This window comes from Ornithodoros turicata, chromosome 3 (assembly GCF_037126465.1).
Source record: "Ornithodoros turicata isolate Travis chromosome 3, ASM3712646v1, whole genome shotgun sequence".
Lineage (NCBI taxonomy): Eukaryota > Metazoa > Arthropoda > Arachnida > Ixodida > Argasidae > Ornithodoros > Ornithodoros turicata.
The window spans coordinates 58,942,722-59,014,810 of NC_088203.1; the positions used below are offsets into that span (position 1 = coordinate 58,942,722).

The 72,089-nt window shown below is 45.7% G+C and overlaps 2 protein-coding genes and 2 long non-coding RNA genes across 4 annotated transcripts; all 4 read left to right on the top strand.

Annotated features, from left to right (window-relative positions):
- Nucleotides 1-20,915: 20,915 nt before the first annotated feature.
- Nucleotides 20,916-31,765, top strand: LOC135387150 (uncharacterized). Its single transcript, XM_064616511.1, has 5 exons — nt 20,916-21,059; nt 21,453-21,706; nt 30,441-30,739; nt 31,481-31,587; nt 31,642-31,765. The coding sequence occupies exons 1-5, from the start codon at nt 21,026-21,028 to the stop codon at nt 31,707-31,709; spliced, it is 762 nt and encodes a 253-aa protein (XP_064472581.1). The 5' UTR covers nt 20,916-21,025; the 3' UTR covers nt 31,710-31,765.
- Nucleotides 31,766-57,494: 25,729 nt separating this feature from the next.
- Nucleotides 57,495-59,029, top strand: LOC135387151 (uncharacterized). Its single transcript, XR_010420895.1, has 3 exons — nt 57,495-57,902; nt 58,559-58,595; nt 58,738-59,029. It is a non-coding gene; the product is annotated as an uncharacterized LOC135387151 (long non-coding RNA).
- Nucleotides 59,030-60,848: 1,819 nt separating this feature from the next.
- LOC135387152 (uncharacterized) lies at nt 60,849-61,202 on the top strand. Its single transcript, XR_010420896.1, has 3 exons — nt 60,849-60,873; nt 60,943-61,011; nt 61,153-61,202. It is a non-coding gene; the product is annotated as an uncharacterized LOC135387152 (long non-coding RNA).
- A 30-nt stretch (nt 61,203-61,232) lies between these two features.
- Nucleotides 61,233-63,551, top strand: LOC135387153 (uncharacterized). The gene is made up of 4 exons (XM_064616512.1): nt 61,233-61,316; nt 61,746-61,932; nt 62,000-62,245; nt 63,334-63,551. The coding sequence occupies exons 2-4, from the start codon at nt 61,773-61,775 to the stop codon at nt 63,510-63,512; spliced, it is 585 nt and encodes a 194-aa protein (XP_064472582.1). The 5' UTR covers nt 61,233-61,316; nt 61,746-61,772; the 3' UTR covers nt 63,513-63,551.
- The last annotated feature ends 8,538 nt before the right edge of the window (nt 63,552-72,089 follow it).

Consider the following 72,089-nt stretch of genomic DNA (forward strand, 5'->3'; position numbering starts at 1 on the left):
GTGATTCAAAGAAAGCTTCTGGAAAATGCACAGAATCCCACAAAAATTTTAAAATGTGATTTGTATTTCGGTTTACGCCGCTCGTCGTTCCATAACATCGTCGACGGTGTTGCACATTGGTAAATCGTACGTAAAACTTGTCCCATAGCAGTATACGGTTTCTCAAATAATCGAGCTATGATAGCTCGATTTTTTCCTGCAAAAATAAAACTCTGTCGGCATTTTCTTGCTAAAACGGCTGTTGAAACGTCAGTCAATTTCCTAAGATAATTGACCCTACAATGGGCAGGTGCTGTAAAGGGGCTAACGCAGACGCGACTTGATACAAATTGTACGTGCTCACAAAACAGAAACGACGAATTCCAGTAACAACATCGCACAGAGCTTGGTTCACGAATGAGTTCGCAGCTGCTGCACTGTTTACTTATCGCGGAACCAGCGGAACCCGGCTGTCCGCCATCTTCAAGCACAGATACGTGAAGCCAAGAAAAGCCGTAGCTGAAATCCAGCTGACAAGTACGAAGGCGCGTACACGTCACAATGCCCGTTCGGGTGCATCTACGTCATAAAAATGGCTGCGCCCATATGTGTTTCGGAATGAATTATCTGTTTTTTTGACATCTTACTGTACCGAACTGGGAGAATGAAGGTGCATTTTGAGGAGAGCTGGATGTGGGCTTTCAGAATATCACAACCCTTTCGACTATTTGGGATATTGGCATAGCTGACCTTTAAGGCCGTTCAATGTGAAAATTATCTCGTCAGCTGCCGAACCCAGGCAAAAATCTGGAATAGGACCAGTCCAAAGAGGATTATTGGACAAGGACCACTTTGAATGTGGAGCCACTTAGCAACTGGGACCCGTTGAAAGTGGAACCACTTTCATGATGGTTCCACTTGAAGCGGTGGTACAAGTGGTCCCCGATCTGGCCACTTAGCAGCTGGGACCTCTGAGTGCTGCACAATGCATGACCCAAAATAATGTGTAGAAATGCGCATATTGATCAAGTAAATATTGTTTCTTCTACTAAAACACACACTGAGCAGAAAGAAATAATCAATACATCTCCATGTACCGTGAACACACTTTTGGCTTGTCACAAATTGCTTGTCCCATGGCGCACACCTTTTTGGCGTCGCCTTTACACGAGAATCGATGGTGTTGTCTGAAACACACTTTAAGTAGGTGTATTCCTCATAAAACAGTGTTGGAATTAGCGCTTAAAAACAAAAACACCATTAAAAGGGGAGCATTCTATTGAAAACACCTTTCAGGATGGAGTTGTTTTGTGGCAAATATTTCCTCGCAAATGACTAGTGTAATACAAGCTCCCGCGGCGGCATACCGAGACGTACTGTTCGACGTTCTTGCGTCTATGGCAAGCACGGTTGACTTCCAGCTGTGGTTCCATCGTACAGCCACGGTCCTTCGCAATGCGTCACAGGCATGCCTCGTTAGGTACCGTAGTCGTGAGTGCCGAATCTTGAAGAGACCTGGGCACACTCGGTAGCCTATATTGGCGTATCGGATGGATCATATAATGAAATACAATTTGGTGGGGGCATGTAGTGGGGGCAAAACATCTGTAATGGCGATGAGAATTCGTCTTTGCAATTAAAACGAAAATTTGCCTGCAACGAGTCAAGGATACCATCTAAATTCCTGACATCCGTCCCTGTCATATACTGTGTTTTCAACTCACGTTATCGTTTTTAATGTGATTAACTGCTGAGTTGAGCTGTGAAACCAGTATAATTTTTCTCTAACTAATTAAAACACCATTTTCAACATCATGTTCCCAGTTCAAATGGACTGTAAAAAAGATCCATATGACATAAACACCTCTTTCATCACCTCTTTACACCCTTAAAGGAACTGTAAAGTGAATTTCAACCCAGGGTAACCTTATGATTTTATGAAAGCCTAGAAAGAGTACATCTCAGTTACGAAATATTTCTTTTTGAATCCCTCTTCTTTTTTTTTTTTTGGGGGGGGGGGGGTAATCGAATTTCAAAGATTGCATTCGAGCGCAAAGCTGAGTTGAAAAATAAAGCTAATTTATCGCCTGTAAGTTCATTTTACTTTTGCGAAAAATGAAAAGTCACGGTTTGACTTGAACACCCCTCGTACTAGCATTCCCTTTCCAAGAGAAAACAAGTACTATATATTGCTTGTCGCACGAACTTCCGCGAATTCGAGGGTACTGCTCGCCTCCGAAGCAAAACGGAGGGTGAGTTGTCTAAGTATAATTCGATTATACACAAAAACGACAGTCGAGGACTCAAGTAGAGGGTTGCGTGATGTATTAACTCTGCAACAAGGTAACGCTTGTGTTTCTTACTGTTCTTGGTCTGAGACACTCAGCAGGTTCATCAAAAGTCAAATTTGAGAGTGCCACAGAATTGCGCATCTCTGCCTCTTTCGCAATAAGTGCTCAACGTAACATAGACGGCCAGTTTTGAAAGGAGCGAAATCGTGCAATCTTGCACAGAACCGCCCTTTGTTTCTGAGAAACGTCATTCAGCCCCTGTTTGCACGTAGTCTTTGGCTCGTGATGCGATCACCTCAGAATATCCAAATCTCGATGTACCCAAGATATTCGCTTTGGGACGTACAGGGGACATACAGAATTGGATATCCCCAACAACTAAAATAGTTTGAGGAGACAGTCCATGTGACGTCCATGGAACATAGCTACAGTTTGACATCTGCGACATAGTTTGGATCCAATCACAAATATCCATGGGACGTACACAGGATGTCTCGACGTCTTGGACGTCTGCGACACATTTTGGGGGTCTCCAGGATATTCGTGGTTTGCTGGGCATTTGTGTCTTTACGTCCAGTTTTCAACTTTTCATGACATCGAATGGAAATTTGTATGTTTTGGATATTAGGTACTGCATGAAACATTGAGCAGTAAACAAACTTCTTGTTGCCTTAATTCCCATCCTGTTTTTGCCTTACAGAAGAAAACAAAGGGCAGCCGCCATGTAACAACAACAACAACAACATAGATGAATGGATGATGATGATGACGACGTGGGATGTTTCCCTGCGTTGAGTGCAGCCACCATGTAAACTGAACATTGTGTCTACTGAAAACAACATTTTTACACCAAATGGTTGTAAAGATGCTGGAAAGGGGGAGTTATTTTGCTCCAACACCTATTTTACACCACAGAAATGGTGTAATTGAGGAGGTTTGAAACGATTGCACCCTGATTACACCCAAATTACACCAGAACGGGTGTTTTGAAATTAACAGTGTAGGAGAGGGTCTGTCCTTGAAATGATGTGATTTGTTCACTTTGCAGACGACTTCAGCTATGCGAAAATAATCATAAATGTTGACGAAGCTGTTGTGAAGCAGCGACTGCAACTAATCTGTATAGAACTGCTCTTACTGTCTTGCACAGGGTTTCCACAACGTCGATAAATACCCTGTTTGCTCGAAGCCTTAGTCGCTGCCTTGGAGTTCCAAGAATGGCTGAAACACGGCAAGTCCTGGCTGAAGCTGGTGAACTCCCAGTGGAGGTTCTCCGTGATAGTGAAACGGCTCGACACTTCCTACGTTTGCGTGCGCACATTCCCCGTCACCAACTCCTCAGGAAAATTCGACACCGTCCTGAAAGTGATTTCTGTCGCGTAGCGCAGAGGACATGCCAGGCTCTCACTGGCTTCATAGCTAAGGACGTCACACCGCCGGACGCTCCCTGGTCTCTGCATGTGCCACCCACCTTCGTACGTCTTCCGGACCTCCATGAATGAAGAGATCAAGTTCCCCCATAAAGTCCATCTAGCCCATTTTTATGCTCTGGTGGACGCGCAGTTTTCCACCCCTGCCGCAGCATACACCGATGGCGAATCTCAAAATGGCAAGTCCGCCTCGGCATTCGACATCCCATCCGAAGACGTAGTGGAAGGACGTCACCTTTCGCATCAAACCTCATCGACAGCTGCGGAACTCTATGCCATACTTTTCTTTCAGCAGCACATAGTTGATTTTACCCCACGGGAACAGGTCGTGTTCACTGACTTAACATGCTTACTTACGTACATACATACATACGTACTTCGACGCCTCGTGACTCCCCTGGCTACCCGCCAATAGATCGCTGACATTCTCCCCCCAGCCATGCTGAGCAGAGTTGACCCAGCGCTCGCTCTCCGCATGCCTCGACATACCTCTCGTCAAGATGTCGCATTAGTTCATCGAATGCGCGTCGATGTTGCTCTTACAGCGCACTGGCGTTACCACTTCAGACAGGTTGACTCTCCCCAATGCAGTCACTACGGTGCTGTAGAAGATCTAGAACACATTCTTCTCCATTGCCCACACTACCAACCTTCACGAACCGTACTCACCGGATCCCTTAACCAGCTGGACTCTTGCCCCCCTCTCTCTCACAAAATTGCTAGGTACCTCGCACATCCAGCCTATCAACGCTCAGCCCTGAAAGCTCTCTTCACCTTTCTGGATACCGTAAAACTTCGAACCTTATTGTGAAGGGGTTCATTATTTCATTGCCCGCATCACCACCAGCAGTGGGGTAGAGTATCGCCCCAGGCGATGAAACTTCCCATTCATCACCTCTCATTAAAGTCGTTGTTGCTCTGTTGAACTGGGCAGAACAGTATAATGCAAAATTCGTTCAAAGTGTGATATAGTACCATACAGATGGGATGTGAATCAGGCGAGGAAATATTTTTCTTGCGTAGGGGGGGGGGGGGGAACAAATACACGTGGAGATTTTCAATATGTTACAGGAGAGGATCTGTTATACAAATAGGGCACGATTTCTTTTACTTTCTAGACGACCTATATGTGAAAATACTGTCTGAAAAAAAAAAGTACTTTTTTTACAATTGGTTGATATCCTCGAGCGCTTGGTTAAACAATGAATATAGATCAGCTTGATACTTTTATGTGGAGCTAATCTCCACACAGGAGTTTACAAGCATAAATAACCTGGGGCTCCTTCAAGAATGCTTATTTGCTGGAAATTTATCGTAAGCTTGACCGAAAACGTGCTTCGTTCTTGAGTTCTCACCACGTCGCTAGATGTCTTCTCGTTCTATGTGCCCTTTGGGAAGGTAGACCCACGCTTCTCCTCTCACACCAGGCAAGGAAAGCGCAGAAATGACGTATATGTTGTGGGATTCCCTTCCCTAAACTCCACCGGGGTTTCCCTGCCGTTCCGTCTTACAGCTTCCCGAGAACACGGACACAACCAAAAAATGCAGCAATCCAACATTTATTCCTTACATGCTTATCAGCAGTTCAATTCCAGTCCGCGGCGTACACACCTCTCTCTCGTGCCAAACGAATGGCAGACAAAATTCTATCGCGAAGATAATTAGCATACTTCGCGAACGAACGACTAGGCTGTGCGTGCCGTGTTCGCAGCGTGTTTTCCAGGGGGAACACAATTTCCGGTCCGAAATTCAAATAAGCCGGGGTAAATCCTGTCGACCTATTTTCCGTATTACGAGTAGCAAAGCCAAGCTCCGTAAGACGGGCGTCCCAATCTTTATGCCTTTCGGTAAAAGATACCAACATCATCTTGATGTTGCGATTAACCCGCTCAGTTATGTTCGCCTGAGGGTAGTAAGGGGGCGTCTTTACGTGACGTATGCTCAATGCAGAGCAAATATCGACAAACACCTTACTTGTAAAGTACGAGGCGTTATCCGTGATGAGCTGGTCCGGGAATCCAAACCGGGAAAAAACGTCCAGCAGTCTGTCCCAGATCCGAGCGGACACCAACTTCCGCAGCGGGTAAAGCTCAACCCACTTCGTGAAGTGATCTGTAACAACTAACAGATACTGGTTACCACGGGGACTTCTGGGATAAGGACCCATTACGTCACATGCGACTATCTGCCAAGGTTTGTGGCTAACAATCGGTTGCAGCAAGCCGGGGGGCTGCCCTCCACGCGGCTTAGACTTCTGACATATCGGACAGCTGCATGTATACCGCAAAACATCCTGTCTCATGCCTGGCCAAGTCGCGATACGACACAACTTAGAATAAGTGCTGCCGCTACCGTGACCCGACAATGCAGAATCATGGAAGTATTTGAGGAATGACTTACGTAGCTTCCTTGGAACTACGATCCGAAAGGGGCTATCACCAACCTCGTCGTCGTCCGCCTGGGGAATGTACCGGACCAGGAGACCATCCTCACTCAGCTGATAGGAGTCGTACCTCTCCTCAGCGCCTTCTGTGCCTTCCAGGTTTGACGTTTCCAGCCACCTTGACACACGCTGACAAAGGCCGTCGGTCCTCTGCGCTTCCAGGATGTCGTTCCTGCTTACAATCTAGATGTCACAAGGAAGATTGTAACGTACAACTTCTTCATGTTTCGACACAGTTTAACGCGCTCCAATTGTTCAAGAAAACGAAATGAGGAGAAAAAGTTCTATGATGAGAAAAAACATTCTATGTACACATCGTTCAAAGATTTTTCAGTGGTATTTAAGCGAGTCAAGCTACACTTCTGGCTGGTTTGGGCTGGAATGGCCCAGACTGACAGTTTCACAAGCAGATGTATGTCAGCTTTAAAAACATGAAGGAAAATAATTATTTTAAAATGCTTTACTATTAGTGTTCTGTGACAAGCTTCCTTAATTTACTACTTTTCATAGCTTACATATGTGACAGGTGTTCGTTATTATCCTAAATTGGTTTTATGGCCAAAATCCACGGGAATGACCGTCGGCACATTAACAAGTTTCAGCTGCATACGAAGTAATAACAGAAACATACGCTTACTCTTTCTGCAACCATGATGTGCATTACATTGTTGAATGGACCTTTTTCACAATGGCCTATGCGCATGCGTATGACCTTGAGGCGCCGGAGAGGATTATCTCCGTCTTCGCTAGATGGCGCACTATAGGGACGACAGAAGTGGGGACCAGTGGGGACTGCGGAGACCGCACAAATGCCGCGACCTTGTCGGCCTCACTCCGGACCGGTTTTGGTCCTTTGTGCTATCCCCGTGGATTTGTTCTGACGCGCGCCGAGCATGGTTCGTTGGAGAGCCGCTAGGATACGACGCGTATGTGAAAAAGGCGACCTCTGCGTTGCTGCGTTTATATACTGAAGAAAAATGTGTAACGAAGAGCTGAGACATCGAGGTTGGGTTAGAAGATACCCCACTGTTAGTGTTCAAATCATATAGACGTCTGCAACTTTCTGTACCGTTCTGTTTCAAGAATTGCATAATGACCATGCCTATCCCCTGACACAGGAGCATATATTTGATTTCTTCTAGAGTGGAAATTCACTCGTCCCAGGTCATTCAGTGAGCCGCTCACCCTACTTATCGAAAGGCGGAACAATTAGGTGCGGTTTTGAGTCAGAGCTGACGATAGGGAACTGGTTCTAGGAATGTTCTAAGTTGAAGCTGTTGTTGAAAATTGGATGAGAATGGCCGTTTGACGAAAACTACTTATCGTGATACATTGCTTGCGAGGACGATTTCTCCGGGGGACATTTTTTCCGGGGACGAAAATCCGGCCTCTCGGGCGAGCTACGATTATGTGAAATGACTTCTCCGTGATGATTCCTTCAGTTGGCAACTAGCGCTCAGATTCATCTCTGGAAACCCCCCTTTTGTAATTTCACCTTTGTCTGTGTTACCCTACAAGAATAGTGAATTGCCTAAAATACGCATAAATTTGGCTCACAAGGTGTCCAGTTCTTCAGCTTTTTACACGACCGAATTCCACGTTTTCAAGTTTGTATTGAATTAACAGAGACCTAAGCATTCAACACAACGAAATCTGGAGGAAAAAATTTACGCTTCAGAAGTTCTTTTACAAAAAAAAAAGAAAGAAAAGAAAAAGAAGGATATATTTTCTTGTCCCACATCAAATATAAGGATTGTGTTTATAAGTCCCATACGTCGCCACACCAGCACTGGACAGCTGTTTCGGCCTTATTGGGCCATCACCAGCAATGCGTACGTTTGAGCGAGTGGCGTCGGAAGGTCGCGTGGAACGTGATGTCCTCCCGTCAGGGTGAGAGGCTCACCTCTGAAAGCCCAGTGCAAAGCCAGTGAGGTACAAATGAAAAAAAAAGTAGCAGAAGCTCTTTGGCTGCACGTTGAACTTGTGTTTATAAGTTCTAAACGTCGCCACACCAGCACTTGACAGCTGTTGTGTTAATCATCATGTTAAGTAACCTGATTCCACAACGCTTTCGGAACGGAAAATATTTTAAATGGCTTTCTGAGCTCTCTTAAGCCGGCACGCTCACCAGCGCTGTTTGTGGAGAGGTAAAGTGTCGGACTTTGAGACGAAAGGTCCGCAGTTCGATTCGAGACACTGACGTGTTTTTGCTTGTCTCCTATTGCTGTATGACTACTTTGTTATTTCTATTTTGTTGCTATATATTTGTGCTATATTTATTGTTTTCACAAGTCACTGGCGTCTGTACTGGCTGATTATGGAATGTTTTAGTTGCTCTTCGTATTGTTGAATTTGTGCATACTTGCTATATGGCGACGCGTACAAATGTGATCGGATAGTATGGATGGTAATATGGGCAATACGTACACAGATGGCATTATAACCGAAGGCTGCCAGCACTGAGTCTGAGCGCTACTAGATTACCAATTAAAGAAATCAGGAGATGACCACGGAAAACTTACATCATGCGCTTCAAAGCTCTCCCGCGATGTCGGTATCTCGAAGGCTCTCAACTGGATGTACTAGCGGCTGTATATTAGGCTATCAACATTGCCTGCACATCGCGCTTAGAATGCCGATCTGGAAAATCTAGTGCTCGAAAACAGTATTTTATTCCTGCACTCGCCTACACGTACCTTGATAATACCTCTACTATTGATGCAAAAATGACATTTTGGTATGTACGTATATTTCTGGTAAGCAAGTATTATCAAATACCTGAATTCATTTTCAAGGCGTTGGTGCAAAATACTTTTCAAAATTTCTGTCGCAAAATAGACTGCTGATTATCACCCGGAAACTTCCAGTAACATATTTTAAAGACTCATTTCCCCACTGTTTTCCCTTCTTTTTCTTTCACATTACACCGGCCCAGAAAAATGATGTCTGTCGACAATCCTCAGTGACAGAGGACTGCATTTGTCTCGGCTTGGTGTGCCAGTTTACCAAACCGTACAAAGGCGGTGAAGGGCGATAAAGTTCACTGGCTTTGGATCGACACACAGGAAACCAGCCAAGGAAGATATGGAAAGGTCGAGCGACGAGGCCCCGGAGAGGGAGTCGCGACATTCCCAACAGAGACTGTTCTTTTTTCTTCTTCCTGGACGCCAAGAAGAACGATTCGACAAAATATAAAAGAACATAGAGTAAAAAAATAATAACAATGGTCTCCTAACAACATAAGAGGTTCTCGTTTTAATGTAGGAAAAAAATGCATTTCGACCTCCTTATATTTCATGAAGGAAAGAAAAGTAGCAGAAGCTCTTGGGCTGCACGTTGAACATGTGTTTATAAGTCCCAAACGTCGCCACACCAGCACTGGACAGCTGTTTCAGCCTTATTGGGCCATCATCAGCAGTGCGTAGGTAGGCGACGTTTGAGCGAGTGGAAGGTCACGTGGATCGTGATGCCCACCCGTCAGGGTAAGAAAAACTCACCTCTGAAAGCCCAGTGCGAAGCCAGTGAAGTATACAGGAAAGAAAAGTAGCAGAAGCTCTTTGGCTGCACGTTGAACATGTGTTTATAAGTCCCAAACGTCGCCACACCAGCAGTGGACAGCTGTTTCGGCCTTATTACAGAATATTTATTTACACCAACAACAAACACGTACAGCACACATTTCGCTGTCACTAATTACATCAGTCAATCACGTGTTTACAATGCAGGAGCTACACCACTATTGATGTTCTGTCCCAAAGCGACTGTCAAAGCGACTGTCCCATTGGTAACAGAGATGTAGCGAGTACCCCACCTTTTCGATAACCCCACGCCTCTCTTTCGCCCAATTGAAACAACTGAGTCTCAAGGTGCGTATACAACACGTTTCTCAGGCGTAGTAACATAGGGTGCATTGCTCTATAAGGTCTATTTCCGGCTAAAGCAATACATCGACTACGCCAAAGGACATATAAGGCAACCACCACAAGCAGGTTCTCGAACTGACACCGTCTGCGTCGACGGACCCTTGGATAAATCCCAAACGATCTACCCGCCAGCGCAAGGAAAGTTCTAACTTGGACACAACTTTCAACAGCGTGACTATTGGTTTCTTCCTGACCGCTGTTCGGACAATTGACGTTTGCAGTGACTCCCCATCTGCAAAGCCTGTCCCGTGTAGGCAATACTCCATGGCAAACCTTCCACATGAAGTCCCACACAATGCGAGGAAAGTGCGACGACGCCAGGTGTTCCCACGTCGCGTCTACGTTTAGGACATTGGGGATGCCATTCACTCGCGAGGTGCAAAGAATTTCGCAAACGCGAGACACTGGCGCTCCTTGCACCTCAATATCGGGGCAGCTTCCTTGAATCTCTTTGTAGAGTCTGATGATCTTCGCGTAGAACGGAGGAGTGACCTCACTGCTTGGACCCATGTTTCCAAGTCAACGCGGCACTAGAGTGCGGCGATTCGGTCCAAAGCGGTACCAGTGGATGAGCCATGCACTCCACGTCGTCGAGCATGCTTAGCACTTGTCGCAGAGACAGCAACTGTGAAAACGTAGAACCACAGGGCATGCTCCACCCGCCTTGTGATGCCGGTAACCGAAGCACATCTCTCGCCACAAGTTCCGTCTTCCCATCCCAGAAGAAAGAGTGACAGAGCGTCGTTAGCTTCGTGCAGAAGAGTCTCGGGGGATGACCAACCCTTACCATGTACCACGTCTTGGCGCAAAATACTGATTTGATAAGGTACGCTTTTTCTTGTAGGGATAGCTGGAAATTCCGCGCAATCGTTATCTGTTGTTCCGCTTTCTTGAGCAAGCTTCGCCAGTTCTGTGGCGAAACACCATTGTTATCAAACACAGCTCCCAAGATGCGCAAGCTTTGAACGTTCTGAAGTCCGTTCCGCAGCGTACCCAGTACCTTCCCAAGCTGAAGTGCCTTGCTCTTCTGATGATTTAATAGTGCTCCCGAACATATCGAGTAAGTACTCGCCGAACTCACGGAAGACATGAAGTAGGCTATCGGCGTCCCTCAGGTACAGAGTGATGTCGTCCGCATATGCTGCTGCGGCCACAACCTTCGTCCCCGGCAGTGGATGTCCCCTTATATGTCGATTGGCGTTCAATTTACGCAGCAGCGGGTCAATACAAAGCACAAAAATCATGGGTGACAAGGGACCCCGCTCGATACAACAAACTCTGTGGTAGGTACACCATTCAAAAGCCAATCACTCACTAAGTCGGCGTAGAAATTGGATATAATATTTACAAACTGTTGTGCAAAACCAAAGCTTCTAAGTAACAAATAAATGTGCTCAACCATATCGAACGCCTTCTTCTGGTCCAAAGAGACGACCAAGCCTGGCATGAGGCGGCTGTTCGTAAATTCTATTAAGTCACGTGTCAGCGAGAGCGAGGAAAAAATGTTCCTCCCCACCACTGACGAGGTTTGGTATGGCGACAGAACATAGAGCAATACTTCTTTCAAGCTTCTAGCTAACAGGGAAGCGAGTTTTTTATAGTCGACATTCAACAAAGTGATGGGTCGCCATTCCTGTGGGTTACCAATGTCGGCTTGGTCCTCCTTTGGGATCAAAACAATTCTGCCCTTACCAAAAAATGGTGGCACATTCCCAACTGCAAGAAACGGGTGCATTTGGTCAACCAGCTTGCGACTAAGTACAGCGAAGAAACGTTGATAGAACTGAACTGGGAGCCCGTCACAGCCCGGCGAGGAAGATGCCTTCATACCGTGAAGTACTATCCGCACCTCCTCTACAGTGGCCGTTCTAAGCAGCTCTTCATTATACTTTTTGGAAACTCGGGGTAAGTTAGACAGAAGCGAGCTTAGCCGCGTTTGAAATTCGTCCGTGTAGTTGCTCATTCCCCGATTCCTCTCGATTGTGTAAATCCCGTTCATCTTCGCTTTCTACTGCTGTCGACGCAGGCTGACGCCGGGGAACCGTGGCATCTGATGAAATCCGAGTTGGAGCTGATGCTGCTGACCGCTTCGGGAAAGGGTGCATGGCCTCCGCTGGAGCCCGGTCTACACAGCTGAAGCTAGCCTCCTCGGAGGACGACGACTCGCTTGGGTTCGATGTTTCCATGACTAATGTTCCGACATTATTTTCGCATATGTTCCGCTCCTTGGATATCGCAGGAGGTGGAAACTCTCTCTGGTCTCTTCGGAAACAGGGGACCCAGTGTCCAGAACGATATTCGACGCAAAGGTAACCTGAGTGCCGTGGACTCCTTCTGCTGCAAATGGTTCCAGTGCCGGCGCAGACGATGGTAGCGGCGGAAAATCCTGCAGTCCTGGACTCACAGCCTCCGAGTACGCCTTAGGCTTGGTGCAGTCCACCAAGGCGTGGGCGGCACCGCACCGTCGGCATGGGGCACTACAGCCCTCTCCAGCGTGACCAAAAATCAAACAACGGTCACAGAATGGTGTGATGCACGATTCCTTATAGTGACCTTGCTGCCTGCATCTCCTGCAGACCCTCCTCATTCCCCGGCAATTAGAGGTGACGCGATGTCCGTTTACCCGCAGGAAGTTGGGAACTGGGTTGTTTTCTAAAATTTCCATCCTCATGTTTCTGTCGCCAGTCCTTACGGTAGGTCGGTCCTTATACATGGCGAAGTTGACAACAAGTACATTGCCTTACGATTGCAGTGCCCACACGAGATGTTCCCAGGAGACATATGCAGGCAGGTACCTACATGTTACTACAACGACACGTGGTCCAATGGGTTCGATATTGACCTGCTCATTTCCGATTTTCACATGACCCTTTTCAGTGACTAAACGACTGGCTGCCGCCGACGAGACTACCACCTGGAAAATGGTGCTTCCGAGATGTTGAACACATGATGTGTTCAACAGATGTGGTCAACACCCACTAATTCTGCTGCTGCATCGATGATGCCGTCGACGGAAGTGCCAGCAGTCATATTCACGTTGAACGCGCATTCCTTGCTGGGCGACAAAAGCGATGTCATCCTGCTCCGGGAGACGACAACGGCGAATCAAGGGCCTACTTCCTAAGGTAGATAGCGCAGTGGCTAGAGGCCTTGACCTTCCAAATGACGAACGATTCCTTCGCAGATTCGGAGCCTGAGCTACGCAGCTTAGCCTTATTAGGCCATCATCAGCACTGCGTAGGTGCTCGACGTTTGAGCGAGTCGCTTCGGAAGGTCACGTGGAATGTGATGCCCTCCCGTCAGGGTGAGAGACTCACCTCTGAAAGCCCAGTGCAAAGCTAGTGAAGTATAAAGGAAAGAAAAGTAGCAGAAGTTGTTTGGCTGCACGTTGAACATGTGTTTATCAGTCCCATACGTCGCCACACGAGCACTGGACAGCTGTTTCGGCCTGATTGGGCCGAATCAGGTTACTTAACATGATGATTAACACAACAATTTTCTCTGTACGCGATATATTTCGTAGAAAAAAAGACACTTGATCATCGCCGCGCGCGTTCCCGCTCGACTCGCTCTTCAGGGTTATACGAGGAGGAGAAGGAAAAAACGTCATTTGTGACGTAATAAAAGTGGAAAGCGGCGACCGCGCTTCTATCTGGGTCAGTGCTGCGCGGTTGTCTTTTCTTTCTTGTTTTTTTTTATTTTTCCCTGCTCTCTCCCTGTCAAGTGATGAATAAGGAAGGACCTCGATATTCCTGGGGTCGGATTCACAAATAAGAGGATAGAGAGGTAGCAAGCGAGCTGGTGGTATAGATGTCTGTGTTGTCGTTTTTTGTTCCCTAGTCTCTGGATTTTAAGTTATGGATTCACAAACAAGTTCGTAAGATTCGCTGTGATGTCGTAGTCTACAACCGTCGTAAGACATCGTCGCAAATCGCGGGATTCAGTATTCACGAAAGGATCGTAAAGGAGGGGGTGGTTCATGATGGGCAGAACGAGCAAGAAAGAGCAGGTGACGTGCTTCCTGAAATGTGACCGTGGGATTAATGAGGGAGGGGGCCCCAGGGTATGTTATTGTTATAACAACGACGTTAGCTCAACCAATGGGACTCGTTGCAACCTATGACACATGCCACGGTGTTTGTCAACAAAATCGCGCGGTATTTTCAGAAGTGTGTTCTGAAGTTGATATAGAAGATACTCATCGGGCCTCAAAGCGTGTCCACCGGTCGAATTTTACGGAGAGGGAGATAGAGACCCTCGCGGAGGGGTACAAAACAAACAAAAACGCTATCGACGTCAGTGACGATGGAGCAGATGGAGCTAAAGACAAGCAAAAGGCTTCGAAGCACATCACTGCATCCCTCTTCGCGGTTTCGGGAATTACACGGATGGTTGCGGAAGTAGAAGTGGACAGACTTTAAAAGTTCGAGCAAAAGAGAGGTACGATGGGGACGTTCGCAGGAACAGCACAATGGGAGAGTTCATTGGGTATTACGATAGTTGTTAGGGTAAATATTAGCAGAGAGGAAAGGAAAGGACAGTTATGAAATTTCATAACATTCACAACTATATTAATTTCAAACGTCAGGAGCAAGTGTAGACCGCAGCGCAGCTGGGATCGGTGACGCTACTGGAGGAAAGAGTGGTCGGGGCGATTGACCGAACTGCTGCCCATGATATTCCTGCCAGTTTCGATATTGGTGTGTGTGTGTGAGGGGGGAGGGGGGAGTGCACCGAACATTTTCACCATAAATGTGTGTTATTTAATTCCCTGAGAATGCTGTGCTGTGCTGTGTGAGAATGCTGTGACTCAGCACAAGAACTCACCAATCCAGGCCCATCCCATCGGCCATGTCCAACGACGCCCCTTTCAGGGAGTACGTTTTCTCCCATGTGTACTTACCTTCCGAAAAAGCGACTGTGAATGATACCTGTGTAGAACCTGCTCAGCAGCTTTAGGCATCCGCCTCATGTTCAAGCAAGGACTCAGGGGCATTCAGGGTAGAATCATGCGTAGAACCACAAGCATACTGTACCTCCTCATGCTTCCTGACGTGCGTTCACAGTGTACAGTCAATTGAGTCAATAATTATCTGCATGTCTTATCAGATTAGTGTGTGCATGGCATTTCATTATGGCGTCAAGATGACAGCCGCACTGGGGCAAAGGAAGTTTTGGTGACTCACAAAAAACTGAGAAACATTTAGCAGGCCTGCTTGTTCTGCAAAGGCGAATGCTTGCCATAGAGCAACACAAGTAAGAGGTGAACACATTGCTAGGCGGAAGCTTAAACCATGGCAACAGTGAATAGACTGCGTACACAAGTATGTGGAATCTTCATTTATTTACTTGTCTTCAGTAACGAAATTATTTAGGAGCGTATTCAGACATAAATGTGTTTTCTAGAACAACCACACTCTCCATCCCCATCCCCATCTACATCGCATGACAACTGCCTGGACATGACCAAACATAATTTACCCAGGGTTGTCTTTAGAAGTTCACTCGGTGTGCGAATGAACTTCACTTGAGCGATCGCCCGCTCCACGACTGCACTTCTTACACCAACGACGATGCGGGAACAACTGCTTTGTCTCACGGCCGCCAAATCTCCAATCACCAATTGGAAGCTTCCACTTGAACAAAAGCGAAACGCAATCATCACCTGCACGTCCCCGCGAATAGCGTGGCACCGAGCAGTTGGTCGCCTCAAAGCGGGAGCCAACACGTCGCACAGGCTATACGAATCCCAGCACTGTGGTAGCGTAGCAAGTGGCTCTCGGAGACGTCAGACAAGGTCACACGATTCCAAGAAGCTCTCTCACGTCGCAAACCTCGTTGCGGTTCCAACAGTTCGAAATCCACAGCGGCCAAAGTAGGCAGCCATGTTTGCTGTTGATTGACTTACGACAGCTCGGGGGCTCTCTTAGGATTTCGCCGTAACTTATGACGATCTTACGACGCCCGCGCTTCGTGAATCCGCACTTTATCGCAAGTTTGTCTTAGGACGGACTTGCGACAATTTTTGTCGTGCGAACTGTTTGTGAGTCCGACCCCTGGTCGTGAAACCCCCGTTCTCGAAATTCATGTTCTCGCATTGCAAACTTTAGGATGGGATGGATTTATATTCTGGAAACAAGGAAAACCAGGGAAAATGCTTCTTCGTAAGATGATATGCCGTGATTAAGAACATAACATCACTATTTAATCGCTCAAATTCACGAGTGTTCGATATGTGTTCAAGTCGTGTTAGCGAACGAAAGCCACATTTTAGCAGCCATTTGGCTTAGCAGGGAGGCATGTTGGTTAGTTTATTATCAGGTTAGTTTGTTTGGTATTTGCAATGTTATGTCTGGGTTAGTCACAGTTCGCCGTTGGCAGTTTCCCGCGCGCGATTGTGCATTTTATAGCCAGATAACATTTACGCTAGTCACGTGTTGTTTCAGTGCACGCTGATATGTCGACAGGCGGAAACTTAACCGACCCATGACTTGAAAACCCGAGACGAGGTAGAGGACCAAAGCAGACAAACACAGACCGGAGTTGTCGGTCACTATGTGGTAACAAAACAAAAGGTGCCGGGCACGGATGAACTTGTAGAGGACGATGGTATTTCTCTAGAAAACCAAACTTGCGTGTTTGTGTCGTCCACGTTTGTAGCCTGCGCCGGCTAATTCGCGTTTAGCTCGATGATTGCTAAGTTGACCATAAATTGTGGTGGTTTTATGACACTGCTTGGCTATGTTGGTGTGTAACCAAGCCAATTGATGTTCAACGCCTGATGCCGCGACGAGCCAGCGACGGCATATTGCGATAGGTTTCACTGGATTGTATCTTACAACGTATCGGAAAGAACACTCCTCCGGCTGAATCAGATATTAACTGAATGGCTAGCAAAGTTGCTAGTCGAAGTGACGGGCAAATTAGTGATCATAGCGATGCAGCGATCATTTTGAAGCTTGGACTGAATCAGCGCTTAGTGCTGCACTGTGCTTCTACTTACTGCCGCCAACAACAGAACAACAAGCAGTCACTACGATAACGAACACCATAGAAAACACAGACATGGACAGAACAGCGTTCAACTGGCACCGGAAGTTTATTTTCATAATCCACCTACTGCGTAAGGTCGCGGGAGGGAAAAGCGAGGTCGAGCGGGGACAGGTTGACTGATTTTTGGTTAACTTTGCTCGGGGAGTTCAATGAGGATGGCCTTCACAATCCCACGGCCTAACCATAAACGGTGTCTGTAGACCAACAACGACACGGATACCGGACCCACTAACACGACACACGCAGCAGCCGAACAAATCATTTCCAGCACCACAACCACAACTCTCCGCAACATCGCTGAGCCACCCCGAGAAAACGCTGACGCAAGCACCGTAATAGATATATCACGCTCACTAACCAGCGACGAACTACAAGTCCTCTCTAGGGGGTTAACATTCTGCCCTACACTCAATTCTGTTAACGAATACGAAATCCACAAAGACATATCAGACTTTGCGAGACGGCTACGCCTTAGAGAATTCTTCGCTCATACAACACAAGAAAACAACAACGACCTCCGACTACCATCAACCTGGACACCAAATCACGGCCGAGAACCCGCAATAGACCTGTACATTAAACAAGTAAGCAACGACATCCTTCGCGGTATTTCCCAAAGCTCGCGTGGTCACAACCTCACTAAAACACAACGTGACATCATCAATGCGCTAGCTGACAGAGATGATATCATTATCAAGCCCGCAGATAAGGGTGGGAGTATCGTCATCTGGCCCACAGATAAATATATCTCTGAAGCACATAGGCAACTCAACAATACGCAACACTACCTCAAACTGGACCATGACCCAACAAAGGAGTACACGGCGCTAATAACCCATACCATACAGGACCTCCACGAACGAAAGCTCATCACACGTGATGACCTCAGATATCTCACCCCATCAAACACAGACGCAGGTCGTTTCTATTTACTGCCCAAAATCCACAAGGTACACGCCAACGAGCTCTACACGGCTGACATCCCCGGCAGGCCAATTGTATCTAATAACAACACACCAACAGAAAGACTCTCGAAATTCCTGGACCACTATTTAAACCATATTCCGACAACACTGCCATCGCATGTACAAGACACACCCCACCTCCTCAGAATAATCAGAGATATAAACAACACTCGTACATTTGGTAGGGACACAATACTAGCCACGCTGGATGTGACATCACTGTATACTAACATCCCACACAACGACGGAATCACAGCCCTCTGCAATACCCTTTCTACTACAAACACCAGAAAAGACACGGAAACCATACTCGCTCTAATGGACTTGGTTCTTAAACTGAACTACTTCGAGTTCAATGGTGAATACTACCTACAAGTACACGGTACAAGTATGGGCACACCTGTTGCACCCACATACGCAAATATCTTCATGGGGTTCCTAGAAAACAAAGTTCTCAGCGCCCTCTCATTAAAACCCACGGTGTACCTTCGATACATCGATGATATACTGATAATATGGGAACACGGGGAACATGAATTTCAAAAGTTCGTAGATCTACTGAACACCGCGCATAGCAACATAAAGTTCACATCACAACAGTCAACTCACTTAATTAACTTCCTCGACACCATGATATCACTAGACAGCGGCAACCTCGTCACAACCCTGTACAAAAAGCCAACTGATAAACAACAATACCTTCACTTCAAGAGCCACCACCCGCATCACTGTAAGGTTGGAATTCCTAATGGGCAGAGTGTAAGACTACGCAGAATTTGTTCAAACGACACAGATTACGCTGAGAAGCTTGACGAACTCTGCAGTACACTTGCCCAAAGGGACTATCCAGACTCCCTCCTAACCGAATTCCGTCGCAAGGCACTCACACTCGATCGAAACGAGGTTCTGGAAAACCGAAAAAATCCCGACGCGTGCCAAATAAGCTTCATCACAAGATATTCCAACGCACTTCCAAACATCAAAGCCATTCTACAGAAGCACGAGCCCCTCCTCCAAAGCAGTGACCGACTTAACAACATATTCACAAATCCCATACAGGTGACATACCGACGCGCAAGAAACCTGGCAGACTCCTTGGTCAATGCCAAAATCAGCAAAACGAGCGCCCCGTACACGGGAACACGACCCTGCAACCTCCCGCGCTGCAAAACATGCAAGCACGTTCAACACGCTAACTCCATCAAAAGCACTGCGAGCAATTACACCCATCCCGTTAACCACGCATTCACATGCACAAGCTCCAATGTTATATACTGCATTGAATGCGGCGACTGCTCTATGCAATACATTGGTGAAACCGGCCAACAAATGAACAACCGCCTTACCGGACACAGAACCGACACGTCCAACAAACTCCCCAAAGCAGTCGCCGAACACTTTAACGTTCCTGGTCACAATTTTGACAACATTAAACTATATATTCTAGAAACCGGGTTTAGATCCACACGTGACAGACGTGATAGGGAGTCTTATCTCATATACAAGTTCAACGCTCTTCACCCGTCCGGTATCAACAAATCACAAGGCACCCTAGAAACACTTCACAAATGAAATATGCTTTTTCCATCTACCTCCATTATCATCTGTTATGTTCTGCATGGCCACTGCTTTCTGCTCTCTTTATTGCATGCCACAACTTTGTATTACAAGTATATATTAAAAAAAAAAATTGCTCGTTCTGGAATTTTCCCCACGTAACCACTAACCTCCTTATCTTTCGCTATGCTTGCGAATTCTTGCCTGTTGTCCCGTTTCGTCCACGTGTTCGTGAACCTTCCATTTTTCTGCAACCGGTCTGTAGCCTAGATCACTACGTTCACATAATCCCCTCCACACTCTAACAAAGCAGCCATTCACTCCCGCCGTAAAAACCCGTACGGACCTTTCTTCCCTCCGGGCTGTTGACCCACAATTCGCATGAACCTTTAAACACGTCACACCTAACCCTTTAAATACCATGCCAATGATGAGGACGGTGCCCAGAAGAAGAACAGTCTCTGTTCGAAATATCGGCGGCTTCTGTCCTGAGGCAACTCCCTTCCTACATCTCTACCGGTTCGCTGGATTTCTACCCATCTCTGTAGACCAATGTTCGTTTACTGTATCTGATAAATCAAAGAACAAGAAAAAAGAAACCACCTTCCATCGCTGCGGCGGGGTCCCGAGTGAAAAATAGCAGACTACGTTCCTCTAAACCAATCAGCGGCTCTACTTTCCCGACGTCAAAATGACGCGAGCGGCTCGACGGCTCGTTCCGGGCATTGCCACTGTTGCGCAGTGTCGCGATTTTCAAAATCGAATTCTGCGATTTATGTGCACCTGTTGATAGAATTACTCTGCATAGTGCATTTTAATAGGCATACGAACCGCTTGGTTTTAAAAAATGGTGATGATTGAACTGCTTTCCGAGCTCCTTCAAACTCGCGACCTCAACCGTGCACAATGGGGATTATTTCGGAGGCGAAGGGCGTGATAAGGCACGGCGAGCGTGGCACCATCTAGGGTCGAGAAAATCGTGAATCGGAGTTGCTCCCCGACTGGTATAGCCTCTTAATAATAATGGTGGCGTGATATTAAACGTAAGGCTGCTGCTGCTGCTCAAATTGAGGCTCTGGACCCTGGACTAACACCACCTCCAACTAAGCAGAGGCTCCTAAAAAAGAGAGTAATAAGCCGTAACAGATTACATTGTTTTCTTTTTGTTTTGTTTTTGTATTCCCATGACAGCTTTGGTACGCCTACTTTTTCAAAATCCCCCTTCTCAGATAGTTGAACATCTGTATGGAAATTGAGCCATTGCGAAAGAAAAACGAAGACGCTCCGCGCGGTTCTTCGCTTCTCGGTCGTTCGGTATCATTTTCGAAGTGAGCACACCGACTATCTCAGGGATCCTACTGTTTTGGCTACAAAGGAGCTCCGAATGCAGAAACCGGGCAACCGTGCACTTGAGATTGGTGAGACGATTATTTGCAAAGTCTAATGAACAGATTAATGGATGACACGTTATTTCTCCCTCTGAATACGCGCCCAGAAAACATAGCAGTCTCTCACTTGTATTTTGCTTAATTTCTTCTCCTTGCTGAGCTTGCCCCCCATGTTGCTTCAAACCCTTCGAAACATCGTAAGCACTGCCCTCATATATTAGGTAATTTCGACAACTTCAGTCGACAACTTTCCAGCAGTTCAACCGACATGTTACGATCGGTACAGAATGAACACTCACCTTTGTAATGAGAGCAACTCTTGCGACTCTCTTGTCCGAAAAACTAAAAACTCGTCCAAATTACTGTGCACTGCCCTGTTGAAAGCCTAAGATCTATGACATAACCAAGTATATGCTTACCCAGTCAAGGACCCGGCAGTACTAAGCAACATCGAGCAGCATGTTCGCGAACATTTCGGCGTCCGTGGTGCCGCTCCAGTACCTCGACATACTGTCACCTACATCAACCGTCACCCGGCAGTCAGTTACCCAGGAAGTGGTGCCTCAGCGGCTCCACCTCTTCAACAATCGAGTGGTCAACCGGTCGTCGAAAGGATGAAAAGCGCTGCCCCAGAACCAAAGACCGTTGCTCCATCGTTGCCTAGAGAGACCGGCCAGGTACGTGGTCATGTTACTGCAAGTGACGGCGAGCGACAGAATTAGAACATCGTGACCGTTAGTAGAGTTTGAACATGCGAACTTCAGCTCTGAATGAAGCGTAGCGTAATGCAGCTACCTTAGTCTTGCAGGGAGATGCAAAGCAGCAATACAACGCGAACGAAAGAAAATGCACGACTTTCGTCTCTTTTCACTAGTTTTGTCCGCGTGCCAGTGGTTGCTTTACATCACTGTGCAGGATATGTACCAGCTACCCCGCACCTAGACAATGGTTCAGCTAGCTTTACCATTGTAGGTATGGATGGTTGTCGCACCCGGACGAAAAAAATGACACAAAATGTCAAACGCAACTCGGTTGTTGTATCGTAACTATAAAGCGGTGCTGGGGAAGCGCAGAGCGTAGGGTGAAAGGAAGTGTACTGACGAGGCATGCTAAACTTGCTTGCCATGTCTAAAGACTGTGTGACAACTTTTAATAGCGGGGATACGAGCAGGGTGTCGAACCACAAAAAATACGGGATTGGTTCGGGTTCGGGTTCGCGTTACTTTGATTTCGTTCCGGTTCAGTTCCGGTTCGGCCACGCCAAAAATCGAACCGGTTCGCAAACCGGTTCAACGCTTCCATTTTATATGCTCCATAAAACTGCTTTTTTCAGGAAATGCGTGGCTAATAGCTTACTGCTGTTGTCTGCATTGACGTTTTTAGCGGTCAGGTACTTCCTTTAGCGAGAGAAATGGATGAACACTTATTTCAAATAGAGTCCACGCTGATGAAGCGGTGTAGTACTGCTACTTTCTGTTCCCAAAATATTTTTTTTTCTTTTCACACGCACAGTGCCAGCCAGATACACTTAAAGGATGCCTAATAAGATGGACAGCGTTACATAAACGACGGTACTTGCAGACTGCATTCGCAGCGTAAATCAATCTGAAATCGTACTGAAGCACGTCGAAAATAAGCCTACCAGCCTTACTCTGTCAGCCATACTCTGTCCGAGCTCACAGCAGTGTACTAGTCTATCCACAACACAAAGGCAATGTGTCACGGCGACACAATTGCACTACCAATAAGCAGAACTGCATTTACTTTTCAAACCACGACCAATCAAACAGGCACCGTTCTGCGTACGCTCCTTCTCGACTTCTCATGTTTCTGACTTGATTCTGATTTTTACTGCTCACGTGTAAAGGGAAATGTTGGGCGCTTCCTTAATCAGATATTTGTCCTGTAGAGCTACATAACTGGCCTACTCCATTCCTGTTTCATTCGTCCGCGTGGCGACTCGTCTCTGAAGAGTAGACGCCGCAGCGCGTGCGTGAGGCACTAGCCGCTAGCGAACTGCTAGCCAACTGCGCTTGATGATGATACCAATGTGTCTTCGTTCGGGGATTAAGAGGAACTCTTATGCTGACTTCTTTTATGTCCGAACCGTTTTGTTGCGAACCGGTTACCACTATTATTTCTTACGGTTCTGCTCCGGTTCGGGTTTAACAGTGTCATGAAAATTTCGGTTCGGGTTCGGTTCCGTCAAAAATAACGGTTCGGGTTCGGTTCCAGCCAAAAATAACGGTTCGGGTACGGTTTTCGGTTCGACACCCTGAATACGAGTGAACCGGTATCCCCGAATCACGATTTTTTCGCGTGTAGATGGCGCCACACGAACATACGGGTCTCAGCCTGGAGAAAGCTGTAATCATTACCCTGGGTACAAGTTACTTACTCGTCCGCGGGATCCTGTAGTCGCATAACCACGTGTGACCTCCTTGACTATTGAGGTGCAGGGATCTCACGTCATGTTTGGGTTGCCAAGGTCAACTCAGCTACAGAAAAAAGAGGGAAGAAAGAAGAAAGTCCTGACGAAGGCGAATTCTTCTTTTTTGTCCCTTTGTGGATTACATCTGGTGACTTCTTGGGGTTATGTTATCCCTAGAGTGACTAAATAAGCTTCGCTTCAGAGTATCGACATCATCATCATCGACATTGACTGAGGTACAAGGGAGAGCAGGAGCGCCATCTTGTTTCCCCACCACACCGGTACCATCCCTAGTTGATGATCAAAGACGACTTACAAAATGCTCACTGTGGGATAGAGAAACGTGTATGATTGTTGTGCGATAATCCATGTATTGTCCACCAGAGCGTCCAGAGGGTGTCAAGGAGAGCTCAAGGCCTTCAACCTTGATGAGCTGCTTGCAAGAGAAAGGAACATTTCACCCGTCTACGATAGATGGCATGGTGCCCTAAAGTGCGCGTGGCTACCGTGGCGTGGAAACAAGATGGCGCATGCTCGCTCTTGAAACTCAGTGTCGATACTCTGAAGCGAAGCTTATTTAGTGATGAAAGATGAAAGGCACTGAAAAGGTTAGCCAGCTGTAGGGATCGAACCCACATCTTCTGGATTACCGGTCCAGGGCTCTACCAATTGAGCTAAGCTAACACGCCTCTCCAGCGACTTTCGAGGTGCCTCATCTGAAGGGACGACAAACCAGCCACTCACTCTCACTCACCCTCCTTTCACTCTTACATTTTTTGCTCACTCATACACACATTCATACGACGGAAATCGACGCAAAGGCACCTGTTGAACAAGAGATAAACTGATGTTCTGAGGCTGGAACGGTATTCCAGAAGATGTGGGTTCGAGTCCTACAGCTGGCTAACCTTTTCAGTGACTTTCATCTTTCATCGTTGATTTCTTAGGCATTTGAGGCTTTGTTTGTATCTGTCCCTTCTATGTTTGTTCCAGCCTTAGAACATCAGTTTCTCTCTTATTTAGTGACTCTAGTTATCTCAGCTTGTCTGACTTTCTCGACAGCACACAAAGTCCAAAAGTTATATTTCGTTCGCCCGCGCTTATTTATATTCACCTGATTTCTCTTTCACACTGAGTTCTCACACTAGAGTATTTTGCAGACAATGTTTTCGCGAGGCCAACTACGGTGTATTGACAAAAAAGTGTGGCTTATTCATTGATTAAACATGTGTACTCATATAGAATATTGTAAATTTACAAACCATTCCCCAGCGGAACGAACCTACGTTTGATGATAACATGTCTTATTCTATTTCTTATTTGTCCTTCATTTGAAACGGTCACAATCGGGCAGGAAGACAATACGTGGCACGTTTGACAAATTCTAGCACAGTATACAGCTCTGTCCTACATATTTGATGTCGGTTCCGGGACATTTCGTCGAACGGCGTTTGGTCGGAAGCCGTTTGATTGAACGCGGGACATTTGGTCGAAAGCCATTTGGTCAAAATGGTAGAGGCCGTTTGATCGATTTTTTTATTGGTTTACCTGGAACGCTGATAAAAAAGAAGAAAACTACAAATTTTAACAAAGTAGATGGGTAGAAATCCAGCGAACCGGTAAAATGTAGGAAGGGAGTTGCCTAACGGGGGGGGGGGGTTGCCCTTTAAACACGTCACACCTAACTCTTTAAATACCATGCCAATGATGAGGACGGTGCCCAGAAGAAGAACAGTCTCTGTTCGAAATATCGGCGGCTTCTGTCCTGAGGCAACTCCCTTCCTAAATTTTAACAATGTATTTTTAATCTTTCTACTTCACTGACCATTGTATAGGTGAAAGAACAGTTTTAGTTTATTTACTTTGCGCCTATGTGCAAGTGAACAGATCTTTGTACGTGCACTAGTTCTTTCTTTCTTTCTTTTTTTTCGGATATCGTGCAGGTGTAGGAATCCCAGAGGGGTGGCAATCATAAGGTTGAAACTCATGGGGCCGAATTATCAGAAGACCGAAACTGAAAAGGCCGAAAGATCAAAACATCGAACAATCAGAAGGCCGAAAATTCAGAAAACCGAACTATCAGAAGGCCGAAAAGCCAGAAAACCGAATTACCGAAAGGTCGAAAAGTAAGGAACCCAAGATACGGAAACTGCTATTCCAACTGCGATAGAAAATGAGTTGTAGGAATTAAGTAGGATATACTTATTGTGAATTTATACAGGGAATAAATCATTTCACCCAACTTCCCATTAGATAACGTACTTTCGATCACTTAGGTGGAAAACAAAAAGGAAAAGTAGACATCACTGTGTTACCGTATGTGTTCGTTGTACACAATTACAATCACGTTCGGGTTACCAAATGTATAGAGCGACACCATCTCCTCTACAATTCATTCAGAAGGTGATACAAGTCACCCACCAGGCACTTTCTTTTTGTAGTAAACATGTTATAGAATATTGTTTTCCTCTCTCTCTCGGTTTCTAGTCAAAACTAATTCCGAGCACCAAATGCTACGCATTCCAATTATTTGATTTCTAATGAAAGAGTTAAATAAAACTTCTACAAAACTTTTTCATAATCTTATGAAAAGGACAATGCCCTTCAGTGGCCGTGCCCTAGGTCTTCTGTCTCTTTGGCCTTTGTTACTGAACCGACACGACAATGACACTGACACGGCGTCGACGGAAGACAGACATAGCTCTCTTGACCTTTCTGGATACCATAGAACTTCCATCCTTACTGTGAAGGGGCTCATTATTTCATTCCCTGCATCACACACAATAAAGTTGTTGTTAACGTAATATTGTCACCATACTTTGTGTTGCCAAGCGCAGCTATCACATTGCGCTGGCCGACAGCGACAGACGCAAGTCGACAAAATGTCGCTTCAGTATGACAGATTTGGATGACAAAATCAGCAGGCAGACAGTGTCTGTCGTCAGCGGTTTGATCGTTGCTCAAAATATATCGCCGACAACAGACACATACTGCGCGAAAAGCTTTTTTGCTTTTCTGGGGGAGCTGATTGATTGATTGGTTTCCACATTAAGTGCCCACAAACAGCTGTTAGGCCTTTGATAGCGGTGCACCAGAACTACATAAAGAAGAGAGAAATACAAATTTACAAATGGCAAACAAACAATCTAGTGGTAAGAAATGCAACATGAGCTTGAGAGTGATACATGATTTGACATTAAAAATGTCTAACTGATCGTTTCTCGTGGCGTAAACATTAAAAGTCATCTGCATCCTTGATATTGGGCAGCATTTGTCTAGAACAGTGGGAATAAAAAGGACGAACGGTGCGCATTTGCCTCGGCGGAGCAGGCAAATTTACAGAACTAGGCAGCAAGGGAGAGTCAACTGATCCGTGAATAAGCTTGCCTAAAAACATTACGTCGCGGCATAGCCTCCTGCGCTCAAGGGAGTGAACGCAAAATCCGGATAGCATAATACCATACGTATAATCGAACCTACGATAGTAAAATCTATGATACACCAATCTGACAAACTTTCTTTTAAATGCTCGATGAGACCGTCGATGAAACTGAATTCCAGACAACAGGTAATGTTTGTGATTTAATGTACTGTGGGCGATTTAGGAACGACATTAAACGGTAGAAGCATTTGCATTTAACGACAAGCAAATGTTTTACAAGCTTTCGTGCATGAAACTAGCATACCTTACGCGCGGGACTCGCCGGTCACTCGATTATTGAGTAATCCAGTCACACACTTGTTTCGGTAGCATGATTTTAACAAAGCACTCTACCAGTTATGCGGGAACATGCAATATTGTAACAAATTTAGCACGGAGAAACAGTTTTTGTTAAACGCAAATTTTGGCGCGCAGGTGCAACGCTCTGTGATATAAGAAATGGCGAACATGCTCTCTCGCGCAGTTTTGTCCCAGCTTCGACGCGTGATTTCTCTAGCTGTAGATGTTCCTCATTACCATATTTCGTGTCAGTTCACTCAGCTTTTAAAGCTCTTTCATCTGATAGATATATCGTGCGTATACCTCCTACAGGTATCTGCTGAAGCAGGCAAATGTTAAGGTATATTTCGAAAAAACAAGGATTTTGAGCGTCCGTTCCTCAAAAAGGCCCCTTTTTATTTCATTTATATTCTGCCAGGACATGGCCCGATGTTAGACTTTTCATCTTACGTAAAAAAATTCTGCTTCAAAACGCGTACACTGGCGATTAGCGCGTTAAAACGCGGCCCTATAGGGCTGTGAGACTATAGTCTGTGTGCGTACGCGTCGGAGCCCGGCTGCCGGCACCGCGGGGTGCGGGCTTCGTGTTGATGCTCCCTTTGTTTGGGCAAGGTTGTCTGGCCTTAGCCTTACCTGAGCTATTCGTCGGCAAACTTTTGATGTTCTGCTGAAGAAAGAATTCACGCCTGGGGGTTAGTTATTTCCAACAAGGCATCTGAATGAAATCCTACGTTGCCGTAAAGCCGTATTTCAACGGCTAGGTCAAACTCAATGGTCAGCGAAGGTAAAACCTCACTCTTGCAAGCTGCGTACACGGTGATACCGACACTGTACAAATAAATATCGAGCTAGGAATTTCTTTTTCCAAGGTTCCCGCAAATTCCCCCGAAGCTTGATTCACTTCAGTTTACGATGTTTTTAACTTATGCAGAGGGCTTTTAGCACAAAACGCGTGTTCTGTGCTTAACTTGCAGCAGTGCATTTCTTCTCAGAGCTATGGAAGTGGGCGGGTTCTCTCATTTGTCATAGTTATATTAGAGACGTTCAGAGCAGAGCCATACGGGAGACGCACATAATGCACTTCGATTTCGCTGAAAACTGGACAGTAGCCATGCCTAGCAAAATACAAGCGTGCCACTGAATAAGTCGCAAGAGCGGAAGGACAGAGTTAGGGCAAAAGTGGCAGCCATGTTCAGTTTTCTTGTTTGGCGACATGTTCCTGCAGACTGTACAGACGTTGGATGGGGAAAAACAGATTTCCATATTCACATGTGCGGTAACAGCTGGCACGGAAACGCATAGTTTTGGTCTGGTGAGCGAAGACTTGTGTCACGATTCAGCACAGTCACTGTTAGCTTCCTTAGCATTGAAGAATGGCTTGACGAGAATGTTCCTCTTGCAGCTAATGATTTACGTGTGAGATGGAGCAGCGAGCCATTTTAAGAATCGGCATAGGCTCTATGAGCTCTCCAAATCTAGTTTTGCGAGAGCGGCATGGCTGTTCAGGAACAGGCCACGACAAAAGTGCGTGTGAGAGGATCGGTGGAATAATCAAGTACCATGCCACAACACCTAACTTGTGTTCACTCGAGCAAGATGTCATCTTAGAGTCACAAGATATGATAACGTGCTTGCCAAAACACCTAACGCGCGTCCATTTACTCCATGTACGGGCTGTGGATGTGGCTTCTTTTAGAATGCAAAAGAAAAATGAATGGGCAAATGTATATCGCATCAAAGTTGCATACAAGGTTCGCATGCGTGGCAAAGCAAGACATCGGAAAGTCGAGGCCGAGAAACATTCATAGCTCGTACCTTGGACAGTGAATGCAGAAGAGTGACGTTTTCATAGAAAATGAGTGAAATAATTTGTCGCTGTCATAATACTGCTTTTTCGCAGTCTTCTAAATATATCGATATAAACTACCACTTTTGACTACACAATGCTGTCCCTTTCTTGTAAGACATCGACAGGAGGCCCGCTATCCCGCGGTACCGGCAGCCGGGCTCCGACACGTGCGCACGCAGACTAGGGTCGCGTTTTAACGCGCTAATCGCCAGTGTACGCTTTTTGAAGCAGAATTTGTTTTATATAAGATGAATGGTCTAACATCGGGCCATGTCCTTGCAAAATATAAATGAAATAACAAGGGGCCTTTTCGAGAAATGAACGCTCAAAATCAGTTTTTTCGAAGTATACCTTAACATTTGCCTGTTTCAGCAGATACCTGTAGGAGGTACACGCATGATATATATATATATATATCAAATGAAAGAGCGTTAAAAGCTGAGAGAACTGATATCAAACATGGTAATGAGGAACATCTACAGCCAGAGCAATCACGCGTCGAAGTTTGAACAAAACTACGCGAGAGAGCATGTTCGCCATTTTTTATAGCACAGAGCGTTGCACCTGCGCGCCAAAATTTGCACTCGGACTCCTAGCCTGAAGGCATGCAAAAGCATACAAAAATTTTCACTACAATATATTTTAAAACTCAGGAGATATACGCGTGAGAACACGGCAAAACTCAAAACACTCGAATTCAGGACCGGCTTTTCTCGATTTTTTTGCCCGAAAACTATTCCACAGAAATTATTCACTTTATCGCTGTTGATCATCATGTACGATGAGCTTCTAAATATAAATAAATAATGAAAATCGAGGAGGTCGATGGGACCTCCCTGCCTGAACTGACGTGAAACCGGCCCCTTACCCTTTGCACGTTCAACGTAGTGGAGTTCGCAGGTATTCGATGATACACGCGTCCCAGGCAATAGACGGGGGTCAAGTCAAATTATCTGTAGCAGCACAACATGTTTCGACAAGGGTTTTACAGGAACTGGTGTGTGTTGGTGGTGGTGGTGATGGTGGGGGGGGGGGGATTTCACCTTCGTTGTCCACGTCCCAAGTGCACTACCAAAGTTACGATATCGCGTGGGGGGACAGATTCCCCCCCCCCCTTTGGCTATGCTGCTGATCTGTAGTGGTTTTCTGAGTGTTTTGTAGTAACGGACGCAAAAGCAAGGTACATTACTTATGAAGAAATAGAAATTTTAACATAGGTAGCCATGTCTCTTATATGTAACGATTTGAATGTGTTTCTGTACGCCGATTAACATTATGACTACATCGTCTTTCCATTAGAAGGAAGGGTAGAATTAGTATAGCATGCATGGATCGTAGCATTCTCTAGCGAAAAGCGGACTTTCAAGTCTGCCAATAATGTCCATACTTAGTGCAAAATTTCTCTCGCAGGCAGCGGAAGGAAGCAAACCGAAGCCTTCTGAACTCCCAAAACCCAAGTCATTTCAGTTACCGGTTGCCGTAAGAGCTCCTGAGACCGGCTCGGGCAGAGCGACTCCATGCTTATGCAAAGCGAGGTTGATCTACGGTCATCTTGAGCTCATCCCGGAGGATGACGATGAACACGCTGTTCACTCTAATGGAACTGCTCCAAAGGCTGAAGCTCGGCCGCGTACTTCGCGTTCCTCAGAGAAGAACACGCAATCGACAAAAGGAAAAAATCCTCTTAAGAAGCTGTTGAAGGCAAAACTGTGAGCTTGTACAACACTGCTACTCAAAAAAAGAGAAAAAAAAAACGCACAAAACTTCAAACTTGCTATGAACTAGCACAGGTTAGTTGACAGTGACGGAGTAAAAGCATGGCATCCCCAAGGCGGAGCATTCGAGGGAGGGCCTGAGGCCCAATGTCTACAGGAAAGTTAGGGCGTCTCACCATTGCCGAACGCGAAATCTTACACGTGTGTCTGGGAAAGCACCATCTTCATGGGCTCCAAATCCCGAAATTCTCGTCTGCAGCTCACCTTGGTCTGAGGCGTACTTTGGTGTTCTTTGCATGATGCCAATAAACAGATAAAAATATTGCCCGATTTCAAACATGCGCCGCCACTGGCAGTATTCGGGAACGTTAAGGAACCAAATTAGTTGCAGGATATGATGACTCCCTGATTTACTATATTTAACAAGGTTGAGTGACGTATGTAGCTAGTACGAAAACTTCAGTCATCGCAAACTGTTACACTCGGAAGCCATGCGATTCATAATTAAAATTGCACTCATGACGTCATATGACTTCTTTACGATATGTGAATACAACGTGAACACAAACAGAACAGTATAATGCCGTTCGAACCCTATCGAACTTGGCACGCTAGCGCTCCCTGTCGCTCCGAGCCACGAGTACAGAACATCCCTCTAGCACCGGACAACTGCATAGATTGATGGTTGATGTTCCGGTACGGGTCTGTGACGCGATAATTTGTTTGTTTTCGAAGGCGAATGGAGGAGCACCAGCGGCAGACCAACATGCAAATAATGTGCGAAATCGTCATATGCGTAGTGATCATCATCATACTCTTCTACTTCCTCGTTCCTACACCAAGTACGTCACGCACGCTTTAATAATCCTGTCGTAACCCCTGTTCTCTAATTCCAGGTTTCCTGAAGGGTCATCCTAACAAGACAGTAACAAAGAAAACAATCACTTCGACGCTGCACCACTGAAGCGCCTAATAAGCGCTTGTACATAGTTCGTCTAATTAAATATATGCCGAAGAGGACATGTTTAAATGTTACTTTAAGGGGAAGTATACTCGTGTATACTCTTACTTTTTCGCAAAGTACTTCCGTGTGATAGCGCGGTGACGCCACATCGCCTGGATATAAGTTCGTCACTAGAGATAACTATGCGGGGAACGGGCTACAAAAGTTGGCTGTTGGGGGGTATCACTGTCCTGTCAGCAGACTTGTACCCGTTACCGAAAAAAAGGAACTAAATACCGTTACTCGTTACCACGAAAAAAAGGAACTAAATACGTTACCCGTTACCAAAGTAACAAAAGGAACGCGTTCCCGTTACTCGATAGTAACGAGTTACTTTTACGTTACCACACTATTACAGAGCCACAACCATGTCAAGGTTGACACGTGCTTCATTTGGTCCGACAATTTCCATCGAATTCGCTTTGAATAATAGTTGGTGCTCGAGAAACCCTCTGTGGCAAGACTGAAAAATTGCTGTGGAAAGGCATGGTTGCACCAGATATAGCCACCTTTGTTTGATGCATGTGTTGGATGCGCGCCTGATTAATAGCGAGGCTGACTTTCCTTCTTTTTTTGTTCTGTGAATTCAAGGTCAGTAGCTGCTTTTATTCCCATATTTTGGCACCACTGTTAGGAGGCTACACGACGTCAGCGCGATATTGTGCGTTTATGTAAACTGATAAATGCTACACCAACGTCTACAAGCCGTTGTATAAGCTGGCTCTTTGCATGGCTAACCTTTCCTTTCTTTTAGTAAACATACCCCCCCCCTCCCCCAAACCACCCCTTGGAAACCATCAGATCAGCCAAGGTTCTCGGGCTACCTCCTCACAACACGGCATTGGCTCCACGAGATATTCGATTGATTCGTGGAAAGCAGTGCCTTTAACGTATAATCATCGATACGGTAACTGCTACAGCTAACTAAAATATTGAAGACGCTTACCTCAGCACACTTCTCCAAATTCGAATGCGACGAGTGGGATGCTCTCGGTCATTTTTTTGGGAAAGCAAAGAAGACACTAAAATGCTACATTCCCGTCATCTTTCGCCGTCTTCACCCTGAACGTCTCGTCCAACCCAGGCCACACTCACGAGACTTTCATCTGTGCCATCTTATATTCAAACGAGTGATCCTCATTGGAGCCCACAAGAGTGGAGGTGGGAGCGAAAATACAGGGACTAAGGTTTCTTCCCGGGATACGCTGCTAGGCCAATGACACGCGCGAGCTGCATATAATAAACCCGGGATTTCGTGGTCCACGTCAGGTGGACACACTTTACAACAACACGGCGAATCAGCAGAGAATGACAATGCCATCTCAGGATCCGAGTTTCGGCGAACTTAGTTACTCTAGTATATCCATTGGCAGCTGCTGGGAGATAACACCCACGCCCACAAACAAATCCAGGGTATTTTTCCAAGAATGCTTTCATGGTCAATGACACGACCGGGAAGTGTTGCGGCATTCGTCATGCCGGTCATCTTAGGGCTCAACAAAAGAATGACTGTCGACCAGAGGCTCCCAGGAGCTGAACATCCACAGGTCAGGTCACGTCGTGTTAGAAGCGTACGAGATTTCGGGTATTTCCCCATACTAACTGACCATGTCGTCCATGTTGAAGCCGAGCGTAAACGAAGGAAAGGAACGAGTAACGTGAGTAACGAGTTACCGATTTTTGTAACTGAATTCGTTATTAGTTACAATTTTTAGAAAAGTAACTAGGTCGTTACTTCGTTACCGAAAAAAGTAACTGGTTACTGGGTAACGAGTTACTTGTAACGAGTTACGTACAACTCTGCCTGTCAGCTACACGTAAACTTTTTTACACTTTTTTGGTGTAAATGGCTTGTCCTATGGCGCACACGTTTTTGGTGTTGCCTTCACCCTCAAATGATGGGTGTTTTCTAATACACCCTTTAGTTAAGTGTATCCCTAATACAACACTGTCACAATGGGCGTTTAAAAACAAAAACACCCTTAAAAGGGGAGTATTCTATTGAAAACACCTTTTATGATGGAATTGTTTGCTAGCAAGTATTCCCCCGCAAATAGCTAGTGTAATAGAAGCTTCCGCAGCAGCATGCCGAGACATACAGTTCGACGTTCTTGCTTCCATGGCAAGCAGCCCCGTGAACACGGCAGACTTCCAGCCGTGGTTCCATCGTAGAACCTAAACCGGAGCGCAATGCGTAGCAGGCAAGCCTTGTTAGCTTGGTAACACTGTGGGACCAACGTGAGTGTCGAGGTTTGAAGAGACCTCGGGCACCCTCAGTAGCCCATATTGGCGTGTCGGATGGATCATATACTGAAATACAATTTGTTGGTGCACGTACGTTACATGTGGTGGGGCGGGAAATGTTTGTAAGGGTGACAGGAATGCGTTTTTGCAATTAACACCAACGCTTCCAACGAGTCAAAGATATCAGCTAAATTCCTAACATCCCTCCTTGTCAAATACTGTTTTTAACTCAGGTTATCATCTATAATGTGATTATTTGCTGAGCGGAGCTGTGAAACAAAACATAATTTTTCTCTCACGAAATAAAACACCATTTTTAACACCATATTCCCAGTTCAAAACGTGTATTAGACGGTAAACACCTATTTCAACACCCCCCTTTACACCCTTAATGATCGACATTGGATAAAATGTGGTGTATGTCGATATTACACCTTTATTAATGCTCTTCTTGCACCCTTTGCGGAATAGAAAAGGGTGTTTTTTATAGGAATGTACCTTATTTGAGCAAATAAAGGTGTAAAATGATTTACTGTGTACGCTACTTGCTGCAGTTCGTCGTGGGATTCCTTGGAACACCCAGCCGTTGCAATAAAGCTCCTATGTGACGACCCTGTCAGAGAGCCACGTTCACGGCTGTAAAAGTTACGGCCGTATAGTACCTACGGCAGTTAGCTTCGTGCCAGACAGCAAAGGCGACAGCTGTAACCAAAAACAGAGTTTTAACGTAACGGCGTTCTCAGAACTCCGTTGACGGTGTGCCGTGAAGACTGTCAAAGCCTTGTGACCGGACGCTACTCAACAAATCCCGTCATTTTTTTCTCAACCGACGTGTACAGCTTGGGACAAAAGTTTACGGAACACTCGAGCCACGTACTTTTTCTTCGGTGCGGCACCCTAGCGGCTGCCGGAATCGGGTGAGTCCACTGTTTCGAAGGGGTGGACGGATGCGCTGTTAGCGACACACAGTGGTGGTTCCAGGTTCCAGTGTCGCTTATGCGTGCCTGGGAAGTACAAGTTACCGCTGTGTGTCGCTAACAGCGCACCCGTCCACCCCTCCGAAACAGTGAACTCACTCGCTTCCGGCAGCCGCTAGGGTGTCGCACCGGAGAAAGAGTACGTCGCTCGCGTGTTCCGTAAACTTTTGTCCCAACCTGTACTTCTCACATAATGATAAACGGAAAGCAGCCAGGGACAAGGACAGGGAAGCGCACAAACGAACTACTGACTCTCAACTAACAGAAGTTTACTTGCTACACAGGTTTAAATACAAAACAAGACACAAGGAATGTGACAACAAAACCTTATCACAATAGGAAAACAAAAACCAGATGGTCAACACACGATGGTTGCGATCCGGGCACGTCCCAAGATATTCCATTTAGGCTGATAAGAGAGACAAAGAAGGTGTGCTCACACAGTGATCTTCCTGATTTATTTCAACAGCGTTTATTTTGAGGACGTGTATTTTTAAACGGTTTATTTCAGAAAATGGATTTCGAAGGGTGGGAATTATAAGCGTGGATTTTTTAATGTTTTATTTTAAAAGATTTATTTCGGCGTACAGCCTTCTAAGGAAGATATGGAAAAGCTCCGGGTCACTGGGGATTCTCCGCTGAACGAAAGGTCTGGTGTAATGTGAAGTACCCTGTGAAAACCAAGGAGTGTCTAAAAATATAGTACTGAAGTTTCCGGGTAATAATCAGAGCGTTATGAGACGGAAATCGTGCTCCGAGACCTCGTTGCGCGTCAAGTTCCTTTCATTTTATCTTGTACATTTACACATAAAGATGTTCGGTCGAAAGCCGGTTGATCGACGCCGTCTGTTCGAAAGACGTTTTTTCGAAGGGAGTTCGAAGTTCGCAGCGTGTCCTTAGCATATCTTTTCTGTAACTTTTGATTCGAACATACGGAGCATGAGGCAATCAGTGTATTCTCCTTTTTTGTTTGTTTCTTGCTTTTCTTTGCAGCTAAAGAGGGGAGACCACTGGTCATTTGCAGAAAGGTTTTATTGGTCATTCACGAACAGCATAGCCTTCTGGCTTTTTACTCTCTCCCACCCGAAAGGAAATAAAATTGAATAAAATTGAATAGAACAATGCGGAAGTATCCCGCGTAGCTGTAGGACACATACCGAAGAAAATGTCTTCAAGTTGGGAGCAGCCAATAGTCTGTGCTTCTTCTGGGCACCCGTTTCATTGCTGGGATCCGAAATGGGATAGAGATATGTGCACGAAAGGCACTCGAAGTATAAATGCTAAGATGGAAATTTCGTCATAGTATAAAATACAGATATTGTATTAACAGCCATATAAAACTTTAGATCAATATTGTTTATAGCATGCATCTGCTCCAAACGAAGCAATAAAAAACTCCATGAAGCGACCGCTGCCGTTTCGATCAAACGGTGTTCGATCAAATGACTTTCGACCAAATGTCCCGCGTTCGATCAAACGGCTTTCGTTCTTGCGTAGACGATTTCTCCGGGAGCAGTTTTCTCTGGGGACGGTTCTTCCTGGGGACATTTTTTCCGGGGATGAAAATCTGGCATCTCGGGCGAGCTTTGATTATATGAAACGACTTCTCCGTGATCATTCCTTCATTTGGCAACTAGCGCTCATATTCATCTCTGGAAACCCCAATTTTGTAATTGCATCTGTGTTGCCCTTCAAGAATAGTGATTTTCCTAGAATACGCATAAATTTGGCTCACATGGTATCCAGTTCTTCAGCTTTTCCACGACCGAATTTCACGTTTTCAAGTTTAGATTGAATTAACTGAGACCTCAGCATCCAACACAACGAAATCTGGAGTAAAAATTTACGCTTCAGAAATTATTCTAAAAAAAGAAAAGAAGGCATATATTATCCTGTCCCACATAATAAGGAGGCCAAACTGTACTTTTTTGCCACACTCAAACAAGAACCTGTTATGTTGTCAGGTGACCATATTATTTTTCTACAATGTGTCCTTTTATTTTTTGTCGAATCGTTCCTCTTGGCGTTCAGGAAAAAAAAAAGAAAAGAAAAAGACTGTGTTGGGAATATCGCGACTCCCGCTGCAAGGCCTTGCCGCTCGACCTTCCCATATCTTTTTTGGTTGGTTTCCGTGTGTCGACCCGAAGCCTTTATCGCCCTTCACCTCCTTTGTACGGTTTTGCAAACTCGTACACCAGAAGAAAGGGAGTTCCCTGTCACTGGGGTTGTCGACTGACATCATTTTTCTGAGCGGGTGTAAGGTGAAAGAAAAAGAAGGGAGAACATGGAGGAAAGGAGCCTTTCAAATATGTTACTGAAGTTTTCGGGTAATAATAAGAAGTCTGTTCTACGACGGAAATTTTGAAAAGCCTTTTGCACAAACGCCTTGTAAATGAATTCAGATATTTGATAATGCTTACTTACCAGAAATATACATATCAAAATGTCATTTTTGCATGAATAATAGAGATATTATCAAGGTAAATTGCATGTTGTAAAAACATTTTTGGGACCCCTCATATAGGACCCCGGTCAGCGAATGCTGCCCTGTTGTGCATTTCTCACACACAAAATATGGACTTTGTCGCAGGCAATGCTATGTACCTCGTATCTTTAATGAGCTCCCCTTCGACAGTTTTTCTTTGGAATCGAAGTACAAACTAAAAAAAGCGCTACAGCAACTTTATCGTAGGATGTAGTGCCTTTATATGTTAATGTACTGTCAAACTGTATGCCGCTGACTGCTTCAGGCCCAGTGCCACAAGCTTTTCCGCTTAGACGGGCCTGTTTTATTATATTTGTAGTTTGATTGCTTGAGTAAAATTATTATTATTATTATTTATTATTATTATTATTATTATTATTATTATTATTATTATTATTATTATTATTATTATTATGTAAGCGAGTGCAAAAAAAAAAAAAAAAAAAAAAGGAATACCGTTTCGAGCAGATTTTCCAGACTGGCATTGTAAGCGCTGTGTGTAGGCAATGTTTATAGCCTAATTTACAGCCGCTGGTAGACCCAATTGAGAGCCTCCGAGATACCGGCATCCGTACTATCCGATCACACTTGTACGTCGGCATACAGTAAGTATGCACTAGTAAAACAATACGAAGAGCAACTAAAAGTTCCATAATCAGTCAGTACAGGCGGTAGTGACTTGTGAAAACAATAATTGTAGCATGAATATATGAACAAAAAATAAAAATAAATTACTCATGTAGCAATAGGAAACAAGCAAAAGACGTGAATGTCTCGAATCGAACTGTGGACCTTTTGTGGCAAAGTCCGACACTTTACCACTCGACAAACAGCGCAGAGGGCGCGGGCCGCCTTAAACTCGCGAGGTCAACCATGCACAATGGGGATTATTTCGTGAGTCGGAGACGAACGGCGTGATAAGGACGGCGAGCGTGGCGCCATCTAGAATCAGGAAAATCGTGAATCGGAGTTGCTCCCGACTGGGAGCAACTCCGGCGGGAGTTGCTGGGAGCGTAGACTGGGAGCGACTGGGAGCGAAGAAGAGGAACATACTCCTCAACTAAAAGAAATGGAGCAGCAGACCCCAAACTCGGGCGTCACCAAGCTCCAAAACGCAGCTACTTCTACTCTACTCTACTCTCTCTTAAGAAGGTCGCTAGAACTTCTCGAGCAATGCGCGCTTTGAACACACCCTCTATTGTGGTATCACTAAATAGCGGGGAGCACCCACAGGTCGTGCAGTGAAGAGCCAGCTGTCCTGATGGAGTGGTGCTCCATACTAACGCCCTATGTTCGTTAAGTCTAGTGTTAATACAGCGCCTAGGCTGGCCTATATATACTCTCCCGCATGTTAACGGAATGCGATACACTACATTCTGCCGGCATTCAACCGAGGCATTCCTGTGCGAAATCTGGCAGCCCCTTTTTGCAGGAGAACCATTTACCTTAACACAAAGAGTTAATAACTTAATGGGCGTTGAGAGGACCACGGGCACGCTATGTCTCTCTCCCACTTTTTTCACGTTGTGTGACATAGTGTGTACATACGGTATGGACACTGGTCGACCTGGTAATCTATCGTGCTTCGTCTTAGCCACACCTTTTAACTTAGCCAAGAGCGTTTCAGATATGTCATACAACATTCCTATCGGGTAGCCCCCTTCGCATAGCTTCTTCACTTGTATAGCAAAACTGCTCTCTACATCATGTTCGCATGACCTGTCCAAAGCAGCCCCAAGGGACGCTGAGGCGAGCGATGGCCCTTTTTACAACTAGAGTGGCACGAGTCGAAGGGTAGAGCTGCCTTTTTAGACCTGGGATAGTATGTCCAGCATAAATGACAGGGAGATACCGTCAAGCGTAGGTCAAGGAACTGCAGGCAGCCTGCACTAGGCATTTCAAAGGTAAACTTCATTCCCTTGGACGGGACCGAAAGACATCTAAGAAGTCGTTCTCAGAGATTCGCGGTGAACAACAATCATTCTGCCAGTACAAAATCAAAAACTCATCAACATACGTGAAAGTGCGGTATCTGCACCTGTTCTCCAGTGCACCACTGACAAACCTGTCAAAATCAGCCAAGAAGATTTGACAAACAATTGGGGAAAGTCTAGAATCAATTGGGGTGCCACCTTTTCATACGAACAGTTTACCATTCTTCTTGATGATAGTTGAAGACAAGTAAATCCGTTGTAGATCCATACACTCAGTCACGGTCATACCCGCATTATTTTGAAACCGGACAGGGTCCGATCGCTCAATGGCATCTTGCACTGATGAAATTTCTAGTAGTAAATAGTTACATTTTCTTGTAACTAGTTACTTCTAAGTTACTTCCCAAGACTGGTCTTCGCAGTATAGAAAACTTATCAAAAATGTTTAGATGAAGACTTCACACGCCGACACAAGTTGTCCAGGTTGTTGTAGCTGCACAATTCGAGCACAGCCTTATAAGTGTCCCTGGCTTCCCGCTGTGTAGCAGGGCGAAAATTCTTCAACAGAGCTTGGTCTCGTTTCTCTAGGTACAAGGACGTGGGCACCACCACGAAACCCCCTTCCTTGCCTGACGTGATTAGCTTAACTTGTGCGTCAGTACAGAAATCTGTGACTTGCCTCGGTATATTGGTTGCTCCAGTGGGTAGTGGAAGTGCTTGACCGTATGGACCGCTTCCCGTATGCAAGCATCTTGCTCTCCTTTAGGTGCAGCCCCTGACACACTCCTAATCAAGCTCAAAACTTCAGGTTTCTTAAGATCAGGTTGCAAGCTGAACTTCGGGCCAAGTTTTTAAAGTGTCAAGTACTTTTTTTGTCACATCCACTAAGTCCAGCACAGTGACATGTCCTTCCACAGAGAATGCTTCCTTTCTTTTCCCAAGCCTAGTAGAAGTCCTCGAAGCGTTGAATCCCACAAGGCCTCAGCGAACTGGTTCCCCATTTGGCTGTACTGTTTAAACCTTCAGAGCGATGTTTCTTCAGGTTCTCTCGGAACGCAGCAACACACCTTCAAGCAGTCTCGAAGAAAACGGTAGTGCCGCCAACAATCGCACCGAAGGATCTTCCTAGGCATGTCTTGTTGTCGGAGTAATGAAGACAAACAATTGCTGGAATTGTTGATGTATGCAGTGGTGATCCAGAGCGAACGATATGGATCGAGCTTTGCAGATACTCAAAGCTGATTGGAATAAGCATATAGCGATGCTAGTAGGAGAACCACCATGAAGAACATTCAAAAAAGAGTTCCCCTTTGGACTGGAAATAAACTGAATGAGTGTCGAAATGCGGGGTAGTTGGTAACAGTATACATAATGATAAACGGAAAGCAGCCAGGAACTGCTGACTCTCAACTAAGGGCCGGGTCCCATAGCTTTATGCGAGAAGCAGCAGCAAAGCAGCAGCAGTGCGGCAGCAGCAACACGGCAACATGGCAGCGAAGCAGCTTTCTGCTGCCGCTTCTCTGCTGCTGGAGGTGTCCCATAGCTTCGGTTTGAATTAGCGACAGCAGCGGCTTAGGAAACACAAAACGTATTGGCAAATGAGGCATTGTTTACATTTCGCACATTCCGAAGGCGCACGCAGTAGCTAAGCCTCATAATACACACACCTAAGAACGCAATCCTAGGTGAAATGCGTTTGTGTGAGAGATATATTGTGGATTTGTAGCTCATAAGTGGACTTTGAAATGAGTGTGGTGGTGGTCTGAGCCTCGTATTACCTGATTGACTCTTCGTTGATGTGTAGTTAGTTTCGTGACATTCAACGTAGGTTCGTCCCACTGGTGTGCAGAACAGTCCTTGCTGTGTTGTGTGGAGATTCTTCTACGGGATTTGGTCGTATAAATATCGCCTCGTTACTAGTATTCGATATTTTGATTTACTGTGACTGTCAAATGCGTACGTTGCTCTTAGTGAAATAAAATTGTCTAACGAAAACAAAGGCCCCTTCTGCTAGTCTTCACTGTTCTCTGCCTGTTTTCACAAGGAATGGGTTCATTATCTATCTCTATCGAACTTTCTTTTTTGTTGTCTGAGCATTGTCTATCTCTATCTAACCCTTTTCAAGGGTCAGTTTCATTTAAAACAACCTATAGCTCGCAAGTCATCGACCCTCCCAAGAAATGTGGTCGGTATGCTTTTCACACAGCATGGACGTGAAAGTAATTTGCTTGTACGTTATCAGGTCAAGGTATCAGGTTGTCAGGTGCATTCCAGAAAACAAGCGAACATGTTAGCTACAACTCTGGTACACAACATACGTATCACGTAGGTTCGGTCGAACACTTTATTGAATTTTATGAACTGAATTATGTCCTGGAAGCGCACTTCACGCAGTCCCGATGATTGAACACTCACTTCAAACTACTGGCAATCACAAGCGTGTCCAGGTCTTCAAAAACAAATCACAGAACAACCAGACACAAACCTTCTGCCGTCACTCACTGCCCTGCTAACCCTAAACACCGTCGAACGAAAACAACATCAACCAACCTCCTGATTGGCTTGCGAGACCGGCTGCTCAGGCTGCAGAGCAACAGGGCAGCATAGCAACCACAAATTCGGATACGGGAGCAGCAGGGAATATCTGCAGCTCGGCAGCGCTGCTGCTCTCCCCCAGTGCTATGGGACAGCTCGTGTCGCTGCAGCTCTGCTGCTCCGCTGCTGTTGCTCTGCTGCTGCTGCTCAAATCGAGGCTATGGGACCCCGCCTTAACAAAAGTTTACTTGCTACACAGGCTTAAATACAAAACAAGGGCGTAAGGCAGCCGGCAGTCTACAAACCGATACAGAGTCCCTGTTCACACTTGTTGTTTTGTGCAATGTTGTAATAGCATTAGACAAATGAAAGCGCGTAGAGATGTTTTCATTGAAAGACAGGCAACAGGCTTTCGAAAAAGAGTATCCGTATCTCTTGGACCTCGAATCGAATTTTTTCGTCGCAACAACGTATCATCCTGGAAACAATCCCGCGTTCTTGGAACTTTGGTTATGAGATGTTGGAAAAGTCCGCCCCTTTGATATGTGGAGCAGTGAAGCGACCACTACATGCCCTTTGCAAAATCGAACACAAGTCACCTGCGACGCCATCAAGAACGTGGTTCGCAGCTAACTCGAGAAATGCGAACCAAGGAACGTGGTAGCTGTCATCACACGTCCCTTCCCTAGCCGGTAGCCAACCGAATTGCTTGACGGTAGCACCTAACCTACCGCAGAGTATTGGCAACTCTAACAACCACAGAGGGCGCTGCTACTTTTCAAAATGGTGTCCGAAAACAGGTCCGTCGGCACCCTCACGCGTTCTGCGACAATGAAATTCCTCGGTTGCACGGTCGAGTCGTGTTGTTTTGTTGAGGGTGAACGTGTGCTAGCAGCAAAACACCTCATCCTTGCTGGCATCACACAAAATGAAGTGCGTGAAGTAAAATGCGTCGGACTTCGCCTGCAAATTTCGGGCATATGCAAGCAGCCGCATACCGTGGAAGCCGCGTTCTCGATTCACTCACGCGGCAGACAGTGAAACTCCACAGGTCATTAAGTGTTTCTGCTCTTGCACAGCTGGTCAGTCAGAAAAGTGTAAACACGTCGCCGCATTACTGCTTCACTGCTACCACTAAGTGAAGTTTATTTTCGTCAATGTAATTAGCGCCAGCATGTCGAAAACTTAGCGTCTATTTGTGACACATGATACAAATCATGGCTACAAATATTAATTGGCTGCTTCGCATATTGCAAGTTGCATATTTGTGCAGATTCTCATTATGAATGATAACACTCGTTTTCGAGCACTGCCGCCTGCAGAGCAGAGCACACATATCTCAGCTCCTTTAGATATTCACTTTGTTTTCGAAGCGATTACATGCAAGTGGGCGTATGCAGTATCACTTGTGGTTCCTGTGTTAATAGCATAACAACATCGCTGCAGTTCATCTGTTCTTGTGTTTCAACAGTGTTGGGATAGCATGTTAAATCAACTTATACCCCTGTCACACGGGCAGTCTTCAATGATCATTGAAACCAATGACAATTGAAAATGTGTGTATTGACACCAAGCGTGTAACGTGTCAACTTCCCAAAGAGTATTGGATTCAGTATTCCCCGACAGGTTGACTCGTTATACGCTAGGTGGCGCTATGCGCATTTCCAATGACGATGGGTTTCAATGATCATTGAAGACTCCCTGTGTGACAAGGGTATAAGCTACACTGATGTGGAGTGCGCGTGGGCACCCATGATATTTGCACACTGAACGAAAAGTGTAAGTAAAACTTACGTGGCAAGATCTAATCTTTATCACGGAAGTGTTTAGAGCAGACAAGCATCGTTTTTTCCCGGTGCGAAGGCGATGTATTTATACTTTGCGGCGATATGTTCGATGCTGTGGCTGGTCTGGGTGATTTTCGATCGTTACCGTGTAGGAAGTGATGGAAAGATACTGATTTATCTTTCCGTCTGCAGATAGACACTGCTGTACGCTACCGAATTCCTTTGACACGCGTTTTCTGTAATATGGACACATGCCGCACGCAACACACGAGCAATGTCTTCCGTACCATCGAAGGGTGCCTGTCTACTACGTCGGGACCTGTTTTCTGCAGTTCTAAACTTGCGCGCTAGGTGGCGTCTGCCTTACTGGAGTTGCCAATGTACGCTCGTACATCGTCGGCACCATGCAGTAAACATCACGCAATCTCACTGCAGCATTACGAATCTGTGAGCGAGTCGTGGTGAACGCGGTTTCGTACGAACGACCCACTCGCGCTGAGTCGTTTCGTCGTATTCGGCGAACACGACGGGCCGATTGACATCGCGAAGCAAGATGATGGTTGTTTACAATAGTGGAGCTGCAGTGAGCCTGCGAGATGTTTGCTGGTGCCGACGATGTATATCCTCTGCTGTAAGTTGTTGGATGTAACGAGGTATTCATTAGAGCCATCCGCCGGAAGCTCCCATTGAAGCAATGGTCCAGGGAAAATGTCGGGCGCCCAAACCACGTGATCTGCAGGAGCCACTCACAGCGTCATCACAGCGTCATCAGCAGCGTGGGAAAAAAGCTCGGGTCAAGTGCGCATGCGCAGACCGACCTCCTTTTCCAACCTCCTTCTCTTTCTCTCCTGGGGTTTTTCGTCTCTCCTCTTGCCCCCCTACCCCCAGTCTCATCCGTTTTTCTTCGGCGCTTGCTGTAGAGCAACGATCATGTCCCAAAGCAGACAATCAAAAAGCGATGGTGTATGACAAAGCAAGTTTATTTGCCCTCGGGAACTGATTCGAAAAAGTTACAGTACATATCTTTTCACGTCTTGTAACAGGCATCACTGGAGCTTTAGGTGCTTCGACATCGAAGGGCAGTTCAGAAGCCAATCGCAGTTCGCACACTCAGAATGTAGAGGTTTACAGTTTTCGAAAACATGGTGAGTCATGTGCGTCGTTGTGTTGATGGCTGCGGGAGCACTAAAACAAAGCAAAGAAATCTATTGATGATCCGTAACTCTGCACAAAAATCACTGTTATGAAAGGCAATCGATGTTGATTTCGTATTTGAACAGCAAAGCATACTTGTTACAAACCGTCGTAGGTCGAAGTGAATAAGCCGCTGCGATGTGCATGAGGGGCAACTAGCATAACCACACATAATTTGATAAGCGGCATATCCAAAACGCACAAGTTACGGCAATGCACTGCACTATGAAACGCCGCTAACGTACCGAGTGACTCGTAAATGTTGTACATAATACACTTAACGTGATAAACTTGCATTACTTCCTTCGATCACAAAAAGTAACCAAACTTGTCTTACCGTTCACCTGCGGGACATCGGAAAGGGTGCAGACTTCCTCTCTAACGATTTCTGCGTCCTTTGCAGGTGCAGGGATTCCCTGTCATGATCGTCTTCCCGCTGTTCCGATGATCAGGTGGATGTGCCATTCCGTTCTCACATTAGCAGTTCGCCACAATCTAACGCATTCAAAACCTTCTAAACTACCCGCTAGCGTCTGCGAGCTCAAGGGTTGTAGTCCGAGAGAACACGCGTGGCCGGACAGACATGATGTCTCCCCCGTCGTTTTTCCAGGCTCCAACAGCTCCCCATAGAGCCCATAGTTTGACATAATTCACACAACACTGGGCACACGACCAATGAGAATGCAACGTTGTAGAAATTATGCAATGTCAGTCGGCCAATCAGGAGCCTTAACATTGGCTGACCCTTCGGCCCGTTCTGGCTACCATCGACTTCTACCGGATTTCACGGCTACCGCCGTTACCCTATATTCAAAAGAACTGCAGCTTCTTTTGGCTAAAAGAAATATTTGTTTGACAAAAAGCACTGATTCAAATATCTGATACATGGGTGCATTGTGAATACGAAGTCCACTGCGTTGTTGACACACTGTAACCAAGTTCGAACTTGAAGCAAAACGACCACACCGTTCATTTCTTAATACCGAGGCAGTTTTATGAGTGCGTACCTTTTTATGATGAGTATCTTGTTTCGCTGCTTGCAGAGCGGAAAGCGCTTGTGTGGCATGTAATGTGTTTGTTGACAGCCCTCGAAGTCCGACAGCGCCCGAGCGTGTTCTTCACTCTCCAACCGCTCCAACTCACGAGGCATTCCAGCCGGAGTTGATGGACTGTTCGTGGGATAATAGTCGTGTCCAGGAACAGTACAACACGCGTAGAATCACATCGGCGCATGAATAAACCAGAAAACACATTTCTACAAACTGTTTTGCCGACTGACACCACCGAAACACGGAACACAAGAGGACGCCGTGCCGGCCGATTTTATGATGAGCATCTTCGTTCGTTGCTTGCAGAGCGGAAGTCGCTTGTGTGGCACGTAATCGTAATCCTGTCATCGTTGTCAGCCCTCGAAGTCCGACGGCGCCCGACCGCGTTCTTCACTCTCCAACCGCTCCAACTCACGAAGCATTCCAGTTCCGTTGTTCATAGACTGTTCGTGGGATAATAGTCGTGTCCAGGAACAGCACAACACGCATAGAATCACAAACTACTCTGCCGATTGACCCCACCGAAACACGGAACACGAGAGGACGGACGCCGTGCCGGCCGATGCCTGCTATTTCGAAACTATGCTGAAACTGCTGAAACTTCCGCCGGGACGCTGCACACACATGCGCGCGTACAAAATGCGATTTCAAAACATTGCCGACCAATCGGAGCGCGCACACAGTCTGGGCCAATGAGCTTGCAACGTTGTAGATTGCCGCAGTGGTACATATTCTACAGCCGCATCCTCGGTTACCTGAGGAGGACTGGTTTTTCTTTCTCCTCCGTTCGACCAACCGTTCTACCAACCGTTTGGATACTCGCGCCTCAAACCAATGACTCTCGCTCAATCAGCGCGAAGGAAACTGACGCCAGTTCTCGGAGACCAATGAGAATCCAAATATTTACACATATAATGCGCAGCCAATCAGAAATCTTCAGATCAACTGCGCCGTTGGCGACAATATTTTGGAGGCGGTGCGTTTCGCTTTAGAGCCGGCGGCTGTTAGAGCGTTTCACACGCACCAGCGGCCAGTTGTGGCACCACACCATGCAGTCCGTGTGAGAAAGCTTGGGTGTGAATGTAAGGTGCACTAAAGCTATGCAAAGTGCCCGTCCCTGTGTCGTTCCCTATTTGGTTAGCTATCGAGACAGGCTCGCACACTGGTGATTAACCCTTTTCAAAGCGAAACTGCCTCTAATACATCATCCTAATTCATCAACGTCAGATCGAGTCTCTCAACTGTGCCGGCGTCTGCTGGACAGCACATTGACAACATGGTGACCGACGTAGTTCGCCCCAGCTACAGCCTTCTGCAAATGGAACAACAACTTTATTACGAGTTGACGAATGGTCTGATGATGATGGGTGAATGCAAACAGCTCTGCCTACTTGCCTACTGTCCAAAGGGCAACGTCATCGGCATACACAGAGAATGCTACTTTGCGAGGAATTATCGATTTTAGGCCTGTCATTACAATGAAACATCGTTTAATACGACCCCCGATGATCTGACATAGTCGGTTTATGAACGTTTTTCTTGGGAACCGTTACCCTACCATGTAAGTCGACCTCGTTAGAATAACAATCCTCTTATCCGACTATGACTGAGATTTTTGTCAGAAGTAGGGTCAAACACAGGTATTATCTTCTCTTTATTATGACCGCGTCACATGACCCGCAGAGTAGCCACATGGAGAGGCTAACTCATACCTCAGGTGACACGTGTTAAAGTAGGGCGCCAATGTTTGGGATGTTGTGGACAATGTTGTTGACCTCGGAATCGTTCATTGCACTTTTCGGACAGCCGAAGTAGTGTATAGCGCTTAAAAAGGCAGTGACCACGAGACCAGGTCACACTGCGCTGCTGCTGTCGTGCACGTAAGAGCGGCCGGAACGAAGCGATCTCTGCGGTCAGCTGAAGGTGCGTTTCTCGTTATGACAATTCGCTTGATGACCAAAATCCGCGGTAACGGTGGTGGTCATATTAGCGAGGATTCACTGTATCACATTGAAGGGTGTAGGACTGAGAATTCTTCCTTGGGGTACGCCTTGATGAACAGGATGCGTAGGGCTTTGGCCGTGGGATGTGCGGACAGCGACAGTCCGGTTCGTCAGCTGAAGAAGCCAGCTAAAGAGTCGAGCAGATACTCCAAAAAAGCGCAAGGCGTGCAGCACAAAAATGTGTGAGACGGTATCATTGGCGCTCTTGATGTCGAGGAATACTGATACGACGATCCGCCGATGTGCATGAGCATGTTGGACTGTAGAAACGAGGTCGGGAACTGGATCCTGGAGCTTCGGTGGCGACAAAAACCTGCCATTCCATCAGGGAACGCACCTTGCTTTTCGAGCCACCAGTCGAGACGGTGCAAAACCATTCTCTCCGTCAATTTTCCCAGACAGTTTGTCAGGCTCACAGGGCGAAAAGAGGACCGGGCATTTGGTGCTTTCCCTGGTTTCAGGACGGGAACAACTAACGCCTCCTTCAAGGTAGATGGTAGGGATCCCTGTTGCAAAGACGTATTGTAAACGTGAAGCATAGCTTGGAGGCACCGGCCGTCAAGGCTTCACAGTGCGGCATAAGTGATGTAATCTGGTCCTGGGGAGGTGCCCACATTCACAAGTTTCAACGCCGTCTTTAGCTCGATTAGAGTGAAGTCGCAGTCCATAACCACCCGTGGACGGGGCCAGTCTTGGTGAATTTCGGCCGTCAAGCTCTGGACAAAACTGCTGTGTACCGCAGTCGTCGAGGTAGCCGCCGGTGTCCTTAGTACGACGGAGAAATCTGTCGCTAGCGTGTTTTCGTCTACATCCTGAACGATAGCCAATGCCGCGAGAGGATTCTTTTGTGGGGGCGCATCCTTCAGAGCTCGAATTGTCCTCCAGATCTTTGTGACTGGTCAAACGGTAAAAGGTGTTGACAAAATTGACACCAACGCTTCCGGTCTTGTTTCTTAAATTCTCGTGTTACTTTAGCTTTCATCCGGAGGTATGCTACAATGTCAGGAAGTTGCCCTGTTCGACAAGCTGTTCTTTCTGCTCTGCGACGTAATGCCCTAAGGTAGTTAATTGCTGGAGAATGACCGACGTGACCTGTTACCCTTTTAGACAGGACCACCGCGTCCTGAATGGCGCAACGAATGGCTTGCGAGAGGGCCTCTGGGGACATACCGGTGTGCACAGATGTTTGGAGGCTGGCACGAAAGAGTCTCCAGCTCGTGAAAGTGATCAGTTCAGTAATGGGTGAGAGAGGCAGTCTGTCGTGGGAAATATATACAGGAGAGTGGTCACTACCTCGGGTGTCGACATCGGTACGCACGACAAATGGCGAATTATGTCTGCTGAGAACCACGAAATATGCAGTACATCAAGTGGCGTTGGTGATCGCATAGAAGTCGGCTGTCGGTTCTTAACTAGGCACATGTGTGCATTCTTCATTGCTTCCAATAACCTCCTTCCCCTGCCGTCCGTCCTACGGCTTCCCCAGGCCGTATAATGAGCATTGAAGTCACCTAGCACAAGAGCTGGGGATTCCAGTTAATTGGATAAGCGTTCGAGGTCAGTCGACCTAACCTGTACCGCGGGACTTAGATATATACTAACGACTGTTAACTGCATGTGCCCAAGGCGGATATTGCAGTTGACATAATCATATGAGCGATGACAAACTGGCCCTATGGGTGCAGTAACGAGGTCATTACGAACGTATAGCGCTTATCTGCTCTCAGGGGACTGATGTGACGAGATCGATAGATTGTATATCCATTAACATGGTGTGCAGCATCCATGCCATGTTAAAAGGGAACTTGTACTGTTGTAGATGAGATTTAAAATCATGGAGCTTGTTACGTAGGCTGTGAGGATTCCACTGCATCGCTATGGCCTTTCTGTACAATTCCATCATGGTCAGGTAAAGATAATGCCTCCAACGCCAGAAGCGCTTGAACTCGGGCAGTTGCGATGCACCAGGAAATGCAGAGACGATCACCTTGACTGCCGCGAGTACCGCAGAGAAGAGTGCCAGAAAAGGCACAGCTTCAGTGGTTTAGGGTGGTAACTGTCGACTGATGCCTGCTGGTTCTGTCACAGTGGCGTAAGTGCGTGTAATCTGCCTTGATGGACCAGTGGGTGTTTGATGGCTGCTTCTGATGGGCTTGGCCGCAATGGTGCTCTGCAACCTTCGATCGGTTTGTGCAGACCGAGGTGGGAGTGCAGGAAAGTCGTGTTCATTTGTACCAGACGTGACGGTGATACTGCCACCCCTGGGAGCGTCAGATGGAAGTCGTAGTATCATATCTCGGTGTCTTTTTGTGGAACCGGTCTTCACGGAACATGCAGGATGGCTGGATTTGTAGTTAGTACACGTTGGCTATCTCTTATTGTTACAGTCTGATCGGCGGTGAGGCCCATCGCATATGCCACATCTAGTAGCACCTCTGCAATTTCGAGCAATATGGCCAAATGTTTGACAGTTATAGCACTGCATGGGACCTTCTATGTATTCGTGGACGATGAAGGTCTGAAATCCGAGGGCAATCCGGTGTGGAAGAGGGATTGTGAATTGAAAAGTTAGGATGACGCTGCGTAACGGGGTGAACACATCACCGACATCTCTTGTCGCGGAAGGCTGAATCTGTCGCCTTGCAGGTAGAGCACGAGATCGTCATTAGAGTGCTCTTTAGGTACAGCATAAATCTTGCTCATATTTCTGGAGTACGACTGAGGTATTGATGGTAACGCAGGGATTCCAGCTAAACACTTAGCTGACGAAAGGTTGCGGGCAGCCGCTTCAGACTGGATGGAGACGAAGAGAGAACGATCTCGTTGGAAACGGCGGTGCATAACCTGTTGTTGGGTTAGCTGGCGTATCTCGCTAGCGACTGCATTAGGATTGACCTCCCAGAGGGAGTAGTCACTAGATGATGGCCGAAACAGTACGGGGATACCACCGGCGCGGTTCTTCCTGTAGGTGACAGTCGTGAACGGGCCATGAAGGAGAAGTAGCAGTGTTGGCGTCGTTCACCTCATGTGTCTGTTGGGAAGCGGCCGGTATACCGAATTGTCCATGGCGTTATGAGGAACATTCACGTCTTTCGGATTGTCGGTATCACCCGAGAAAGGGCTCTCCAACCGTTGTCGTGTGGCAGGGCTTGCGGGGACCTGCTGACCTGTAGGAAGCGTCATGCAGACATGGGAACTCCCGTCCAGATTACGGCGGAGCTCCGTGAAGCGTTAGGTGCCTCCTTTAAAAAAACCGGCGACTCCAAATAAGCCTAAACGTAAAAATTTTGAATATATTTCGGAGCAACGGAAAAGCGCGGCATTACCCTTGGACTTCTTCTTCTTCTCGCCGCAAACGGAAAGTCTGGAAGTACACTGCAATATGTCATCTTTACTACAAGAAAACATGTGCATGATCCACCATGATCCAGTTGCTACTCAAATTCATCTGGAATACATTTGGAGATGAACGATTCGTCCGATTTACTGAAGGCCTCTGTAGTACGCTTCCCATTCGCTTTTCGCATCGGTGGAATCGGTCATTTGGTTCGGACACAAACGACTCGCTATAACTCTGTATTGCCTTTCGGAGGTACGTAAAATTTGGTTGGCTGAAGAGAGGGAAAGGAAAGTCAGTGACGAATCACTGACTGACTGATAACAAGAAATCAGTTCGCGCGCCCGCAAAGAAAACATTCTCGTGGCTTTATCCAGTGGCTCAAACTATTTCTACGGAGGCAACATTCGTCCCTTACAATTCCAAGATGCCGCCCTTAGTTCATCGAATGCGTATCGATGTGGCTTTTACAGCGCAGTGGCTGTGCCGCTTGAGACAAGTTTTTACCCGTATTCACCAACTTCCTTAAACCATTGGTTTAGTGACGTCGGGATTAAATCGATCACGCGAGACTTTCGTTCGCCAATCCTGAATCACCACCCCATGCTCTACCGCCTGCTGCTGTGAGGCCTATGGCACCGCGCATAGCGAGCTTCCTGCACGGCGCATGCGCATTTCGCCAGAGTCTGCCAGAAGCGATTGTGGCCGGTAGGCCTAATCTCCGGTTCACGGAGAATTTTTCATCAAATGTTGAGGAAGTTTTGATTGATTTAGTTATTAGAAACGCCCAGAGAAGGATTTTGTCACAAAGGGACGAATATTTGCCTCTAATATTCTGTTTCGATCATCCACCCAAGGTAATTGAACTGGTGGTTTCAGCCCCATGTATTTCAATGGGATGTATTTTAAACTAGGGGAGGAGCTAGTTTAACGTCGGTCTAAGTGTGTTGCAACTGTGAACGTGAGTGTTTAAAAAACTATCGTAGAGTGGTTGCGGTAGGTGATGTTGCACTAATTGGAAGTTTACCTGGTAAAAATTAAAAATTAAGTAGAATCGTTTTAAATGCACGGTTAGCAAAGAAAACGGCGTAGCGCTTGACCGAGGGCACGAAATGCGGCAGTTGTTTTTAGAAGGCGCTCTTGCGAGCTCTTGCATGGAAATGTAAACAAAAACACCGTCAAAGTGTGGTCAAAGCGAGTGACATCGACATGTGCCACTGGACAAAATCCATATACCAATCCAAGGGACAGAGAGAGCGTGCGGATGGCCGAACGTGAATGTGCATCTTGAAAAACATAGTGCTGGCGCTTATAATGAGTGCCATCTCCTGTGATATACACACTGCAAGCGCCCCCGTCATGCATAGTAAGAGCAATAACATGCTGGATGGTTGTTGCGAGCGCGGACGGAGAAATTCATTGCATGATTATCAATCCATAACTTAAAAACCCGAGACTAGTTTTAAGTTATGGATCTATACCACCAGCTCGCTTGCTACCTCTCTATCCTCTCGTTATGATTATCAACTTTCCTTGTATCATCCTTTCGCAGCGTGTCTAATCTCCTGACATTTAACAGTGCAATAGAATTGATCATAAAGGGGGGGGATATGTTTATTGAAGAAGAAGAAAAAAAGGAAATGGGGAAAGGTCAGACAGGCCGAGGCCGACTTGCTATTCCCAAAACAGAAAAAAAGAAGCAAAAAAGGAAAAAGAAAAAGTGTCGGGGGACGATGCGGTGGCTCAAAGGCAGTGTCCTTCAGGTAGCGCAGGAGGGCTCGGGTGACTGCCCACTGTCTGGAGTGGTCTGGATCATAAAGGGCATTAGCGTCTTGCGGCTGCTGTGTGGATACTATCGAGGCATGGAGATATGCATGTTGTTGCACTAAACTGAACACGAAACTTGAGCAGATTTTACGTTCCCAGATTATGAAAATACCAGCGAACGAGGTCCCCATTTCCCCGTGGATTCACATGCAAGCATAGATGAAACTGCAATGTGTGTTTTACTGATTTCAGCATGCCACGGCAGAACCGACCAATGAGAAACAGTTCTTCAGATAGTGTGTTACTAGAGCTACATTAGAAAACATTCAAAAAGAGAGCTGCTTACTTCTATATTGATTTATCATCTGGGAACAGTAGATATGATTTTGTAGGATGCTTCTGCAAAAGACACTACAGAGCAATTTGCTAAAGGAGGCTGGAAACGTTTTGGAAGCATAATTACTTTTGGAGGTTAACCATTGCAGGTAGCTTGGGACAAAAGTTTACGGAACACCGGAGTGTAGCATTTCTCTATTGGAGCGACATCCAGGTAGCAAACAGGAGCGGGCACGCATATTGAGAGATGGACAGAATAGCCGGTCACCCGTTTCTGATTAGGTCTCTTCCGAATAGCTAGCAGGCTGCCGCTCCGATGAAGAAATATGGCAGTGCCGTGTTACTCACATTGCTTTCTTGTCCTCACAGTACTCCAGTTTACGAGTTGCAGATATATGAATCACAAATCCGTTTACAAGGCTTGCACAAACCACATTGTTGTACCTGATGTTGTCACAGGAATAAATGGGACGTTACTTTTCAATTTTCGGACCTCTTGCAGGTCACGACGAATATTGATGATGCAAGACTGTTCTTGCAGTCCTGACCGTTTCAGAGTAATATTTTTTTCCAAGAATTAGAAACACCTCACAGATAAAATTAGTGCACATATTACTACCATTCTCCCCAAGAATTCCAGGTTCAGCAGGTTCGTCATCCTGGTACAGTATAGGTTATACATGCTCTCAGACTACTGTTACGGGCTTACAGTTATATAAAGAAAATGTGGTTCACATTTACCCTGCAGTAGGCCGTCTATAATATTTTAAACAACAATTATGCGAGATAACTTTTCATTCTATTGCGAGCTTACCCCTGTTGCAATTTGCTGTCACGATTCCTATTTAGAACAATATGGTTTAATAGCTAATTTACGTATTGCAAGTGTTGAGCAGAAGAGACATGTAAATATAACTATTTTGCTAAAAAAACATGTTCATCTCCTGTAAGGTGCATAATTTCAGGAAAATAGTCACACATGCTTGATTTCAGAAAAAAATTCATTTGTTTATTGATTCACATAGAGAAGTACATCGTGCAGAACAGAGTCAGTAGATGTTAGTAAACTCACCACTGAATCATCAGTCATAAGTGTTTAGTATACATTTATTTGGAGCAGTTAGGTTAAAATGCATGCACATTCTGCAGTGTGAGAAGAGAATCAGTATGGAGATATTTAAATGCAGATGCAGCTATATGCACCTGCTCTGTAACCTAAAATAACACACCATGCTTATGAGACGAATCACTAAAAGACAGAAGGATCCGGGGCTTTTGCCGAACGATGAATGACTGCGTAATGCTAGTAGCTGTGTGACTGCAGCACCTACAAATGGGACTGAGCTTACCCATAACATTTGTGCACTTGTATAAGGACCAGGGAGGGATGTAAGTCTATCCTCTTCAACCTAAATAGGTAAAACCATTTACAATATCATTCTTTGTGTTACAAATGTTTTCATTGGAGCAATGTTTCCTATTAGAGCCCTGTTATGCAAACATGCTCACAAACAGCACTGACAGCTAGGGGCTGTGAGCATAGAATTCACCATTCATACCTGACTTGCATGGTTTCCAGAACCAGGGGATGAGTCTTCCTCAGGTGCAGATCCACTTGTGCCCTAGAGTTACCATTCACTCAAATAAATTGCAATATGTAAAATTTGCATGTGGTGCCTTTTCAGAAAGCCACACGCACTCTGAGAACTCCACTTGGGACTCCATTACGACAGCAGTCAACAGTAAACTTCAAATGTGGGAGCATATCGGGCTACCATATTCTGTGGTTTCCAAGGGCACTTATGTCACATTACATGAAAGAGCATACATGTACAACTTTGTCATCATGGCATAGGGAGATGATGATGCCCCAACTAGCAACATGCCACAAGTAAAATTAAAGCGAGCTCTTCACTGTTTTCCTTTGTCAGAGCAGAAGTACTATGTACTTCTCGTGGTCCTTCAGCTTCCTCAGTGTCCACGCTGACAAGAGGGTCCCACAGGAGCTCAGAAACATGCTACATTTTCATAAAAAGATTTATGTAAAATTTCACCCATCCAAGCTAAATGTTGTCAGGCATTATACCTGCTCCTTTTCCTCCATGTGTTGTGGTGATATCACGGGGGATTCCTGCAACAGGAGCATGGCGTGATGTAGCATTTACTTCATTTATTTTCAGTATATAGGCAAAACATCAGGCTTTACAACTGTTAACTTGGATGTCAGAGCCAGTGCACAATTTAAAACCTCAGCTCAGTCAATACAAAGGAGAACCCAGATAAGCTCTAAACCTTGGCACTAATATTTTATTCTGCGCTTTACGGCCCGCTTGGTGGGGTGCGCAGTGCAAATGAATGGCTGCAATGCGTCTGTACACTGACTTAGCTTAAGTCACTGCATCTGGTCCGCAACAGGTCTCATTAGCAGTTGTAGAAATATTTAACACGCTATGGAAACAATTACTTAAGCCAGATTTCTTTTACCTGTTGAACTTGCTCCACAGAGGGTGCACCTCCCATCACAGAACTAGAACTCTCCTGTAAAGTGTGGAGAAGAAAGTCAGCCTGCATATTGCCTAATGGATGCAAATGAAGATTTACATATTTCATTTCTGCTGAGCAAGTGCAATAGAGTAGCTTGGTAAACTGAATACAAAATTAAACTGACAGCTTATTGAGTAAGACATAAGCTGGATAATATGTTACCGCTTGCATGTCAACCAGTGAGTCACAGAGAATTGGTGAAGTGCCCTAGAATGTGAGGAATGCGGATACATAAGGCACATAAGTTCACTCCTCTCCAATGGCTGCTAAAGGTCACCATGTATTTATTTCACCTCTTGTGTCACCAGGTTTATCAGTGATGGTGGATCCACTGCCTGCAAAATTAATTCAGCATAGCAGCTAAAATTTCTTTAGAGCATGTAACTCAACGCATTTAAACAAAAATTCACGACATGTTTGTGCATTGAGCTTCCACCTTAATGTATAATATGAAGCATGTACCCAGGGCCGGTATCTACCTTTCGCCTTCAGGGGTACAAGTGGGATATTTATTTCCCCCCTGCATTCGTGCTGCCCAAACTGTGTCTTTCAGGCATCCCTTTCGGCGAACTCTGTGGGGCGGCAGTTGCGCTCCCCCCCCCCCCCCGATAGACGCTGGCCCTGCACGTACCGATAGCTGTGAACGAACTATACGTACTTAGGGTCTTATGTTTTGGGGGAACCCCTTTCTACCCCGGCTCCCTTTTGCATCATTGTCACTTCGGTTAAAACTCTGAAACTCAAGGCGATGACCGATACAGGTACAGACCAAAGGTAGTCCCGAATTACAGGCACTGGAGAACACTGTACATCCAGCATGGCCTTTGTGTGTCTTGTGTTCATAAAAAAATATGAGAAGCTCCCTCTGTTTCATTTTCTTCCTGATATCACCTGGGCTTACACTGTGTTACAGTGAATGAAATAAGACCCAACTCTGCACCCCCATTTTCCAAAAAAGAAAACCTGAAAGCACATGGCACTAATTATAAGTTATACAGGGTGGTATATATACCCAAATTTACACATGTAACATGGTCCCATTGCATGCTGCCAGAAGTTTGTGGGTCTACTAATTTTATTTCCACTAGTTCAATAGAGTTCGACAACTTTGGCAACTTTTCTGCACATGTTGACCATATTTCGTGTCATACGAAAGTTCAATATAGTGTGGTAAGCCAGAATGGCGCAACTTGTACATGCTGGTGTACTTTGTACAACAATAGCCAGTTGCCTTTATGCTCTGTTAGGAAAATGAAATATACATTCGTGGTGCAGAAGGTCAGGAACACGACTTTTTTGTTACTGGATTGTCGCTTTAAAGGGACTATCGCATCCGGGAACGTGTGTATGAGACCCATACCATAATGTTCGGTATCATTTCACAATCTAGTTGGCCAAATTTCTCTTTCGAGAACGCCGTACATATTTAGTAAACGAATTTTAAATATTCCCGCCGCCTCTGAAGCTAAGGAAGCCCAGCGATAGTAACATCGTGATGACGTAACGCAGCCGCACGAATGGGAGGGCTGCGCAGACGACAGTCTCTGAGCTCGTCTGCTTCGGGTTTGAGTCGCCATCGTCGCCATTTACCTCGCGAAAAGTCATCGATAAATACGCCGACTTCCGCTTGTGATTGCGAGTTCTGACGCGACCATGTCGCGTGAAACACGGTGTTACGTTCCTGGGTGTACGAACACTTCGGGCTCTAACCCAGAAGTGACATTCCACAAGCCGAGGGACAGTGACACGAAGCGAAAATGGGAGGCAGTAGTCGCCAGCAGACATCCTGACGTACGAGGAGAAATACATGTGTCCCGCGTTTGTTCTTCACACTTTGCGGAGGATGCGTACATGGAAACGGATGTTCTACAAATCCGACTTGGAGTTCCGAAACGAAAGCGGCTGAAGGCTGACGCCGTGCCCACAATATTTCCGGAACCAACTCGGCCGCGGTCTGCTGAGGTGGGTCACAGTTCTCGTATATGTCAAATGGGACCCCGCCAAAGGACATAATAATTGATAGGATCTAGCCCTGAAAAGCGTGCCTGCAACGCAGTTTACACGCTTTTCTCGGCATTGGCGCAGCCGGCGAAGTTCGATCCCTAAAACTAAGCAATGTGGGTTTTGCAAGGGAAACCCATGAGCTGAGATTGCCATTCTCGTAGTGCTTGCTGGAAATGTCGCTTACCGATGGGATGGATTATTATGAGAACATATATAATGAAGGGGCGTATGCACGTTTTCATTTAGCCGCGCGTCATATACGAACACGAACGGTACTTTGTCCTTTTGTGGGCTCCCATTCAGCGAGCAAATTTGCGCGTGAGGTTTCATTTTCTCTACTGCATTAATGCATGCTGGAAATACAGGTTGCATGTTCGAAAAACAAGTGACAACTTTATTTTGAGATTATGAATGGGGAGTTTGTCGCCATGGGCGATACTCTACCCCATTGCTTCTGGTAATGTGGGGTATGGAACAATATGACTCCATTTTCATAAGAGGTATCTGTACAAGGAATGTTTTTTCTAGGCAGATTTGTGAAAACCAATCTATTACATATCTTATGAGATGTTGACTTATGAATTGGAACCACAAGTAAATAGTTTCGTTTACAGGTCCAGTCCACCAGCTTCACTGAAGCCAGTGCAAGTGGTACGTTCCGTAGAAAGCTCTTATTAGGCATTGCTGCACATTCATGCTCCCGCCTATCTGTTCCAGTTTAAGATGTTTTTGTCGTACTTGTCCTATACCAGCCTGTTACAGTGATAGGTGTGATAACGTGTTTGTATTGTAGACGTGGAAAGGATGGAATCAGCAAGCGATGCGGGTGAATGTTTCAGCCTACAACAATCCATGTCATCAGCGGGTCCGGAAAATGGTACATGCCCAATTCATTTATGCTCACTCTTGATAAAATCCATGGTGGTTAAAATGAATGCATAGGCAATTACTCTTGAGATTCATAGCTCCTCCTTGTAAACACAGGAGAGCAGTAATCACATCATATCCCATATTGTTTTTTCATAGCTGTATTGCATAATTGCCTTTCTGCATTTTTTGTATGTGTCATGTTGGTATTGCTCTATTTCTTCAGTCCTAGTGCTGGATGGACTGCCCCTTGAACCATTTGTGCCCTACCAGATAGTCAGCCAATATGGGTTCCATTACACATTAGTACTGCACAAGCCAGAATCTGTAGCGGAAAGGGTTCAGGACAAGGAAACACAAACAGCTATTCCGACATCCACGCTTGGTAATATTGTAATATCATTTACAGGGAACAGACCTTTTACACACGTAGCCTACTACCAATTTGGTTTGCAGGCACTCAAACTGGGTTCCACATGCAAAGTAGGGAAAGCCAGACAGGCATGAGCCTTCCCCCTTCCAGCTCCCTTCTGTTGACATCATCTGAACTAGCAACTTGGTGTCCAGAAGACAGCAACATTGAAAGCGTGGAGGTCTCTGCAGGACAGGCTTCCATGCAGCATATAGGTGCACCAGCATTTGAGGAACTGATGCCAACAGATATGCTTTACATGCCTCTTTCGCCCGTCCACTGCTCCACCCCAGCTAGAGAAGAACTTGATACAACCTTGGGATCTACATGGTATGCCGTAGTACAAGTGTATTATATTTACAGAAAATTGTTAATAGCTCTGGTGATCTAGTGATTACAAAAAGGAAAGCTATGACGTCCATTTAAGTTAATATGAATTACATTGTGACCATTGTGAGGCAAGTGTGACAGAGTTACAGCATATTTGTCTACCCACAGATTAATATTGCCTCTTGATGTGTTTTACTATCCATGTGGGTGGTGAGCCTAAACAGCTTGTACCCTATCATGAAGTTGCTACTATCTGTGTCGGGTCTGAACCCATGATAATTGGGTCAGTAGGTGGACATGCTACCAATCAATTGATAGGAGCCACCTTGAAATGAATACCACGGATGCTAACAGCATATGTTACAACAGCAGTCAAGGTGGTGGATAAAGCTTGAAGATAAAAAAGCTTAGGAAGAACAACAGACATACACACGGATAGCTCATAGCAGCAGTATAACACGTAACACAGACATGACAGAAGTTATAACAACAAAATACATGGGAACAGAAGGGGTAAGGAAGCTGTGGCCAACAAACTAGGCCACCATGACCACGCTGGGGAACAGGTCATTTTAACCTTGGTGAAACAGACCTACAGGGAAGGATGTACAGGGATTTTATGAAAAAGTCATCCTAGAAACAGCACCGCAAAGTGTGCTGCCCTGACGAATAGGCCGTGCATTCCAAGACATAGATGCCTTCCTAGACTGAATAGCAAAGGCTTTCTACTTCACACACAGCATTGTATTACACATATACGTTTCGCAAAGGTGAATAACTTCTTTCTTTCTCGATGTAGCCAGCCTGATCCGAAGGACGTGACGGTCCACTCATCTGAATTAACAGAGGGATCAGAGACTGAAGAGTAAGCTTTGCACTTGAAAGCCGTGGGAATTCTTACATTGCAACTATTTTTTTCCTAGTGACGAATATGAGAAGGAACATGAGGGACATCATTCTAAATCCCATGTGCATCGAACGTAAGTACAGCATGCTCCAGTATGCTGTGTTTTAAGACATAGAAATATGTGATTGCTTTTCAGGCTAAATCCAGAGGAACGTCTCTTCCTGGTGGCGGAGTCAAGTCTGCGAGAGCTCCTGTCACAGTGTCCTTGTGGCAGCAGCGATGCTGAAACAGACATCACAACAAGGGGCACATGGCTGAGAGCAGCAACAGCTTGCAGCTGTGGGAAACTGCGTACATGGTCCAGCCAGCCTTGGGTGGAAGACAGACCACTCGGAAACATTCTGCTCTGTAGTGCGATTCTGTTTTCCGGCGTGAACATAACCAAGGTATTTCGTATGTTTGCCATGATGAAGGTACAAATACTGGCACTTTTCTAGTGTTAATGTAACCAAGGCATTTTGTACATGTTCCATACGATGCAGGTGCCAACACTGACTTTGTCGCAGTACTTCAGAACACAGAAACAGCACCTCTTTCCTGCCGTGAATGATGTGAGTACATTTATAAAGTATGTGCCTATTATCGTTCAAGAAAACAAGTAACATATCCTAGCGGTAGCTCGAAAGTCACAGAATGTTTTCACCCAATGTTCCTTTTAGTATGTGATCTTATCTTATCTACAACTGTTGTAGGTCTTCCTGAGCAGACAAGCTGAGCTACTGGACCGGCTCCGCCCAGTGCCCCTGACCCTGCGGGAGATGGCAGATGTGATTCGCCAGGCCACACAGCCCTCTATGGCACTTACACACTGCTTGAGACAGTTGCCAATAGGATCATCCACTTTGAATTGGTCAAGGTATCTCATACCAAATCTTTCTGTAACAGTATCGTAAACATTGCATCATGCAATTCATACTTTTTCGGGTAATACCCGATATTTACCCTCAAGCTTCCAATTTTCGGCCTTAATCCAGTTTCTCCCTAAAAAAAAATGTGGTTCTAATTAAGTGTTTTTTTCATTGCGGAACTGGCAGAGCTTACTCACAATGTTGTACTAAAATCCTTAACACTACGAGCTCAGGACTAATTGCTGCTATTCAGAGAGTGGAAGAAGTGTTGACGCTATACAGGCCTACAAGTGTTGAAGTTCCACAGCCTAATTGAGCACATCAAAACATAGCTCTGCTGTTTCTGTTGTCAAATGACCATACCTCTAGGGGGCAACACTACCCTGTATATGGGTATAACATGTGTAATACGTCGATCTTGGTGTTTTATGTAACAGTCAACAGAAGTCTCAAGCAGCAATGCCATGGAGGTACATGGTCTAAAGAACTGCCTTGCCTACCTTGAAGCACATGACATGGTTGTGGACACCATAGTGACTGACCGCCACACTGCAATAAAGTCTGTGTTAAGGGAATTGTGTCCACACATCAAACACCGTTTTGACGTGTGGCACGTTGCGAAAGGTGAGCACTCTCAACAAGCATGGAAAGTTGCTTTCGGTATTCAAACTCATGTGGTAACTTTGAACAGGGATCAAGAAAAAGCTTGTGTCTCTCAGCCGCTCCACAAAGCACCACGTTGTGAAGTTCTGGATAGAGAGCCTTATCCGACACATATACTGGTGTCCAAAGTACAGTGGGGAAAGTGGTGACCTTTGTCTGGCGAAGTGGGTATCGGCAGTGAACCACATTGTCGATGTCCATGAGCATGACAACCCACTGTACCCAGTTTGTTATCATGGCCCAGTTTCAGAACCACGAGAATGGCTCAAAGAAGGTAAGTACAAATAAATAAACCAATGGGTGCAGTCAGGCGATAACTCAAGAAATCTCTGAGAAAACTTTAAATGAATATTTGGTAAAGTAATTGCATCTGGGTTTTCTGGAGTAACACAAATGCAAAATGTGTGACATATATGCGTGTGTCTACTCTACATGCATGCCCTGTTATCATTGTTTTGGGAAGTGTGATTTAGCTGGAACTGGACAAAATTCAGGAAAACTGCTTAACCCTTTCTTAAATATAGCACTGCATGTAAATGGTTTTGGTGCTTAAAAAATACAGTTCTCACAACTCAGACCTCAGTGGCTGAACGATGGCGATGACAGGCAGGGTGAAGTGACCCGACGAGGCTGATTGTGGCATTAAACCAGCACACTCTTGAAAATGGTGTCCGAAGATTAACTGTACAGTATGACTTTAATAAGTCACACTGTGCAGTTAATCTTAGGACACCATTTTCAAGAGTGTGCCTGTTTATGAATGCATTTTTTAAAATTATATACAGTGCTTATTAGCACTGCTGACACAATCACGTGAGGTAGGTTTTTTGAGTGGAAGCTGAAGTTAATTTCCGCGTTGTATCAAAATTTAAGCTACACCATTTTTATGCGTGTGTAGGAAAGGAGCCTTATTGCACTGTTCATCCCATTGACACACATGGATTTTTCATTGCTTGCCCTTCTGTAGAGGGCCCAATAAATAGCACTATGGTCCTAAATTTTCTTCGGCAGGCATGTACTAGTACGTAGACATAGCAACAAAAATACTAAAGAATGGACAAGTTGATTTATCCCTTTCTTACACCCACGAGTTCAGTCGTGTGCTATGTCGTGGTTGCATCTCCAAGCATCGAGCTTATAGGTAATTTTACATAATAAGTGGTCGAGCTGGTGGATGAACTCCAATGTCAGGAAGCCTGACCAGCGAGTGACAAGGGAAAGCAAGCACAACACAAGTGGCTTGTTGTGTCTGTTTCTTTTTTTTTTTCTGTTGTCGGTCGCTCACGCTTTCTCAAGAAGGACTAGCAGTTTTGTTAACTTTGTTGACAGAGCTAGAATTAAGCTTATCATTTACAATTACAGATAGTGAGACGTACGCAAAGGTCAAGGACATCTTGACAGCACCCGCACTGCTCAGGGATGTCCCTATGCTTTCTGCAAAACAACAGACATATGGCCTGGAGTCATACCACAGTGTCCTGAACCACTTTGTTCCGAAATCCTATTCGTTTTCTGATGAGGGGATGGTGGCCAGGTATTAAACCTTCATAAAATCATGTCACACATACAGAACCTGTACCATCTACATTACAAAACTGTGTTTTAGGACACTGTTGGCAATACTCCATTACAACGAGAATGCTGACCGTGTGCAAGTGGAAAGAGAGGGCTCCAAGCAGTTCCGACTGAAGCCATCCAAGCTGAAAAAGACGTGGGTGGCCGTACCCCTCAAAGAAAATGCTACCTATGGTATATTTTCACCACTGCGTGCATCATGTTCTGTGTCAATACATAGATGTAGTTATTGTGGCTAGTTTGAAGATAGTGCTAGTTATAGAGTGTTTTATCCTTTGCAGAATTTTTTTATTGAAAAGCTATGAGAGCAGCATATATAGATCTCATTTTTGCCTGATTACTTTAAAAAAATTAATTAGGTGATTCCAGACAAAAGCAAGCGGAATGAGGGTATCCTTGTTTAGAGCTATTTCAGGTCTAACAAATCCTAAAATACACATGTGCCTTAAAATATCCATCCTTGAATATTGATATGAAAATGAGCTGAAACCACGCTGGCGGGGAATGCAGGAAGCACAGCGCTCACTTCATGCAAGAGCTCGACATAATTTGAAGTAATGGAAATCATCAGAGTAGGTGCTGATCTACTGGCTAAATAAACCACTTCTGTTGCCGTAGATGGCTCTTGAGGAGCACTTTTTCAGTCTCTCATCATCTGCATACCAAAATTCAGCAATAGATATTTCACGGCATGCTTTTAAGGATTTTTAAAAGATAGAACGGCTTTCAATGTGGATTTTCTCCTGTTCGGCTTGCTTTTGCTCAAAGGTCACATATACCCCCTTCCAGATGATGTCCGCCTTGCAGTATAACTCAATTGGGAAAAGTGATGTCTGTGCTGCTCCCATAGCTTTTCCATAAAAACACCCAGTATTGAGCATAGTCCTTCAAGTTCACCTAACACATTTATTGTCAACCTATGCTTATCCATCAACAGATTATGCGGCAACACTGATTGCAGAGGTTCTGACTCGCATTCAAGAACACCAAACGCAGTCACAGCTGCAGAAACTCGGCCAGCTCGTTCAGCAACATATGGTGAGAAGCCGACTCTTAGGCAAGCTGTGGAACAACACCAAACACGGTACGCAAAATATTGGTTCTACCAAGTTGCACCCAACCTGCTTGCTCCTGATGACTTAACTCTATTCTGGATTTTACATGTAGGTTCCAGAAGGGAAAGTAGGCCATGTCCACACCAGCTGAGGACCACGGACAGCTGGCCATCTTGACATATGACATCACAAACGGCCCTTTTCAGGGCCAACCAATGCTTTACGCAAAGACAAGCGTTGCTTGTAGATCAACCCACCTCATATGACATTGCATATTAATTCTCAAACTCATTTTGATAACTGCATAACTAAAATCATTAAAGGGACTATCGCATCCATGTGTGTACGTTAGTCGTCGCTTAACGGTTAACTTGGCCAAAATTCACTTCCATAAACAGCTGAAGACAAATTTGTCACTCTCAGCAACTATCAGCCTTGTGTGTGTGACGTTTGCTCCAATTTTCAGAGAAGGAATTTTGAAATACTCTAATATCCGTCATCCGCTCTTGCCCACATGATTGTCAGTGAGCAACGTAGAAAAAAATGTCACTGCAGTGGCACAGTCAATTGGGACGGATGCAGCAGCCCCTTTAAGCAGTACCTGTTGTACGAAAAGAAGTCTTATGGATATGCTGAATTGCAAAACTATATTTTATTATAACCAAGTTAACATTTTTTTTTCATTCCAGCACATGGGCAGTTCTGAGAAGACAGCAGCCTGGAATCTACTGAAATTGTGAACAACAGTATCATCACCATCTGTGCATGGATATTAAATACCACTGTAGCATTTTGTTATGCAAAAGAAATATTAAAACGAAAAACACCAAATAATTTATATTCGTGCTATCCGGGAGGTTTTTCGGTATGTGTGGTGCATGTACTGCTTTCGACACGGCAGCTTGTGGCTCTTGATTTTCATCACATTTGAAAAAAGGTACATGATCTTTTTATGAGCATTAGCTTAATGAGTTAGATGTTTCAAAAAAAGGAAGTGAGGTATGTGGCTTTGAAGCCTTACAGTGTGATAAATGTACAGGAATGTACACTCACGCCAATAATATCAGGTCGACACCCTCTAGCTTACCTACTCCTTTTATGTTCACTGAAGTATACAGCCTTGTTAATATGAAGGTATAACCATGAAAAGGGAATCAGCCAGCAGATGCATATAATATATGTATGCTGAAAACATACCAGTCTTAAGAAAGATACCCTTGGTATGAAGGCGACGGGTGCTCTCTTCGAATCGCTCGCACAGCGCAGCCTGGAATTTGTCGCCTATTTCTAGGTCCGAGGTAGCCCCAGACCCAACTGGCAAATATAGAGTAGGCTGTGAACCTCAGACACCTATGTAAAGATATAAGGCAAGTCAATTTCAGCGATACTGCAGGAAAAAAGGATGACCAACTCGCATACATAAGAGGTGACCAAAAGACAACTGCAAATATCCTAGTATATTCCAACATATCTATAGAACATTGCATTAAAGGTTGCACTAAAAGATGAAACTCCTACATATCGGTTAAAATACAGCTGTGGTTGCTGTAAGGGACTATTACCATACCCGCCCTAGGAAACGACATACCTGTTGTCTGTCGGATCCAACAGCCGCAGCCGATAGTCGTAGCGATAGTACTGGCGTGCATTCACCGCCAGCATTTCCCTCCGCAGACAGAAGTCGTGGAACAGACGGTGCTGGGTGATGCACTGCACGCCAGCACTGTCACACAGAGCTGCAACCTGGCTCACTGAGGTGCAGCACAAGTATTCGTCTGGTTGCTCCGGACTGCAGACGCCGCACAGACACCTGTCGTTTTTCAAGTACCAGTCCAACAATCGGTTGATAGCGTAATTGCAGTGGGTGCGATGCGTACAATGTGATAATCTGACTTACCGAAAGTCATCGTTTTGCGTGACTTCGCGAACAACTGCATCCCTGTTGATCGGAGGATGAAGCGGAAGTGGGTCCGTTGAATACGGATCATCGTCTGACACCACGTCGTCCGAGCTGTCCTCACTGAATTCATCCAGCGGCGACGAGGAAAAACTTTCGCTTTCGACGTCCGACATGATCACAGCTAGGCTCTACGCGGTTTCCCTGGCAGACGACGTCCCGACAGTCGCTCCCTGATTGGTGCGGCTGCGTGACGTTTGCGGAGAGGGAATACCAGAAACCCCTCAACGTCCGTCGTCTGCTACGGCTATGTTTTCCATCAAACTGCACAGAAACTACTCCACTTCTTCGTGTCGGACTTTTTGTGTAATTGTTGGCGACGAACGACGAGTAAAACGGCGCTATAGTTTCGGAATCAACCGGGACGGATGCGATAGTCCCTTTAACCAAGTATATACCTATGTACCTAGTATCTACACTCATATACCCAAGTGGTATATTAATTTAGAGTTGTGTTACCTGGCTCACTTGGGACACCAGCTCAACAGGGAGGTGTTCCGTGGAAGGGCTGCGACTATCCTGTAAAAAGCACTATGTTAGCTTGCATAAAAAATAAGCGCTCTACTCAGTGGTCTCTGCGTCCCTTGCCATGTGCTCAACTGTCATCTTTGTATTCATTTTGGGGATAGCGAGTTAGCTTGCCGTGAAAACGCATCATTTGAACTACAAAACAAGTCTATAGGAGAAAGCTATAACAAGTGATACATTACCACTTCCATATCCATAGTGGTGAGAGGGTCCCACAGCAGCTCAAAGGTAGTCTGGAATTTGAAAACACCTATGAGCCCACAAGATACACTATTCAGGTTACTATGCAATTGCATCATTAGGGGCTTGCAGTACACACTGGGTGATGTGCTGGAGCAGTATCACACTTCCTGTACAGTAACATATATTTTTATGTATTGCAGACCATGCTACTGTGTACACTGTATCACATATGAAAAAAGATTCATTATAGGGCGGGGGGGTGACATGTAGCCCAATGATGCCGCTGCTGCTATTTACAAGTTGGTACCTCTATGGCTCGCCGCTGTGTTTGCAGTGGTGCTGCAAATGATGTAGAAGCCACCTGAAAAATTAAAGCCCACACGTATGAGGCCTTACACGTCCTATAGCTTCATTGTGCATAATTCCATGGTGGCACAGTTGCACGTCACAGCTCTTCATACCTCTTCCACAGGGGGCTCTTGTGAAATAAGTGACAGGGTGCTGTCTGCAGCAGGGACGTCCTGTGGAGCATATGGAACCTGTCATTCCCACAGTTATCATATGATAAACATGTGTCTTCCTCACTCGGTTTCTAGTCATAAGCTGTTATATGAGGAACAAACATACAAGGTGTCCCAGAAAACGTGTCATTGAATTTTAATAATGTCGTCGACCGCAATAGGTGGCGTAGTTTTTTTTTCTTAAAATTCAATTACACGTTTTCTGGAACACCCTGTGTCTTCTTGTTGCTGTACGCTACTATACAAGAAGATTCATAAGCATAACCATCTCACCATTGTGCCTTCCACTGTAGCTTCAGCCCCACTTGTGGTTCCAGCATGCTAAATAAAATAAGGGATACCTCTTAGCTGCAAATATTTCCTTAAATATACCATCACACAAACTATCCAAGAGCGCACTTTGCGAAAATACATTTAAATTATTTTCTTTTTTTTTCCTTCCTGTACCACTGGGCGTAAAGTATGGTATATTTATATCACGTGCGACATACAACCAGCCTGATAACAAACTGTCAAGCTACCCAAAAACTACCCATTTGACGACGAAAGCATTAAAAGTATATCACGTACGCGCGCTCTCTATCGTTTATGTCGTCCTACCTCATGTTGTGGGAAAAATTTGGGAACTGCACATGGACGAAGTCGGACGAGGTACTGCGTTTGGACGAAGTCGTCTGGGTGGAAGTGCTTCGAGCAAACTCGGCTCCATTCTGGCGGCACCCAGTTCACGTCTTTCCCCAAGGCCTCCATCCATTTTGCTCTTAGCTGTGGGTTTTTTGGAAACCTACACAGTGACGAAAGCAATAATTCCCATAACATGAAGTCCAGTATTTCTGGCTAACAACTTTGAGTTTTCTTGCATATGAATAATGATAATATACTCACGAATGGAATTAAACTCCTGGCTCTTTGCGAAGAGAGCGCGATCTGCAGCGCTGCACGCAGCAGGTCGGCATCTCCTACACGTTGATGAATATAAATGAAGTTTCAGTTCAGTTAGTTAGTTCAGCTGCAGTTAACACACGCAATTTAAGAGCCTCGAAACGCACTATCGCAAACCAAAACTCGCACTCAGAGCTTCTCTGTCAGCTGCGAAGATCTGGGAGAGGAGAGTTGTTTGTCCCAGTTGCTTCTCCTCACCCAAACTTCCGGAATCGCGCAAAATGACATCACACTCCGTCCTTATTTTCCATGCCCTAAGGCATGGAGGAAGGAAACACGGGAGGAGCCCTTCCAACATTTTGCCATTGGGACGGGCGTGCCATATTCGCATTGCATTCTGGGATGCTCTTGTCTACCATGTGACCGCTCACGTGACCCCAAGAGCATGCGCATGTCAGCTCCCACAGCAGACGACGGAGTCGTGTTTGTCTCGCAGCTCAAATATCTGCATTGTGATGAACGACGCGCGTGCAGTTTTATTTGTGTGTGTTTGGAGGTTTACTCTTCTATTACAAGACCAGTCATGGTCTGTGGGACAAGCACGCAGGACTAGAAACATCATTCGTGGCAACGACGTTTGTGTGTTTGTTGCTGAAGTGGCAAAGCATCCCAGGACTCAAACTTCTACAACAACGGAGGAAATCAAATGAATCTGCGGCTGTAGCACAGCGCCAGGTTGCAAACGAACGATTCAAGGTGACTCTCTCACAGACAGGTGTACGAAACAACCGATCAAGTACGTACTTGCGAAGGAAACGTTATTCCCGTGACAGAGCTGCTTTCTTTTGAACGACAGCCGCAACCGTGGTAAAAACACGTTAACAAAACGTTGTTTCCGCAATGGTGCTCGCATTCTAAGAGTAAACGAATTTGGAAAAGCATGAAAGCACGGAAAGCAGCGCGAGCAACAAAGCGTTGCTAAACCGAAACTTTAGAGAGGATCACGTGGTGGACAGTAAGCAATGGCGGTTTTGACACGAGCAACCGCCAGAGGTGTCCCACGGAAACCTGCTCGAAACGGCCGCTCCTGTGTTTCCATCTTGGAGGAAGGAAAATAAGGAGGGAGTGTGACGTCATTTTGCACGATTCCGGAAGTTTGGGTGAGGAGAAGCATCTGGGACAAATAATTCTCCTCTCCCAGCTCTCTAGCATCTCGCCGGGCGCCACAAAACGCCATCTACGCCGGTAGCCCGGCAGCTGCCCCAGTTTGTTTGTCCCAGTTGTGGCGAAGTCTCACCGCAGATTGGCTGCCTCCAGTCACCTGATCGATATGACGTCCTCATGATGCGTACTATATGTCGTCACTTCCACTACACTTTTGTGATTCGGAAAGAAACGGTCGTGCTCCCTCCTTATTTTCCTTCCTCCATGGTTTCCATCTTCCATGGCCTAGGGCACCTGCATGCGCGCTCTCCTCCTTCGTCGTCGTTGACAGGGTGGGGACAGCAGCCCGCGCGCCCCCATTTTCGGTCATAAACTGCACTGGTAGCAGTGTATTACGATATTCCACCTATGTCTCTATCAGCCTTTCTCTGTTTCTTTTTATTTTCTTCTGTGCGTGGTACCCACATGAAAGGGCACCACCATGGCCTCGCATTTATTCATCTGTTCCACGAAATGTTTCTGGGATTAAGCGTTCAACTCGGCGAATGTAACCAACAAACATACGCGGTTTCTGATGCCGTTTCACAGTAAAGGAAGATGAGCATTTCGCGCCCGATGCGGCTTCATTCTAGGACAAATGTACTGCTTATGGACAACAAATAGACTAGGAACTTGGGCAGCTTGCGTAAGTGCACAATTTAATTCCGGCTCAATATTATATCGGCTCTACTGGACCCCAGCAATGGGACAGTGTATGTGTACTGGTTCATGGTAGATTGACAGCACAGGTTTTGCTGCTTTACGGACCTTGTGCACTGTTTTGGTTTCCGTACCTGAGGTGCATTCGAAGACGAACTCCAGCAAACTTCTTCGGAATTACGACAGCCCTTGTGGGAATCACAAAACGGCAGTGCCCTCGTGAACATTCTTTGAATACGTTGGTGCAAGCACCAAAGGGGTTGTCGAAGCTTAGTAATATCACACGAATCAGATGCTGCCTTGAAAGCCTGCGAGCATTCTTGTGTCATGGCCATAACACCACCGTATACTTGGGTAGGTCTTATTCATATTCCTTGTGACAATCTCTGTTAACGTCGTTATGGTATGTTCGTGAGTGGAAGCAGACTCTAGAAAGTATCCGCTGCACGTCTCACAGCCTTTTGTTTGGGAGAGTACCCCGTTCATAAGGAAACCGGCCAGATGATTGACAATGCTAGAGCGTGCCCCGTGAGCACAAGTAACTCATCTCGAGTAATTCCTCGTTGTCAAGCTCTTCGATTAATGTTGTCCTGAAGAAGGTCAGTTAAGCAGATGCTGTCGTCAAGCTCGTAGGTGCTGTGCTTTGGTGCCTTTAGAAATCGGCAGATACGTATGATATGCAATGCGGTGTTCAAGTAACAAAGCGTTTGGCACTGACATTTTTAGTCGAGCAACAGAAAATGCATTTTCTAGACAATCTTGCAGCAATCATCCGTATTTTTGTGTATCCAAGAGTATCTTGCAGTTTCAATATGTTATTAGACGAGATAAGTATGCTTGCTTAGAATGGCTTCCATAATCCCAAGAGGTTCACTTTAAGCTTTAAACTATAACTGGGATTACTTGGTGCAGGTTCCTAATTGTTTCGACGTGCTTTTCGGGCTTGTGAAGGCTCAGTGCTCTTGAGGCAGAACGTGATGTACCAAGCGAATTGTTGCAGTACCTTCTAAACCTCCATGGTTGACATAATAGCGAATTGCCTATATTGGGCCTCTCGAAATAGTTGCAGTGCAGTTGAGACCTTCATATTGAACAACAAAAAAGTCCATTACTGACATGGAGCTTTGCAATGCGGTGGGCTGCACTTAGTCCATTTTTCCTTTTCTTCCTCATAATCGACCACTTCCATAACACCTTGGACATATCGTTGGACGGGTGGTCAAGCTCACGAGCTGTATCGTCATCGAGGAAGAACACATCTCGACGAACAAGATGCCCACGAAATATTTTTCAGGACGTGTGCTGGGTCTGCCACAAAATCCTGCCCTGCAGAAAAACCTTGAGAAACCTGGAGGTTCCAGACTTTAGTTTTGTAGGACCGGTACAACGCAAACCACCGTTATTTTGTGTTTCACGAATTCCTCGCATGTATGTGCGTTTTCACACATTTCTTCAGATTTTTTCGCGCTCTGTATTGTATTCGCACGAGCCAAACGGACGAAAGGCGGAAAGATATGACCAGTGGCGTAGCCACGGGGGGCTAGGGGGGGCCCG

What these genes read in the sequence shown, in the direction of transcription:
- LOC135387150 (XM_064616511.1), top strand. Translation starts at nt 21,026, where the DNA reads ATGCAGAAACCGGGCAACCGTGCACTTGAGATTG. An exon ending in CAACCGTGCACTTGAGATTG is followed by an intron (nt 21,060 to 21,452) that starts GTGAGACGATTA and finishes ATGCTTACCCAG; the next exon opens with TCAAGGACCCGGCAGTACTA. An exon ending in TGCCTAGAGAGACCGGCCAG is followed by an intron (nt 21,707 to 30,440) that starts GTACGTGGTCAT and finishes TTTCTCTCGCAG; the next exon opens with GCAGCGGAAGGAAGCAAACC.
- LOC135387153 (XM_064616512.1), top strand. Translation starts at nt 61,773, where the DNA reads ATGGAGGTACATGGTCTAAAGAACTGCCTTGCCTACCTTGAAGCACAT. An exon ending in CGTGTGGCACGTTGCGAAAG is followed by an intron (nt 61,933 to 61,999) that starts GTGAGCACTCTC and finishes AACTTTGAACAG; the next exon opens with GGATCAAGAAAAAGCTTGTG. An exon ending in ACGAGAATGGCTCAAAGAAG is followed by an intron (nt 62,246 to 63,333) that starts GTAAGTACAAAT and finishes TTACAATTACAG; the next exon opens with ATAGTGAGACGTACGCAAAG.